General features: G+C 37.6%; 7 protein-coding genes across 8 annotated transcripts in view; 2 read left to right on the top strand and 5 right to left on the bottom strand.

Moving 5' to 3' along the window:
* LOC141587426 (RNA polymerase II transcriptional coactivator KELP) overlaps window positions 1-1,819 on the bottom strand; it is an 8,704-nt gene extending 6,885 nt beyond the window's left edge. Inside the window, exons 1-2 of the mRNA XM_074408913.1 lie at window positions 1,224-1,819; window positions 765-870 (exon numbers count right to left, since the gene is read on the bottom strand). Of these exons, the coding sequence (XP_074265014.1) occupies window positions 765-870; window positions 1,224-1,559 (442 nt within the window). The 5' untranslated portion in view covers window positions 1,560-1,819. The remainder of the gene's footprint in view (window positions 1-764; window positions 871-1,223) is intronic.
* A 16,920-nt stretch (window positions 1,820-18,739) lies between these two features.
* LOC141587427 (ABC transporter F family member 3) lies at window positions 18,740-27,258 on the top strand. Its single transcript, XM_074408914.1, has 18 exons — window positions 18,740-19,298; window positions 19,404-19,619; window positions 19,708-19,900; window positions 20,011-20,219; window positions 20,362-20,520; window positions 21,872-22,000; window positions 22,090-22,191; window positions 22,293-22,439; window positions 23,324-23,386; window positions 23,677-23,723; window positions 23,839-23,898; window positions 24,192-24,274; window positions 24,919-25,013; window positions 25,591-25,677; window positions 25,844-25,931; window positions 26,117-26,202; window positions 26,696-26,758; window positions 26,881-27,258. Exons 1-18 carry the CDS (start codon window positions 19,092-19,094, stop codon window positions 27,001-27,003), a joined length of 2,157 nt encoding a protein of 718 aa, XP_074265015.1. The 5' UTR covers window positions 18,740-19,091; the 3' UTR covers window positions 27,004-27,258.
* A 7,107-nt stretch (window positions 27,259-34,365) lies between these two features.
* LOC141587428 (putative N(6)-adenosine-methyltransferase MT-A70-like) lies at window positions 34,366-41,419 on the top strand. 2 transcript variants are annotated; one of them, XM_074408915.1, is made up of 6 exons: window positions 34,366-34,573; window positions 37,800-38,658; window positions 38,744-39,096; window positions 39,710-39,926; window positions 40,023-40,102; window positions 40,643-41,419. In XM_074408915.1, exons 2-6 carry the CDS (start codon window positions 37,867-37,869, stop codon window positions 40,890-40,892), a joined length of 1,692 nt encoding a protein of 563 aa, XP_074265016.1. In that variant the 5' UTR covers window positions 34,366-34,573; window positions 37,800-37,866; the 3' UTR covers window positions 40,893-41,419. The 2 variants fall into 2 exon arrangements, with proteins under 2 accessions (XP_074265016.1, XP_074265017.1); XM_074408916.1 differs by having other exon boundaries at window positions 34,393-34,577.
* A 176-nt stretch (window positions 41,420-41,595) lies between these two features.
* On the bottom strand, window positions 41,596-42,590 carry LOC141587431 (early nodulin-like protein 8). Its single transcript, XM_074408918.1, has 2 exons — window positions 42,339-42,590; window positions 41,596-42,250 (listed from the first exon to the last, which is right to left on the bottom strand). The coding sequence occupies exons 1-2, from the start codon at window positions 42,526-42,528 to the stop codon at window positions 41,880-41,882; spliced, it is 561 nt and encodes a 186-aa protein (XP_074265019.1). The 5' UTR covers window positions 42,529-42,590; the 3' UTR covers window positions 41,596-41,879.
* Window positions 42,591-46,534: 3,944 nt separating this feature from the next.
* LOC141587429 (uncharacterized) lies at window positions 46,535-47,869 on the bottom strand. Its single transcript, XM_074408917.1, has one exon. It carries the CDS (start codon window positions 47,781-47,783, stop codon window positions 46,722-46,724), a length of 1,062 nt encoding a protein of 353 aa, XP_074265018.1. The 5' UTR covers window positions 47,784-47,869; the 3' UTR covers window positions 46,535-46,721.
* Window positions 47,870-53,422: 5,553 nt separating this feature from the next.
* Window positions 53,423-54,603, bottom strand: LOC141585818 (uncharacterized). Its single transcript, XM_074406857.1, has 2 exons — window positions 53,846-54,603; window positions 53,423-53,741 (listed from the first exon to the last, which is right to left on the bottom strand). Exons 1-2 carry the CDS (start codon window positions 54,519-54,521, stop codon window positions 53,701-53,703), a joined length of 717 nt encoding a protein of 238 aa, XP_074262958.1. The 5' UTR covers window positions 54,522-54,603; the 3' UTR covers window positions 53,423-53,700.
* Window positions 54,604-67,507: 12,904 nt separating this feature from the next.
* On the bottom strand, window positions 67,508-67,933 carry LOC141588819 (uncharacterized). Its single transcript, XM_074410241.1, has one exon. The coding sequence runs from the start codon at window positions 67,931-67,933 to the stop codon at window positions 67,508-67,510; it is 426 nt and encodes a 141-aa protein (XP_074266342.1).
* Window positions 67,934-71,621: the final 3,688 nt, after the last annotated feature.

The raw sequence follows: 71,621 nt of genomic DNA on the forward strand, positions 1-71,621 counted from the left end.
AGAAACAAATTACATGACACATGGTAGATGAGGGAGGATTAGTGGGCACAAGGGCGGGCTTCCTCTAAAAATAGAGGAAGGCTTCCTCTTCCTCTTCAAAGAGGATGCTATAGAGAGTACATTATCATCCTCTTAATTTTTCATTTACCCTTTCATTTTTTTGACACATCATTTTCTCTGACCCACATTTATTTCCACTATATTCATGCTCTTCTTATAATTTTTGTTCACAATAGAGAGGATCCTCTTATCCATCCTCTACCATTTTAATAATATTTTAACTTCTATTAAAATGAAAAAATAAATGGAAATATTAAAAATGGAAAAATATGATTGGATTGTTGGCACAAGGGCCAATGTTCAAAATCCTCTAATTATAGAGGAAGTAGAGAACATCCTCCTCCTAAGAGGATGTTCTATGCATTCTCTACAATAGAGAGGAGCTCCTCTTAGATGAGAGAGAGTGCTAAGAGGAGACTCCATCCTCTCTATGACTCTATTGTACATGCTCTAAGAGTATATACCCACATTGAAGAGGATGTCCTCTTAGATGAGAGAGAGTGCTAAGAGGATGATCCATCCTCTTCAATGTGGATGCTCTAACACAACTCATACATTATTATCATTGAAAAGAACAATATACAAATTTCCAATGAAGATTCCATTCAGCACATGACAAAATTATAACAAAATCACCAGCTTGAAGCACAGCCGCACATATGTAGCGTAAATTAAGCAATAAAAACATGGAGTATAAGTAGTACCTTTGGAAGTAGGAAGAAACTTGCCATCTTTCTTGTAAAATTCCCTTATAGACACCAATGTCTTCCCTCTGAAGTCCTGAATCGTCACCCTTCGCTTCTCAGATAACTGCAGGGAACATTGGAGTCAAATAAACGCCAAATAGAAGAATACAAGAACAGAAAAAAGAAGATATTTCGTCACAAACTCTACAATAACAAATCAGGGGATAATAAGATACTCTATATCTGCAAATTGAAATTTCAAGCTTTCATCGGAAAATTATACCTACCACTAATAAGTTAGGGTTATAAATCATTAGCGAGCCAACTGATACAATCCGATTAAAATACTCCTCACATATATCGAACAAACAAACGTATAGAAATGAAATGAAATGAATAGAATAGAATAGACGGAGTGGAGTGGAGTAATTAACTAATTCCGAAAGATAAAAAGAAAGGAGAGAAGAGGCAACGAACCCGGCAGATAATAAGATCGCCGTCGTCGTCATACTCCTTGCCATCAGCTAAACTATTACTTCCTTCCTCTTCTTTTTCTTCTTCTTCTTCGGATGCATTTTCTTCGACTTGACCTCCTTGAACGGCGTCGTTTTGTTGCTGTTGCTGAGCTTGTTGCTCAAGAAACGTTTCGACAACATGACGGACGAATTTCTTTCGAGAAGGTTCGGAGAGGTCGATACCGAGTTTTTCGGCGGCGAGTTTGCGAACTTTATACTCGGTCATCTCCTGCATGTCCGAGGTTTCAAGGATTTCCAACACACTTTCTTCTATTTTCTTCTCCATTCTCGCATCCATTCTTTTTTGTGATTGTGTGAATCTAATCAATTTGTTGACTGAAATTCTAATTTTTGTTCAACCTACCAAATTGGCGAGGCTATACAACGGAAATGATAAAACAAAAGGGGTCCATATATACAACATTGTTGTTTAGGTTTAGAGTATGTATAATAGAGAGGAGATTATGATCCTCTTATCTATTTTTTCCCTCTCTTTTTTTTTGGACACTTTACTTTCTCTTTCATCCTCACTATTTTCATCCTCTTCTTATTTATTTTGCCCTACAATAGAGAGGATCTTCTTTTTATCCTCTAACATTTTAATTGCATTTCAATTTATATTAAAAGAAAAAAATAAAAAATAAATATTAAATATAGACAAATATAATTGGATAGTTGGTACAAGGGCCAATGTTTCATTTCCTCTAAAACTAGAGGAAGAGGAGAACATCCTCCTTCAAAGAGGATCCTTTATGCATACTCCACAATAGAGAGGACTCTTAGATGAGAGTGTGCTAAGAGCATATACATTAGAGATGATTGATCCTCCTCTTAGAGCACCCACAATAGAGAGGATTTAGCATCCTCTTAACTCTTTCTCTCTTCTAAGAGGACATCTCTCTATTGTGGGAACTATGTTGGATGTCCTCTACTCCTCTTACATAGAGGAAAATGATTACTTCATCTACTTTTAAAGAAACGAAGACATAGGCCCTTGTGCCCACTAGCTAGTATTAATTTGCCATGTGGATTTATAAATTATTAAAACAATATATAAAGTGACATATAATATTAATTAATAAATAATTTAAGTAAGAAAAATAGTATAAGAGGATCCTCTCTATTGTGGGAGAAAAATAGAAGAGGAGCAAATAAGAGAATGAAGAGAGTGGAAAATGATGTGGATGAAAGAGGGTGGGAGGTGTCAAAAAATTAGTAGGGAAGTGAAAAAATAAGAGAACGAGATCATCCTCTCAGTTGTGGATGCTCTTAGCACCCTCTCTCATCTAAGAGGAGGTCATCTCTATTGTAGGACTTTATTATACATCATCTTAGTAAGAGGATGATGATTTTTTCCTCTAATTTTAGAGGAATGTAATTCTTGGCCCTTGTGCCAACTTACCAATCAATATGTATTATGTTGATATCTTTTTAAATTTTACTTTTATAAAAAATAAAAAAAGTAATAAAAATAACTTATAAGAGGATTCTCTCTATTGTGGAGAAAAGTGGGGGAAGATAAACTAAAGAGGATGTAGTTAGTGGAAAATGAAGTGGATGAAAGAGAGCATGATATGTCAAAAAAATACAAGGGAAGAGAAAAATTAAGAGGACGTAACTGTCCTCTCTATAGTACATGCTCTAAGAAGAGGGTAAATCCTCTCTATTGTGCATACTCTTAATAATGTTTACATCATTATATAACTTTTATAGATTTCGCGTGAATGCTCGACTTTTTAGATAAAAATATTAGAGAATTAAACAATTATATTACTGGTATAACTCTATGCTAAAAGGTAGGGTTTTTCTATTCAGTTTTGATGATATGAATGCTTATTTATGTGTCATTCGTCATTGTTTTCATAGTTAAGGACTTAAGGTAGAAATGCATAGGTCCTCCGAGAGGACCGTTAATGTGTCATCCCTAACCAATAAGAAGCTTTCATGATAATATTTTCCTTATATTTACCTTTATATTTATAGCTTTTAAATGAGCATGAATACTTCTTTTTGGTTAGGGAAGACACATTAGTGGTCCTCCCGGAGGACCTAGAAAATTTTCTCATATTATGATAATGGGATTGTTGTGAGTCTCATATTTTTCTCGAGTCGTATTCTAGTATGATAATGAGATATGTTGACCTAAAGAGTCGGAATATTTATGGAAATCGTTGTACATGGAATATTTGGGATTGTGTCTCATGAGGAGTCGCTTAATTGGTTGTTCTTGTGTTGCATATTGCATACATATGGTTATTGTGGATGTTGAAGGTTGTTGGTGGAGTGTGATGGTGATACTTGGTTGTTGAGGAGACGTAAGACGGGTCGAGAGACCATCTTACCCTTGGGTCGCCTCTTGGAGATTCCCACTCCAAGAAGGACGTGAATGTTTATGATTTGAGTACGGAGGGGCTCATGTGGTATCACGACGCCTGACAGGTGTCCGGTTAGCGCCCGAGCTCGGCACCACGGGCGTGTCTCGAGCGAGTACCTGTTTTACGGGTTGCGGTCAAGTTGTTTGGTGGGTGGTGTTGCGGTGCTGTCAACGGGATATATGGAGATGGGGATTGTGCCTCATATGTTCATCATTGTCTTACATATTTGTATTCATGTGTTATTACATAAGTATTTGTATTATCGAACTTACGTGTGTTGGTTGTGTGTAACCGTCGCTTGCTTTAATTATGGTGGCCTGTGATGAACCATAATTTGCGGTCATATGGGGAGCAGTTTGAGTATATGTTTGGTAGATGATATAGACTTTAGTTGAGTTGTAAAATGTATAATTCACACTTGTTATTCATTTATTCATTATGTAATTCCCTAAAAATGTTATTTATATAAAATTTTACTTAATTGTAGTTCTGATTCACTGCCTTTGGAAACCGAGATGGTGACATCTCCCCATTGCTTTCGTCGAGTAAGAAGGGGCTGTTACATGTAGTGTGTTTTGTGTGGTCCAAATGCATTTCCTTATTTGTTGTGTAAAAAGAAAAGGGGATGAATAAAGTGGATAAGAGGGAGTATGTGATATAAAACACAACCTTATTTCCAAAAAAGAGAGTATTTGTTTGATTGAATTGATTGTGGGATAATGGTCGATGTTTTGATTGGGTAAAATGATGTTATATGTTGTGTTTTTGGTCGTTCGAGTATGGAGTTGTATTTGTTGGTATTGATTTGAGAATCTTTGTGCCGAAAGTGTTGCGATGCTTTTCGGGTTATTATTCTGAATTATTGTGTAGGTAGCCTTGCGATGTTATCTGGTTGCTATTGGGAATCATTAGGGGTTATTTATTCAGGCGCCATTGATCGTGGATACCGCCTCAAAATCTTCTCTTTTGGGCATGCCCCCGCTAGAGGGATGTGCACATGCATTAATGATTTGAGAGACCTTTTACTTTTGACTTGTGTCCGATAGATGTTGCTATATCGGGATAGTAGCCGAGTATGAAGAGTGACCGAGTAAAATAAGTGGCCAAGTATGATGGTTGGTCGTTCGTGTCGTATCTTTAGTTATGTTTATTATTGTCATTGTTACATTTCTTTAATGTTTATGTTAACTATGTTTGAGTAATGTCTCCCTAGGCGTTGGGAGATCTTGTGTGGTATTTGTGGGGTGTGTTGAAGTTGTTTTGATGAAAATTTTATTATGTATTTACCTCCAAACTCATTGCACTATAAGTGTACGATGAATTACTTGTGACGTCTTTTAATTCGTTGATTTTAAGAGCGAGAGTTTACATGGATGATTTGAACGCGTAAGTTGGTTGAATGGACCTTATAAGTTGGGAGAGCTCATAGAGTCATCCTATGAGGACTATAACACTGATAGGACATGGCTTAATCTAAGAAGTTAAGATTTTGATTTCTTGACTTACTACTCCCCTTTTGTATGAGTTAATCCTTATTAGATGATTGTATATAGATGCAAGTATAAGATGATGTATTATTCTGAGTTGTTTGTTACAAGAGTTTCATAGGCATATATATACATTTATATATATATATATATATATATATATATATATATATATAGAGTCAAGATCTAATGAGTCCACCACTTCCATTGAGTCCATCCAGTCCTCTAAGGGCCATTGGATGGACTAAATGGAAGGTTGAGATGAATTTGATTAAAGGCCTTTAAAAAGAAAAGGAAAAAAATGTGGATGGTTGGATTGAGATGGATGGTTGAGATTAAAAATTACCAAAAAAATTTACCACTAATCAAATTTCTACACACTAATTAATTTTTCTTTCTCTCTCTAGCCCCTAATTAATCAGTTTTGACTTTTAGATTTCAGAAGTGTAAATGTAATGTTGTATGAGTTTTACAAGTGTAAATGTGACGGAAATTTTGAATTTATATAATTTTAACACTTTACAAGTGTAAATGTAACATTTTAAGAGTGTAAAATTTATTTTTTGTGACGGAAATTTTGAATTTATATAATTTTAACACTTTACAAGTGTAAATGTGAAGTTTTACGAGTGTAAATGTAACATTTTTAGAGTGTAAATTTTATTTTTTGTGACGGAAATTTTGAATTTATATAATTTTAACACTTTACAAGTGTAAATGTGAAGTTTTACGAGTGTAAATGTAACATTTTTAGAGTGTAAATTTGATTTTTTGTGACGGAAATTTTGAATTTATATAATTTTAATATTTTACAAGTGTAAATGTGAAGTTTTACGAGTGTAAATGTAACATTTTTAGAGTGTAAATTTAATTTTTTGGTGACGGAAATTTTGAATTTATATAATTTTAACATTTTACAAGTGTAAATGTGAAGTTTTACGAGTGTAAATGTAACATTTTAAGAGTGTAAATTTGATTTTTTTGTGACGGAAATTTGAATTTATATAATTTAAACATTTTACAAGTGTAAATGTGACGTTTTACGAGTGTAAATGTAACATTTTTAGAGTGTAAATTTGATTTTTTGTGACGGAAATTTTGAATTTATATAATTTTAACATTTTACAAGTGTAAATGTGAAGTTTTACGAGTGTAAATGTAACATTTTAAGAGTGTAAATTTGATTTTTTAGTCAATTTGAAGGTTTTAGAGTGTAAATTTTGTCCTTTGAGTGTGAATTTGGTCCTTTATAAGTGTAACTTTGTCCTTTACGAGTAAAACTTTAGTCCGACTAACAAAAAATGTCACCATCAACTTTGTCCTTTACGAGTAAAACTTTAGTCCGACTACCAAAAAATGCCACCATCATCGTCCTTCCCCACCAACTCATATCCACAAAAAATATGAGTGCAAATTTATATAATTTTAACGAGTGTAAATGTAAAGAAATATAAGTGTAAATGTAAAGAAATACAAGTGTAAATGTTAAGAAATACGACTGTAAATGTTAAGAAATATGAGTGTAAATTTAAAGAAATACGAGTGTAAATGTGAGGAGATACAAGTGTAAATATAAGAGAAATACGAGTGTAAATGTGAGGAGATACAAGTGTAAATTTAAATAAAAACGAGTGTAAATGTGAGGAAATACAAGTGTAAATGTAAAAATTATGAGTGTAAATGTAAAGAAATACGAGTGTAATTGTAAAGACATATGAGTGTAAATGTAAAGAAATATGAGTATAATAAATATATTTATTAGATCTAGAATAAAAATCATGATAAAACATCAACAACACTAGATCTAATAAAGAGAGATTGAAAAAAAAACATCTAACAAAAATATAACATTAAATCTAATAATAAGAAAAAAAAAATCACCCACAATAACAAATGAAAAAAAAAAAAAAAAAAAAAAAAAAAAAAGTAAGAACAACAGCAACATACATCTGACACAAAAAACACAAAAACCAACAACAACATACATTGACACATTTTGGAAAAGAAAAAAAAAAGAAATAGAAAAGAATAAAACAAGGACAACAATTAAAACAAAAAAACAAACATCATCAGCATCAACAACAACGACACAATAAAAACACAAGAGGGAGGAGAGAAGACAAGATTTGAAGGAGGACGGAGGCGGCAGAAGGAGGACGGAGGCGGCAGAAGGAGGAGGGAGACGGTTCAGATCCGTTGAGGGAGACGACATAAGGAGTTGATGGTGGTCGAAGGTAGGTGGTGCGTCGGCGTCGGCAGTAGTGTGGTGTGGTGATGTTGTCGGAGTCGGAGTTGTGTTCGGGTGGTTAGTGGAGACGGCAGGAGGAGGTGGTAGTGTAGAGGAGAGGGTAGTTGGGTTGTGGTGGGTGGTGTCGGGTTGTGGGTCGCAGATCTGGTGGTGGTGGCGGGGTTGTGGTGGTTGTTGGCAGTGGGTGGTGAGTGGTGTGTCGTGGTGGTGGTAGTGGGTGTGTGGGTGGTGTGTCGTGGTGGTGGCGGGTGTGTGAGTGAATGAGGGGGAATGAGGGGGAATTTTTTTTTTTTTTGAATTATTTGGTTTTTTATTTTTGTTGGATTTTTGAGAGGAATTGAATGTTTTTGATTTTTAGAGAGATGAGAGGAATGATAATTGTGTGAGATGAGAGAGAAGTGAGTGGAAAATAAATGTTATATAGTAAAATTAGTGGTTGATTAGTGGAGGTAGTGAGGGAAAGTGATTAATTAGCTTCAATCCCCTCCATTTAGCATTAATCCCTCCCTTTTCCCCTTCAATCTCAACCCTTCATCCTATCTTTTCAATGGCTCCTAAGAGGACTTAGGGACTCAATGCTTTGGGGTGGACTCACTTGATCCTTCCTCTATATATATATATATATATATATATATATATATATATATATATATATATATAGTGTAAAGATCAAGTAAGTCCATGTCTTACATGTGAGTCCATGAGTCCTCATCCAAGCCATTGGATGAGGAAGATGGGTGGTGGAGATCAAAACACAAAAGGTGATTAATTAGCCAAAAAAACACTCTCTCACTACCTTAACTAATCCACCCTAATTATCACTAATTTCACTATATATAATTTATCATCACACCCATTTATCTCTCATCTCACACAATTCATTCACCTTCTCTATCAAAAAACCTAATAAAATCAAAAACCCAATAAATTCAAAACCTAAAAATTCAAAAAAAAATTCCCCCTCTTTTCCTCACCAACCCACCTCCTCACCCGACACCACCATACCCGACACCACCACCATCTGACGCCACCACCACCACCCACAAAAAAAACCCCCCCAAAAAAAAACCACCACTCACCGCCCACACCCTCACACCACTCCGAAACCACCACCTCCACCACCCTTCCCCACCCCAGATCTGATGCCGCCTTGTTGTTCAATACCGCCGACAATAACCACCGCGTCCCCACATCCACAGCCACCAACCACCACCATCCCGCCATCGCCAAAAAACAAAAAAAAAGTCACCATACACGCACTACACACGCGGCCGCCACCACACCAACGCGCCTTGTCGACCACCGCACCACCACCACAACACCAGATCCCACGCACCACACACGCCTCCTTCTCTTCACACCAAAGACAACGGCCACCACCCGACTCCTTTTCTCTCTCCGACCAACACATATCATCTCCCTCACCCGATATCCACCAGCCCCACCACCTCCCTCCCCTTCTTCTCATTCCAGATCAGACGGCCACCAGTTCTCACGGCCACCCTACCACCACGGTACACCACGACCGCCACCCACACCCACTACCAGTACACCAAACGACGGCCACCCTCCTCTGCCGCCAACAACTCCACCACCACACAACCACATCAAATCCCGCACCAAACAAACAAACAAAAAAACGAGATCTTGACATTAGTTACATCATTTTGTCCTCGTGACTTTTCTGATGGCTTTGTCTGTCTTTTTGTTTTTGCACTCTTTTAATTTGTTTGTTTTCCTTTGTAGTTTTCCTTTGTGTCAGATGTGTTTGTTTTCCTTTGTGTCATACTTGTTTGTTTTTGTTTGTAGATGTTACACGCTTTTTGTTTTTCCTTTGTTAAGTTACACGTTTTTTATTATTTTTTTCCTTTTTTTTCATATTAAACAAAAATCAGATTTGGTGTTAATGTCGATAAAGTTTTAGATCTGATTTTTTCGTTTTTTTAAGTTTTTGTTAAAATTACACTTTTTTCTGTTAAAATTATACTTTTTCTGCTAAAATTACACTTTTTGTTGTTGTTAGAATTACACTTTTCTTCATTAAAATTACACTTTTTTCTATTAAAATTATACTTTTTTTGCTAGAATAACATTTTTTTCGGCTAAAATTACACTTTTTGCTGTTAGAATTATACTTTTTTCTGTTAGAATTACACTTTTCTTCATTAAAATTACACTTTTTTCTGTTAAAATTACACTTACACTTTTTTCTGTTAGAATTACACTTTTCTTTATTAAAATTACACTTTTTTCTTTTAAAATTATACTTTTTTTTGCTAGAATAACACTTTTTTTCTGTTAAAATTACACTTTTCTTCATTAAAATTACATTTTTTTTTGTTAAAATTATACTTTCTTTTGCTAGAATAACACTTTTTTCGGCTAAAATTACACTTTTTGTTGTTAGAATTACACTTTTTTCTATTAAAATTACACTTTTCTTCATTAAAATTACACTTTTTTACTTTAAAATTACACTTTTTTTTGCTAGAATAACACTTTTTTCGGATAAAATTACACTTTTTGTTGTTAGAATTACACTTTTTGTTGTTAGAATTACACTTTTTTCTGTTAGAATTACACTTACCTCTATTGGACTAATGTTACACTCTCAATGGACTTGGTCATATTCTCATATTCTCATTGGACTAATGTTACACTCTCAATGGACTAAAATTACATTCGAGGTGGTGGAAATTATACTTTTCTCGGACTAAAATTACACTTTTCTGGACTAAAATTACATCCTCCTTGACTAAAAATAACAATCTCATTGGACTGAAATTACACTTATCTGGACTAAAATAACACTTTTTGTCATTAAAATAACACTCGTAAAATGCTAAATTACAATAACTTGTGATAAAATTACAAAAATTCAAAATATTATTCGTTAAAATCACTCGAAAAAGATTGAAGTTAAACTTGTAAAACGCTAAATTCTCGAAAATATTCCTTAAAATTACACTTTTTGCTGTTAGAATTACACTCGTAAAATCCTAAAATGTCGAAAACTTGTCTCGAAAAAAAAATGAAAAAACCGAACCAGGAAAAATGTTAACAAAATTTTTACAAACTTTGAAGTATAAGACAAAAGGTGGTGTTAATTGTGTATGATAATGAATTAGTGAAAGTATTACTAAAACTAGAGAGAGAAGTAAATTAATTAGTGTTAAGTGTGTTTCTTGCTTTCAATCTCAACCTTCCACCATTCATGATCCAAGGGTTGTGGGAGGGACTTATGGACTCAAAATATATAAGGGACTTAGGAGAACTTTGCTCTCTCTCTCTCTCTCTCTATCTCTCTCTCTCTCTCTCTCTCTCTCTCTCTATATATATATATATATATATATATAGGCGGGATCTCGTGAGTTTGGTTCTTATGGTGAGTTGTGAGTTTGGAAAATCTCAGCCATTGAATGAGAAAAAACAGATGGCTCAGATTGAATCAATAACCCAACAACCAAAACACGAACAGCGGTACAACACTCCTTGGCTGAAAACATAAATCCACCAGAAAAATTCTCTTTTCAACATTCTCTCTCTCAATAAACCCAAACAAAAAAAAACCTCATTTTTTTGATCGACAAATCCAATCGAGGAAATTGATGGTGATCGTGGATTGGTGAAGATGACGAAAAAATTAATGCGAACTAGGTGGTGCTCGGTTGATGCGCTGATTGTAAGTTGCGAATTGCAGGACGGAGATCTTTGGTGTGGTTGTCGCAGTTCTTCTTCGCCGCTTGTTGTCAGTGATTGGAGAGGAGTGGAGGAACACGGTGGCTGAATTGGTGAAGATGACGAACGACAATGGTGATGTTCGAAAATGGCGGTGGTGATGGAGGTTTCGTGATGGTGGCTGTGACTCGGTGTTTGAATGGAGTAAATTGATGGTGATCGTGGGTCAGAGGCGAGGCAGTCGTGGTTGATGTTGTTGTTGCAGGTTGTCGGGGTGAATGATGGTGATGTCGGGTTTTCGGGTTTGAGTTGCTGGTGATGTTGCTGCTTGTTGTCGGTTGCGGGGGACAGAGGAGGGTGAACGAAAACGATGAAGATGAAGGAGCAAGGGAGAAGTTGTTGTTGTTACTTGATTGGTGATGAATGCAGGGGAGGAATTATGGTGGATTGATGACGATGACGGATGATGCAGGATGAAGGAGATGCAGATGGGAAGTCAAGCCTTGACTTTTCACCTTGGAAAATTTGGCATTGAATCAATTTAGAGAATGACTAATTTCACGTTGTAATCGGTTCACACAATTGAACTGATATCAAGAAAGAAGGTACAGACATGCATTCTACACCTTCATGTTCATCTAATACGGAGTACAATCTTGATGACTCATGAACTTTGTTGGTTCATGCAGAAAGCCTCATCCTAGATAGTACATCCTCGCTTAAATCTTCTATATAAATAGTTCATGAACTAACCGTCAAAAATTAATTCATATCAAATATAATTAACAAAGAACTAATTAAAACTTTTAGCAATGGCAAACAACATGAAGTCAGCAACTTTCTCTAAGGCAACATGGGCAAAATTAATGCGAACAAGGTGGTGCTCGGTTAACACCGGAATAACATGATAATAACACCAAAAAAAGAGTAAAATTGGTGTCTTTTGTCATTTATTTGGCAGGAATAACATCACAATAACAACACAATAACATACGGTAAAAAAAAGTAAAAAAATCAAAGTGACACCGGAATAACATCACAATAACAGCAGAATAACAGTAGAATAACAGCATAATAACACGTGGTAAAAAAAAAGAAAAAAAATCAAAGCCGTAAAAAAAATCAAAGTGGCACCGGAATAACATCACAATAACACCAGAATAACGACACAATAACATGCGGTAAAAAAAAGGGTAAAAAAATCAAAGTAGTAAAAAAAATCAAAGTAAAAAATCAAAGTGACATTGGAATAACATCACAATAACATCAGAATAACAGTAGAATAACAGCACAATAACACGTGGTAAAAAAAAAGAAAAAAAAAATCAAAGTCGTAAAAAATAATCAAAGTAACAGCAGAATAACATCACAATAACAGCGGAATAACAATAACATGAGGTTAAAAAAAAAAAGAAAAAAAAAAATCAAAGTCGTTAAAAAAATCAAAGTGGCACCGGAATAATATCACAATAGTACCAGAATAACATCACATAACATGCGTAAAAAAAAGAGTAAAAAAATCAAAGTAGTAAAAAAATCAAAGTAAAAAAATCAAAGTGACACCGGAATAACATCTTAATAACAGCAGAATAACAGTAGAATAACAGCACAATAACACGTGGTAAAAAAAGAAAAAAAAAATCAAAGTCGTAAAAAAAATCAAAGTAACAGCAGAATAACATCACAATAACAGCGGAATAACAATAACATGTGGTAAAAAAAAGAGAAAAAAAATCAAAGTCGTTAAAAAAATCAAAGTAAAAACAGCACAATAATAGCATAATAACACGAGGTAAAAAAAAAATAAGAGTAAAAAAAATTTCAAGTAAAAAAAAAATCTGGTGTAAAAGAAAAAGAAAAAAAGGTAACATAATGAGGAAATTAGATAAAAACATAAGAGAAAAAAACAATCAAAGTTGTAAAAAAAAAGCATAATAACACGAGGTAAAAAAAGGAGATAAAAAAAATTAAAGAAAAAAAAAAGAGTAACACTAGGAAAAAGAGAAAATAAATAAATGATAGTGGTTATATATGACAGGTAAGATTAGATCTTGGCCATTCATCTCTAATATAATCTAGTGGCTGAGATTTCAAAGCCCAAAACTCACAACTCACCATAAGAAACCAAACTCACAAGATCCTATCTCTCTCTCTCTCTCTCTCTCTCTCTCTCTATATATATATATATATATATATATATATATATATATACATTTGACGGAATATCATATTTATGGAAACGAATAATCTAAATATATTATTTACCAAAACAGGGGGGAGATATATTGTTGGCGAGATAACAGGAAGGAGCCAACGGCTCTTTGGCAGAGGTGCAACGGCTCTTTGGAGTCTGGTAATACCCCCTCGCGCGCGGAAGGTGGAGTGGTGGAGTGTGGAGCGTCGAGACACCCAACTTGGAGAGTAGGTCATCGAATAAAGCGCGGCCTAAAGCTTTAGTAAAGATGTCCGCGAGTTGTGCTTTGGTGTGAACATAGCTTGGGGCGATGACACCCTTTTTAATCTCGTCGCGGATGAAGTGGCAGTCAACTTCGATATGCTTTGTGCGCTCGTGAAATACCGGATTCCGGTCAATGTAAAGTGCCGACTTGTTATCGCATCGAAGTTGAATGGGTTGAGGATGATGTATGCCAAGGGATTGAAGTAAACCTTTTAGCCATTTATTATGTTCACAAACCGTAAATGTCATTGCCCTGTATTCTGATTCCGCGGAGGAGCACAACGCTGTAGCTTGTTTCTTTATTTTCCACGAGATGGATGAGGAACCCAAAAACACGAGGTAGGCTGACAGGGAGCGACGATTGTTTGGGTCGGTGGCGTAGTCGACGTCGCAGTATGCGTTGAGGCGTAGATCATTATCCGAACGGAGGAGGATGCCTTGACCCGAGGAGTTCTTTAAATATCGAACAACATTTAGAGTTGCGTTCCAATGGTCACTGGTAGGAGTATACATGAACTGCGCAAGAGTGTGAACTGAGTATGTCAACTCGGGGCGTGTAATGGTGAGATAAAAGAGGCGGCCCAGGAGACGACGATATGGTTGTGGGTTGGACATAGGAGCGACTTTCGAAAGAGCAAGGCGATGGTTTTGTTCTATAGGAGTAGACGTTGGCTTTGTGCCAAGGAGAACCGTTTCACTCAAGATGTCGAGTGCATATTTCCTTTGTGAGATAAAAATCTCAGATTTGTGTCGAGCAATTTCGAGACCAAGGAAGTTCTTAAGTGTCCCAAGGTCTTTCATATGAAAACATTTTCTTAAGTAATCTTTGAATTTTGCGATAAAACTTGAATCATTGCCACAAATGACCAAATCGTCAACATAGACAAGGACGTGTACCTCGGTATTGGGACGGGAGATAGAGAACAAAGAATGATCATACGGGCATTGTTGAAACCCATATTGTAGGAGAGCGGAAGCAAGCTTGGCGTACCAACATCGAGGAGCTTGACGGGGCCCGTAGAGTGACTTTCTTAAGCGACAAACTTTCCCATCATTGGATGGGAGAAAACCCGGTGGCGGTTTCATATATACTTCTTCATGGAGGTCGCCATATAGAAAGGCGTTATGAACATCCATTTCATGGATGACCCATCGCGATCCTTTGGCAGCGGCGATAGTGAGCAATGTGCGAACAGTTACCAACTTGACTGTAGGAGTAAAGGTTTCATTATAATCGACATTTTCAATTTGTCGATTACCCATTACGACCAATCAAGCCTTGTACCGTTCAATGGAGTCATCAGCGTTATATTTAATCTTGTATACCCATTTCGCGCCAATGACTTTCTTGTTAGGAGGGAGGTGTTCGAGAGTCCACATGTTATTCTTTTCAAGAGCATCGATTTCAAGTTTCATAGCTTCGCGCCATTCCGGGACCTGCACTGCATCTTTATAAAAACTTGGCTCCTGGTGTTTGGTCACGACCGACAAAAAAACTTGATGATTAGTAGAAAACTTCTTGTAATTAATATAATGAGAAATAGGATAAATGGTACCTGAAGAGGATGGCGTGGTAACGAGTGAGTTTAACGAGGGACGAGGTTTCGAGAGAACAAAGTCTTTGAGGTTAGAATTAGGAGTTTTGAGTCGATGTCCCCGTCCCAAGTGTGGCTGGTCAGGCAAGGTTGTGAAGGTGGCGGGGTTGGTAGTTGTAGTGGTGGACGGTTGAGTCGTGGTCGTGGTGGGGGAAGACGGGGTAGAAGATGGGTCAGGCGGGGTAGTTGTTTCGGTTGCGATTTCTTGAGATGTTGTCGAGTCAACGGTTGGTGGAGATAAGACGAAGACGTGATCATCACTAGGTTACGAGGTGTCGTGAATAAAAGAAGATGGGTCGTTATCAAGTTCCTGTATATTGATATTGAGATTTTTATATGGAAATTCGGTTTCAATAAAGATGACATCACTAGGCTCAAAAAAATGATCCGGTCTCCAAATCGAAAAGACGCCACCTCTTCTTCCCAAACGGGTAACCAATAAATATGCACTTGCGGCTTCGAGAGGTGAACTTATCGCGTGAGCGATTTAATGTACGAGCATATGCGAGGCAACCAAAGATTCGAATATTTTCGAAAGAGGGTGGTTTATTAAAAATCATTTCGTAGGGTGTCTTGCCATTTAGAAGTGGTGTCGGGGTACGATTTATTAAGTAAACCGCACTTAAGACACATTCTCCCAAAAAATATAAAGGTAAACTAGCTTGAAAAAGGAGGGCTCGTGCGACATTTAAAACGTGTCTATGTTTACGTTCCACCCGACCATTTTGTTTGGGGGTGTCGACGTTGGATGTTTGAAACAAAATTCCATTTTCGTGAAAAAAAGGTATAAGTGGTCGAAATTCTGTGCCATTGTCGGTCCGTAAAATTTTTATTTTCTTTTCAAATTGACGCTCTATCATAGCGAAAAAATTTAATGATTTTTTTGTATCACTTTTGTGGTGTAAAAGATAGACCCATGTAGAGCATGAAAAATCGTCTACAATGGTTGAAAAAATATTGAGACCCGCATGAGACATTTTTGGAGTATGGCCCCCTTAAATCACAATGTATAAGATCAAATAAAGAAGTGGCATGACTAGTACTTGAAGTAAACTGTTCGCGAGTTTGTTTCGCGCGTAAACAAATATCACATGTTTTGCTATGAAAAGCATCCAAAGTTCTAGAAAGTTTATTAAAAAAGGTAAAAAAACTGGAAATATTGGAAGAGGGGTGCCCCAACCTACGGTGCCATAGCTCAGTTGGATTAGGAGAACCGGTCAAACACGCATGTGCTTTCTCGTTGCGGACACTTTTGAGGTAGTAAAGGCCCGCGTATTTCTCACTTGCCCCAATCACCGTCTTCGAGATACGGTCCTGAATTAAATATAACTTATGAGAAAATTGAATGGTTAAAGTAATACCGATTAGAAGACTTTAAAGAGAGATTAAATTGCAATTCAAGTTAGCAGCATAAAGAATATTATGTAAAATTAGATGAGAGGATAATTTCACATCACCACTTTGAGTAGCGATCGTGAGATCACCATTTGGAAGACCAACCGATATGGGAGTAATTGGTCTTAAATTCGAAAAATGCGAGAGACACCCCGACATATGGTGGGATGCTCCGGTGTCAATTATCCAAGTAAAAGGAGAAAAATTATCATTGGGACGATCAGCGGAATGCTCGAATTTACGAGCCTGTAACAGATTACCCAATTCCTCCAACTCGTTCGGTGTTAAAGAATTAAGGTCGATTTTCTCGAACTGAGATAAGGGCGGCTGTGAGGATGATGCACCTGTGTTGGCAGACGCCATATGGGCTTTGACAGACGGACCAGAAGGCTTGGGTTTGGGACGGTCAGCCCCTGTTTTGCCTCTCGAATCCGAGACAAAAACTGCATTACTTAAATCAGTAGCATTGGGGTCGATGTATATACGATTACGGGGACGATCTCCCCACCATTCGGGAAAATTGCCCGTGACTTGATAGCAAAACTTAAGACTGTGACCGGGTTTTTGACAAGCGATGCAATAATATTTAGATGGTTCAGACGGGTTGCGACGGTCGGTCTTATTGTCAGTACGCTCTCCCCCTGACTGCCATGACCCATGGTTGAGGCGAACAGCGAAAGGCATGGCAGTAGGGGTGGACTTGGGGATGGGATTTGATATATTACGGACTCCCTCATCTTGCAAAAGGCGATTGTAAATAAGATCGAGAGACGGAAGAGGAGTAATACCGATAATTTGCGAACGAGTATTAGCAAAGCGGTCATCAAGACCTATTAAAAAATTACGTACTCTTGTCTTTTCGCGCCTGGCAGTGATGATAGACAACTAGTCACAAGCACATGGATTACACGAGCGACGGTAGGGCATCGAGTTCTGAAATAGCGTTCCAAATTGTTGTCATTCGGCCATAGTATGCGATGAGAGACTCCGTGGGTCCTTGACGACGTGCCAATAAGTCAGCCTGCAATTGATAAATTCGAGCCTCGTTAATTTGACAAAAACGAGTTTTTATATCTGTCCATACTTGTTTCGCCTCGGGACGAAGCGAGATTTGAGAGCGTAAAGTGGGATCGATGGTGTTGAAAATCCACATGGTGACCAAAGCATTGGTCGATTGCCACGTGTCGAAATTGGCAGCAGTGGCGGATGGTTTGACGATTGAACCGTCAATGTATCCGAGTTTGCCCTTAGCCATAAGAGCGAGGTGAAAGGATCGAGACCATTCATCGTAGTTATTTCCATTAAAGACAACCGGGGTGATGCTATGACCCGGATTTTCAACATGTATATATGAGTGTGATGAAGGTTTAGAGGTGTCCACAATTTTAGTGTTCGTCATGGTGAAGAAATTTCGAAAAAATGAAGAAGACGGCAAGATTTTAGACGTAGGAAAAACCCTAGCTGAATGATACCAGATTAGAAGATTGTATATAGATGCAAGTATAAGATGATGTATTATTCTGAGTTGTTTGTTACAAGAGTTTCCTAGGCATATATATACATTTGACGGAATATCGTATTTACGGAAACGAATAATTTAAATATATTATTTACCAAAACAGGGGAGGGGAGATATATTGTTGGCGAGATAACAGGAAGGAGCCAACGACTCGTTGGTAGAGGTGCAACGACTCTTAGGAGTCCAGTAATAATCCTTAATCCTAGGCATTTCCTTTGATTTATTACTAGTTACTGACTTAGTTTGATTAATCTTTTGCCTATCTTAATTAATTTGCTTTGTTTTATTTACTTTTTAGTTTAGGTCAAACTAAACCCAAAACAAACTAAAAATGTGACCTAACTTTGATTTGAGACCTGCTTTAGGCGACTTATAGGCACCCCCGTCTCTGAGGATCGTCACCTATTACCGCTAGGCGCTAGACACTAGTTTGGTTGTTAGGTCTTATAGATATTTTCTTGATCTTGCGATACGACTTAGCCTTGTCAATCTTGGTGTTGTTGTTGAGGATGGTATTGTATGCTTGTCTTTGATTTATGCTTATGTATAATAACACTAATTATTCTACAGTGTAACGCAACGCTGACTATCTTATAATGCCCGCTATTTTGGCCAAACATCCTAAAATATCCTAAAATTTATTCTCAACTTCATGTGTTATGTCAACCTCAAAAATTGACTTTTCAATATAATCTAAAATCGTGTTCCTAACACGAAAGATGCACTATAGCTTTTGTAAATCAATGTATGTTCGAGTAATAATGATGATGGTGCATTCGCAAAATTATGTCTATTATTTTCTATGATTAAGATCCTTGGATAAAAAAATCCCTCCAAATTAAAATAATTGTTGTAATAATAATAATTAGTAAAAAGCCTTTGTATAAATAGAAATATGAGAGCGGTTTTAAATTTTAATGCTGAGAAGGTTTGAACCAGGACATGACATTTTGACATATAGTTCATCACACCTATTATTTGGTGGCGAACGAAAGAAAAGGGATAGATTATTAAATCCAAAATATAAAACCCTAAATTGATAGGAATAGTGTGAATTTGGGAAAAGAGAAAGAAAATGAGTGTTGAAGTGGCGAGCAGGGTGGTACACGAGGTGTTAGGTCCTGGAATTGAAGAGGTCGACCAACCTATTGTTGATTACATCGTGAATGTTCTCGCCGACGAGGACTTCGATTTCGGCGTCGAAGGCGATGGCGTTTTTGATGCACTCGGTGAACTCCTCCTCGACGTTGGCTGCGTTTCCGATTTCTCCCATTGTCGCTCTGTATGTTTTCATTGCAATTGCATTTTGTTCGTTTAGCTTAGAAGCTTAGAAATGTTGTTGAATACCTAAATCCTGCATGTTTACATATTATTTGGAATCTGGTAGGTGTGTGGCAAACTATGTGATAAGTTTGGGAAACATGGATTAGTTAAGCCTAAACCAAGTGTGAGAAGTCTAGCTGCACCCGTTAGGATGTTTGATGGGATGGATGAAGAGGAGGCTCCCAAGAAGAAGGTTGAGGAGATTGATGGTCCGCTTCTCACTGAGCGTGACAAAATGAAGATTGAAAGGAAGAAAAGGAAAGACGAGCGCCAAAGGGAGGTACAATACAATATACAATACAATACAATCAATCACCACCTGTCTGTTTGACTGTTTGTTGACATTCATAATACAATTGCAAATGCAGGCTCAATACCTACAGCATGTCGCAGAAATGGAAGCTGTCAGAGCAGGAATGCCTAAAGTGTGTGTTAACCATGGACAAGATGTTGGCGGACCAAATATCAAAGATTTCCACTTGGATAACTTCAATATTTCTGTTGGAGGAAGGGATCTTATTGTCGATGGTGCTGTCACTCTTTCTTTTGGAAGGCATTATGGTATTTTTTCTTTCCTGTCTTATATGTTCAACCCCATCATCATATTATTATTGTAATGTCTTCCTATTCACTCATTTGACGATGTGTGTTGGTTGATTCACCACTTGCAGGGCTCATTGGAAGAAATGGTACCGGTAAAACAACCTTCCTCAGGCACCTCGCTTTACATGCAATTGATGGTATTCCCAAAAATTGCCAGATACTGCACGTGGAGCAAGAAGTAGTGGGGGACAATACAACTGCCTTGCAGTGTGTGCTCAATTCTGATATAGAACGAAACCAGCTTTTGGAGGAAGAAACACGTCTATTAGAACAGCAGGTTTGGCCATTACCTTTTAAAATTCCATTGCAATTGCATGGAACTAGCAGCTTCTTCAAAACCGACTTGTGTTTTTTTTTTTCCCTTTCACTCTTTTATCTATTTAGCTTTTCAGCTACCTCTCTGACTATGTTGTTAATAGAGAAATTATGAGCTTGAGGAAGCTAATGGCAAAAGTAACACAGAGCTGAATGGGAATCTTTCCAAAGATGCCATCACAGAAAGACTACAAGAGATATACAAAAGACTAGAATTAATCGATGCTGATTCTGCAGAGGCGCGAGCAGCTTCTATCCTTGCGGTGAGTGTGGAGTTGTGATATTGTCTCATCATACTGCTTTCCTGATTTGGCAACTTCCAGATAGTTTGTCAGACCTTTTTATTTGTTCTCTCTATTTAGTGATGAAAACTAGTTTATGTGATTTTGTCGCAGTGTCTCATTGACCTGCCTTTGTCAGCTTTTAGCGAGCTCTTTGGACAAAGGTGGCTTCTTGAGCTATAATTATAGGAGTTTTTTTCTTCTCTAGATCGCGTGTTTTGTAAACCGGATGACGCACCAATTAGGATTATAGAAGCATAGAGGAATACTGACAGAGGAATACCTAGAGGTCTTGGATAAGGGTGTTTGGGAGCTTAGTTTTAAAAAAAAAAACGCTCCTCAGGCGTGCTTGCACCCAAGGCTTAGTGAGGCACTACCAAAACGCCTGGGTGCGCCTTATAGAACCACTATGCAATTTTAATATTTTTTCCCTTCTCAATACTTTTCTTATGCTCTTCTCCTTGTCACATGATCACCAATGTTTATTTCCTTACATGTTGACCCTCCTTAAAGTCCATAAAAGGGAAATGTAACACAAACAATTTTCTAATTAATACGAATTAATTTTGTAAAAACTGTGCTTTGTAGCCTAAGACCCTTGTTGCCTCAGTGCACCTTGCGCCTTCTAAACTAAGTTTGAGGGTGAAATGGGTCTACTTGGGGTTCAAGAGAATATAATTCGATAGGATTTAAGTTGGTTTGGTTCTCACATTTTTTGATTAATTTTGCTCTCTGCCTACTCTTATCTTACTCGGATCCTTCGCAGTTTTTTTATACTCTTTTGTTTCACTTAATTACTTAGGTTTTGAACTACCATTTTTCCTTATTGATCCATTTGTTGCTCGTTTCAGATTTCATGACGGTAGTGTTTTTTTTTTTCCTGCCTGTCTCTCTCGCTCCATCGCTCCATCATTACTACTTTCTAATACCAATTATGTATGATACCTTGTGCTAGCTGATTTCAAGTTATTTTTAACTACGGTTCTAAGTCCGCCTGAACTGTCAGACCCTACACATTGTTGAGTTTTGGATACGAGTTTTTTTGGGTGAAAAATTTCATATTTTCGGTCTCAGCGAAACGTTCTGTCATAATGTCGAAGTGTCGGGCATCCAATATGCTACCAAAGTGAAGCGTCGAAGGGACATTATATTTATAGGGATATGGCTTCATTGTTGACTGTTGTACTGAGACAATCACTGATCTAGATATGATTGTATTGGTTCTGAAGTTGATTATACTAATTCACTGTATGTGTCACTGATTTGTCTTTCTGCAGTCTATACGTCTCAGTTTTTTGGATCTAGTTATGTTATTGACGATTAATACTTCCAGGGTCTTAGTTTCTCACCAGAGATGCAACTCAAGCCGACAAAAACCTTTTCTGGAGGATGGCGAATGCGCATAGCTCTTGCACGTGCTCTTTTTATAGAGCCCGATTTATTACTTCTTGATGAGCCAACAGTAAGCATTGGAAAATATATGTTCAGCTTCAGTGTTGCATATTCTTTTTTATGACGTGGATGTGATGCCTGCTCTGTTTTAATTGTCAGAATCATCTTGATCTGCATGCTGTGCTGTGGTTGGAATCCTACCTTGTGAAGTGGCCAAAAACGTTCATAGTTGTATCTCATGCTCGAGAGTTTTTGAACTTGGTAAGCTTTTCTGTGAGGGGGAACTTTCTGTAGAAGAATTTTACTTGTCCTTGTGAAAATTTTCTTGTAGAAGTACTGACAATTGTCACATGCACTTCCAGGTTGTTACTGATATCATACATTTACAAGGGCAGAAGCTGACATCGTATAAAGGGGATTATGACACATTTGAGAGGACACGCGAAGAACAACTAAAGAATCAACAAAAAGCCTTTGAGTCGAATGAAAGATCCAGGGCTCATATGCAGGTTTGTGTCATCAACTAGTTATATCTATGAGTCCAATCTGTTTGTTCGACTTTCCTGAACCATGTTTGGCTGCATACCTGTCTATCTACCGTTACACATGCCTTAGTTTAAAAAAAGCGTGCCATGAGTGCGCCTAAGACGCGCCTTGGATGAGGCACTAGCCAAAACGCCTCGTGCGTTTTAGGTGCGCCTTTTAGACAAGAGAGGGTCTCATGTAAAACCCTGTTACATGTAAAACCAATAAATAACTTACAGCAAGTAGCTATTATAGAGATATATTTAATACAATCTGTGTTACCTCGACTCTCCGACACGGGTGTCGTGTCTGACACGTGTCGAGTGTCGGATACGGCTATTTTGTGCAAATTTTCAATTTTTTGGCCTAAAATGAAGTGTCGAAGTGTCGTGTTGGTATCGGACAAGTAGGTGTCGAATACGTGATACAGCAGCTAAGTGAAGTGTCGGAGTAACGTAGAATACAATTAATTTGTGGTTTTACACTAATGCTTGTGTAAAACCGCCTTATACAAGAATTATCCTTTAGACATGGCTCACCTAACAAGGCTAACTAGTACGTACTATCCATATCTTTTAGACAAGGCTCACCATTTCTTTTCTTCGTTATTCCTAACTTTACTCCTTGACATGTTAGCCAACTTGAAAACTCCTAAAAAGGCTATTGTGGCCAAACATTTATTTGGAAATTACAAATTTGTTATCAAAAATAGGGCGCCTCGCATCAAAAGGCGCGCGCCTTTGCCTCGCGCTTCCCTTTTTATGAACATATGTCGATGCCATCTGTTTCCATCATGTATTTCATAGTTTTTGCTTTTGCCTAATTGGAATTGTGCTACACTTAATCCACTTCATCTTTTTTGTTGCAGAATTTCATTGACAAATTTCGCTACAATGCCAAGCGTGCCTCACTTGTTCAATCTAGGATCAAGGTGCTTGTTACTTTCTTGTCACTTCTCTGAACGCATTTTCAGTGTCTTTGTCAATTGTCATTGTCTTTGTCAATTGTCATTTTCTTGACGGACTTATATATAGTTGCGATTTTACATTTATCTAATGGAGAGTATATTTTTGAATGTGATTGCAAATATATTAATAAAGAATTACTTCGAAAAAATCCCCCGTATAACTAAATGTTCGCTCATAGTATATAGTTCATGCAAGTATGTGACTGATACGAATTCTCTCACTTTCTGATGTTCATGTTGCTTTATTGTTTCAGGCATTGGACCGCATGGGCTTCGTAGACGCTGTAGTTAATGATCCCGAGTATGCACCAACCTTTGCATATAATTTTTTCCTTCTCCAGTACTACTTGCCTCTTCATGTGACATCACTTTTATATATTATTAAGTTAACGTCACTGTTTTGTAACTTGTTGCAGTTATAAATTTGAATTTCCAACCCCTGACGACCGACCAGGCCCGCCAATTATAAGCTTCAGGTCTGGTGTGCTATCATTATTTTTTGTTTTTTTGCTTCTTTTGGTTGCTTAGTTCAGCTATAGCTTTAAGAGTGTCTAATAAATGGGCCTATTTTTCTTCTGAAATTGTTACAACTTACAACTATACTCTCCAAAACATTTTTTCCGTGTTTGTTTGGTGCTTGGAGTTGCAGACACTGTGTTTGGTCATTTGCCTATTTTATGACGCTCACTAATTGACAGTACTTTACAAACTAAAATTGTGCTTACAGATAATTTGTAAAATTGATGACAAATTAGAATTTAATTTTCAGTGATGCATCCTTTGGCTATCCTGGTGGTCCGTTATTGTTCAAGAACCTAAACTTTGGAATTGATCTTGATAGCCGTATTGCCAGTAAGTTATCTATGTTAAAGAATCCTTTTGTCTGATTCAGGGTGCTAATCAATACCTCATTGATGTGTTATAATTCCTTCAATTTTAATTCCGGTTTGTTCAAAATATATGTTTGCTCTTAACGCTTATGTTGTACTTCTAAAGTCACTTATGTTTAAAGGATATATTTTGTTTGTAAAAAGCGTTTAAAAGTTGTCTCTGGGTTTGTAAGAGGGGACTGCAAACATCTGCCTCGTTACTAAGCTAGGCAAGGGCCTTTGAGGTGCTGGGGTAATGTTGTTACTGTAGTACATTTAAAAAGTTTATCTGGTTGTAATTAGCACCTGCTGTGTACACAGAAAATTTCGAATAATGAATATTCTGATATTTTTCCTATGTAGTAAGAATCATAGGCTAAATCAAGATGATAATTCTATCGATTAGGAGAGTCACTCAAAAACAGTATCGAGGTGATTGCATGTGATTTTAAGGGAAAGGGTCGATTACATCTGCCATCCAAAACCCTGCTTGGTGCAGGCGCCTCTTTAGGCAATTATGTCTTCTATTACCAGACTTGAATATTCCCACGCTTTGTGTTGAACTATTGACACTGCCACTTTGGTAGTAAATTTGTTGAACTATCTTGACAATTTTATCTTCTCCAGTGGTTGGTCCCAATGGTATTGGAAAATCTACAATACTAAATTTGATTGCCGGGGAGTTGCAACCAAGCTCAGGAACTGTTTTCCGCTCAGCAAAGGTATATTAGATATAAAATCCCCCTACCCCCGGAAAGAAACAAACCTGATTTATACCTGTCTTTCAAGGTCATTTATAATGTGACTTTGACAAAGGTGCTTGTAGTTTATGTCTATTAAAAGACCTGACATATCTGAAGACGATTTTCAAATTTTCTTAAAACAGTTTCAGTCTGAGAGAATTTTATATGGCCTTTTCTGGCCAATTAGTGCTTACGTTGCAGGTTGTTTCTTTCTCTATATATTCATGCTTCTTCCATCGTCAGGATTGATTTAAGCTGGCTTCAAAATCTTAACTCACTGTGTTTGAAATGTGACAAGTTATAGTGGACTACTGCTTCCCTGATATGATTTGGTTGCTACTTCTTCTGATTGAACCTGCTGCTTTTTTGTGCATCATGGGAGTAGAGCTTAATGTTAGATTTTATTCCATGTTGGTTACTGATGTATGCTAATGAATGATGATCAATTATAGATCATCATACATGACCCAATGCATATTATGTTTGTAGATCTCTTGGAGTGTTTGCTGTCTCGTCGCTGGTTAAGCTTGATTGAATTACTGTTCTATATTTGCAGGTCCGTATTGCTGTATTCAGTCAACATCATGTTGATGGACTTGACTTATCCTCAAATCCTCTTCTCTATCTGATGCGCTGCTTCCCGGTGAGTTCTTAGAACACTAGTTGGTGTAGGTTAACTTTATGGTATTAGTGTGAGTTGGGGTTGGGGGAGGGTGGTCAACATCGTTTTCAGTATCTTTCTGCAGGTTCTTCAGAAATGCTACTAGAAACATCTAATCTAAAGAAATTTGTCAATTTTACATTTTTAGGGTGTACCTGAACAGAAGTTGCGTGGGCATTTAGGTTCATTTGGTATTACTGGTAATCTGGCACTCCAGCCAATGTACACCTTGTCTGGTATGTTCCTTCTAAGCACATGTCATCTAGCTTAACTTTCTTTTACGTTCCTGAAGGTTATTCTTTAGTGCTCAAGATCTGAAAAAATCTTTTATCTTCCTCCCATCCCACTAAGCACCTTGTCTGATTCTAGTTGTTGAGTTTCTCCATGGTTTTGCTGTATGCTGAATAATCTTATGTCACAGGTGGTCAGAAAAGTAGAGTGGCATTTGCAAAGATTACTTTTAAGAAGCCACACCTGTTGTTGCTTGATGAACCATCAAATCATCTTGTAAGTATATCTTTGTTGACTTTGTGGCTCTAATTTAGATCTGAATCATAGATGGGCTGGAGATTAATCAGATATTTTGTAATTGAAACAAACTGAGTTTTGTAATTCAATCAAACTGTCTGACCTTCTCTTGAATGGAACTGCTTTTTGACAAATTGGCCGTTGAATTAGTGTGATCTGTTGTAAAAGATCGCCTTGACATCTATATTGAATTAAATTGTGTATCATGATGTGTCTCTTGTTGAATGTATTCAATCTAGAATCAGAATTGTCTTAACTTCACTAACGACAGAAGTAAATAAACTTTGATAGCCTTTTGTACATGCCGTGTTATAAAGGCCCTCTGTGGAAGATCTATTTTTTTTTTCAGTCCCTTTGAGAGTGCATCACTGGATGAACTGATTGATGGGAAAAAATAATTTACAAAACTGTTGCCACTTTTTGGGCACCGAGTATTTGTTGCTGGGACTGATGGTACTTGTTCGAACTGCAGGATCTGGATGCTGTGGAGGCACTCATTCAGGGTCTTGTTATGTTCCAAGGGGGCATATTAATGGTATTTATATACCTTCATTTATTTCGTCTAATTATATTCCTATGATACTATCATCTCTTTTCTGGAGGAATAGTACACCACGGCAGTGTTTAATGTAGCAGATGTCGTTTTCGTATGTTCAGGTTAGTCACGATGAGCACCTTATATCAAACAGTGTAGATGAGCTGTGGGTAGTTAAGCAAGGGACAGCGACGCCATTCCAAGGCACATTCCAGGATTACAAGAAGATACTGCGGTCATCTTGAAGATTTACCGTGGCTGTTTTAAAGATACTAGTCCTTGGCTGACTTATATACTCCCTTTTTATTCGTAGAGAGTACGTTGTCACTGTGAAACATTGAGCTGTATACCCAAGGATTTTTATTGTGCAGACAGCAGAGTTCATGTTTACGACGATTATACTGTAAGGGAAAACACATTTTCAAGATTGCTTGACAACGATAATCATTTTCGATAATCAGTTACTTTAATGCAATATAATGAGTTAGTATGAAGCACAATGGATAGGTTTTGCCACGTGGCGAAGCAATGCAAAGTAGCTGGTCAAAAACCAGTCCTTTTTGAGTGAAAGATAAATTAGTCGTACATGATTGGTATGCGCTTGTACAGTTGTACTGCACAGTCAATCCTAGTAAATTGGCTATTTATGGCGACCTGTATATTGTCACGGGGCTACAATAAAACAAATGATTCCGTACATGCTAACATTGAATTGACCCGAGGAATGGTTTGAACTCAAGTTATGAGTACCAATCTATCAAGCAGGACTTTATATGCTAAGCTAGTTGACATCTCCACAAAAGACGATGTTGATGGAGTATCTTATTTATAACTAGGCTGGTTTATTCTCCGTCTTGTTCCTTCCAACATACAAGCATGGCAATACATCTTCTGATTATGTATAGCTTTGATTTTGATTGTTTCAACCCCAAACTCTTTGGGACTTTAACCAAGCCTTTTCTTTTTCTTTGATCTCCGCCTTCCATCGATGATCCCACTTTTACCTTGTTCACCAATTTGCCACTTGTATATTGTGGCCGTGGCAGTACTGAATCTTGAAGGTAGTAATGTACTTTGATTACCTAGATACACGTGTGAAAAAAGTTGTTTGTAGCCGAGGTTGCTATGTTTGGATGCTCATTTGATCAGCCTGACGTATACAAAAGAGGTATGAATGTAAAGATATAGAAGCAAAGTTATAGGAAAGGGATAATATGTTAAAGTAAAGAGGTATCTAATTGGGTAGGAAGTAGGAAGTAGGAAGTAGGAAGCTAGTGAAGGAAGACAAAATTGGTATTACTCGTAGAGTTGCTTTCAATGGGTATTAATAGAGTGAGTTCAAAGTGTAAAAGACTAATAATAATCATTCAAGTGGTGTTGTGTTACAAACTGTGCATGTTGTTTGTTTGTTTGTTTGTTTAAATTGAACACACCGACCCTTTACAGATATGAAGGGATAAATTGGGTGATGAATGACCACACCACATTCTCATTTTGGGTGCATACAAAGCATTATAATTCAAGAGATGACTCCAAATGTGCTTCTGTCTTTTTTGCCCTATTTGGTCATTTCATGATTCTCTGCAATCATGGATTTGATTCCACTTTTTTTTTTGTGTTGAGACTGTCCTTTAGCCATTATGATTCATTAGGCTAAAAAAAGTGGGGCAACACTTAAAACGTTGATCACAACGCCTGACTGACTGTGTTTCAACGGCTGAATGGAGCTGGAAGCCACATGAGTTTCTTCCAGGTGAAGATTTCAGAATTTCAGAGGAAGCTGTACTTATGCATTGTGATGTCTATTTGCTATGCTATACTTACCTTGACTTGCATATGCCCAACAATATAGTTGGGTAGCCATTTCAACATATATATCCATAGTCCATACCTTGTCTTGCATATCCGTCCTCTTTTTGGGCCTTTGGTCAAGTTGCGTGGATTATGTTTCAAATTTGAGATTATCCGCCTCTTTTTGGGCCTTTTGTCAAGTTGTGTGGGTCATGTTTTCAATTTGAGATTACTCGGTCTTTGGTAGGGTTTTTGTGGGCCATTTTTCGAGTCTCGGAAATGGAACATTTACCACTTATTGTACATAATTGTTCATTCCGTGGTTTTGGTGCATCATAGTCAAATTGAGGACGTAGTATTACATAATCCCACATGGAGGATAGTTGTGTCAACTGTCAAGTCATGATGGTTGAGTTGCATTTACCATATGTTTGCAATTGCTATTTGGCCATGAAGTTATTTGTACTCATCGGCCACCTTTGAACCTTTGCTAAGTTTAGACGCGGAATGTTACCTGTCGCATTGAGAAATGTTATACCAGTTTCCAATGATTTGGTAATTGGTATATTTTTGGTTTATTGATGGCTTGATTGCCTTGTTTGGTTCATATCCCATCTCATATGATATGTTAGGTCTTGATACGATTCGCTTCGGTAATAAGTAGTCATTGCTTGTTTAGTTACCGTATTTCATTGTTATTAGTTCTCTCATATGATTATATACGAGCCCTTCACATGTTTTATCATGTTGTAATATGGTAGGGAGGACACTGATACTCCCTACTGACTGTGCCATTTATGATTCATGAATGACAGGTTGTAGATCGGTGCTACTTGGGGTTTTGAGACGAGTGACTTAGCGAACGTTACCTAGCAACGATTGACCTTACACGTTGTGGCTTGAGCTTGTCCTTTTAGACTTTATTACGTACATGTATTTGTATCGAGGGATTGTGATCCCTGGATTATGTTTGTATTTTTATTAAAGCTCTTTTACTATAAAACTTTTAAACCCGTTTTAATACTTTAGTTTAATGTTTTGTTGACACCTCGTGGTTAACTTCAAATTTTTTAAAAACTACGTATTTTCCGCTGCAATGTATTTATATTTATGTATAATCTCGGGGTTATCACAATTAAGGTGGCGAATAATGCTTCGACAATATCACAGCTCTTGTTAAAAATATTTTACGTGACTATGAGGCTAATTGTGGAGGTAATGACCGATATTTTATGTGACTATGAGGCGAATAATGCCCCGGAGAGAGTATTCATTTCGTTCGAGCTAATAGGACGAAGACAGTGGCGGAGCAAGGATTCCCTATGGGGAAGAGAGGGGGGGGGGGGGTGAAGATTTGTTAAGATTATAGAGGGGAGATGAATGCATAAGAGAATTGTATTATTGAGTTGTTATTCTTATGATAAGAATACATCTATTTATACTACCGAAGTCTGAACGCTAACACTCTAAACCCTAGACGGTAGCCGCCGCCATATCTTGTAACCTAACCCTAATGGGCCTAATATCCTAATACCCTCCCGCAATCGTAAAGGCAGTACGTAGTACGAACTTTACGATTGGAGAAATACAAAGAAAAAGAACATAAAAAAAATGAAATCTTCAATCATCATCTTCTTCAATCTTCGTTAATTCTCTTCATTTCTGCAAGGTTGGTTGGTAAGATAAACGAGTATAAGACTCGCTAGAAATTTTTTTTTCAAACAAGAACGTTAATTTTTTCGGACTTGTCGAAAGTAAGTATGAGTTAATTTGCAGGAACCCTAATCGAACCTGACATATATCAATAAAACGGAAAATTATCCGTCAATTTCAAGATCTGGAGAACGTTAAGCTTTTCGAACTCCAAATAAATTTGAACCACCATCATGGTGATTTAGTTGCGTAACTCGCCAGTCAGTTTTTGGACCACCTTGAACAAAGTGAAGATTATTAATCGAGTTTCGAAATAGAGGAATCAAAGAGATCCTTTTCTTTTGTATTTTTCTTGGAGATAAGAAAGATATTTTATTTGATTCAAAAAATTGAGAAAAATAAACGTGGAAGATATAACCATAGGACAGTGGGCTAATATGCTCCCATGAACACATCAATATATGAAGAAGAGCTCGTATGATTTCAATTTTGCAATATACCCCTGTTGATCGGCTATGATAACCCTTTCTTTTTCTTTTTTCTTTTTTTTTTTTTTTTTTTTTTGCAGAAAAGTGATTAGTAATCCCGCCGGTGAGCGATGTAAATTATTAGCCCACCGGCAGGGCAGCGGAATTTTTGTTTTAGGTCTTAAGAGCGAGAGGCTCTGATACCATGTTAAGATTATAGAGGGGAGATGAATGCATAAGAGAATTGTATTATTGAGTTGTTATTCTTATGATAAGAATACATCTATTTATACTACCGAAGTCTGAACGCTAACACTCTAAACCCTAGACGGTAGCCGCCGCCATATCTTGTAACCTAACCCTAATGGGCCTAATATCCTAATAAGATTGATGCGAGGCGAACGAGTAATTTCATAATGTAAATTTGAAAAAAGTTCGAAATTTAACTAAAAATTTCGAATTTTTCCATTCTCAACGGGTGAGCGCTCCTGCCATCCTCCCCCTCTCCACCACTGGACGGAGGCTAATTGCGTTAAAAAATATTTCACGTGACTATGGGGCAGCCTCGGGACAAATGGTTAATTATGATAAGACAAGTGTGTTGCGGAGCAGGAGCATAGCATTACTTGGGATTGACGATAGTGTTAGGTAGATCGAACAGAGTTATAGCTGAAATCGTAAGGGACAATTTGGGCAAAAAGCTACAATGATGGCGAGGTAGGGGAGTCTTGATAAAGATCGTGACCCAATCAATTCCTATATACATACGCAATACAAGAAGTGTGTTTAAACTCCCGTATAATTTTTGTAATGAACTTAGATCCCTTGGATTGCTTTGAACCGATTATTCTCGTCAAAGGCGAAAAAGATTTGCGTTTTCTTGATTTCCAGAAATTCAATGAAGCTTTGTTATGAAAGCAAGTCTGGCGCCTCTTGCCGGACACAAAATGTCTGATGGTTATGGCTGGTAAATATTATCCCGACAGGTCTTTTATGCAAGCACAGGTAGGCTCGAGCCCAAGTTATTCTTGGTACGGAATTTGGGAAGCAAGGAGTATGATTTAAGGGGTGTGAGGAGGCGTATTGATGATGGTCTTAGTACTGGAGTGTGGGTACCAAATACGCAGTCGAGAGGTGACTCGGACATGGTGGTGGTTGGCCTTTTTCACGGCGGATAGATAAAATTTAATGGGACACTCACAAGGTTCGTACTCTTTTTCTTTCCTTTGAGCAAAAAAGGATAATTGTATTCGTATTTGCCCGTCTAAGCCGGAAAATTATTGGTGATGGGACCTAGAGAACCTATGGGCCACGCTCAAGCAACCCGGCCTGCGCGCCAATATAGGTCATACAAGCCCACATAACACTGCGACTTTCTCCACCTTCCATCGCTTTTGTCGCGTCATCGTTAGCTTCACACCCTCAGTCCCTCGCCATCACCACTTTACCGACGTGCATCGCCATCTCAACTCCATAACACTGCGACCTTTAGTTTGCCTTTTTCCAAATTTTCTGTAATCATAGGGTGATCTATTGACGCTTGATCCACCACTTGCGTGCCCCTTCCCTTTTCCCTCTTCGGCGACCACTAAAAAAGGAAAATGAATTAAAGAAGTACCCAACCGAGAATTGTTTTAAAAAAAAAGATTTGAACTAGTATTGTCACCAATTATTAATTCGTTATATATAGTGTGATTTAATCTCAATTATGTATATATGCTTTAGCTAAGAATTTAAAATGGGTTATTTTGGACATGGCATTGTTTCGCCGCAGTGACGTTTGGGGGGTGGTAAGAGTTGTTCGATGGTGGCGGCTGAGGTGATGAAAGTGATTTGATTGCGGCTTAGGGTGGTAGTGATGGAGGTAGTGCGACTGATGGGTTTGATTGAGTGGTACTAAGTGAAAATGGTTTGTATGTAAAAGATCTTACACGTTTAAACAAAGGTTTGGAAGTTGATTAGAATTGGTTGGAAAATTTGGTTTGCTAATATTGGACAAGAAAAATGAAAAAGAAGGTAGCTTAACAAAAATAAAAGTAAAAGGTAGGGTGTTACTAAAGTAGTATAAAATAAAGTAATTTATTTTCGCAGTATCTTTTTATTTATTTTAGTACCTTTTGTATATAACTTTCCATTTCTCTACCCCTACTCTAAAAAACATTAAAACCAATTTTCTCTACTCTTTTACCTCGGGGTCCTGTATCCGGGGAGGATCCAACCTCCTCGTCATCAAAAAAAAAAAAAAAAAAAATAAAATAAAATTCTTCAATGATAATTTTAGTGCATAACATGCATTTTAATTCTATCGCATGATTATTAATTAATTGATGTCTTTCTTATAATTTTGGGATTTTTTGAGACCCGTGCGGGTATGGGTCGGTTATGAGTCTTAGATAAGTATTTTGGTTTCGGGTCTGATTTATGGGACCGGGACCCGACCCTTAGGGCATCCACAATAGATGAACCTCTAAAGAGGTTTGTCACATAACACATCATCAATTTAACAAACCTCTTCAATAACAAACCCATATACAACAATAGACAAACCTTTTCAAGGTTCATATCATAGGACCCACGTAAAATTACCCATTTTTTTTCCCTCATATATATGTTGTTGGAGAATAAAAATATACTAACTTTTAGGGGACCACTTGCCATGTCAATCAACAAACCCGTATACAAATGTGTAACCATTCCTATGGATGAACCTCAAACCCCATCTCCAACAATAGAGAGGTTTGTCAACAAACCTCTAAAAAGTACACAAACCTTTGTTGACAAACCTCTATTGTTGATGCCCTTAGAGCATGTACATTGAAGAGTATGTTACCATCCTCTTATTTCTTCTCTCTCCTTCTATCTTTTTGACACATCACATTCTCTTTCATCCAACTCATTTTCCACTATCTACATCCTCCTCCTTATCTTCTTCTATTTTTTTCCCCACATCAAAGAAGATCATTTCTAATTCCTTTTTCATATTTTAATTATTATTTTTATTGAAAAGTAAATAAAATAATGTTGCCATGCATTATTTCTATAGGAGGATAGACACAAGGGCCTAGGTTGTACTTCCTCTAAAAATAGAGGAAGTCTTCCTCTTCCTCCTTCAAAGAGGATGATTAATATTAGTTCCACATTGAAGATGACTTCCTCTTAGCACCCTCTTTCATCTAAGAGGATGTTGAATCCTCTTCAATGTGAATGCTCTTAGACTCGTATACTAATTTTTTTTTTAAAATCTTAGCCTAACAAACACAGTAACCCATATGGTTCTATTTTCCGGATTAGAATCCTCTCCATTTCCTTCTCTCAAACCCATTTAATAATAAGGAGTCGTTTGGTTGATCAAGAAACTTCAACTTCCTAAGAACTTGCAATTCATAGGAATTAAGTTCCATCATCTAATTCGGGTGAATTTGGCAAAGTTGTTTGGTTGCCCATGTAGGAATTAAATTCCACAGGAATTTTCAATGACTAAAGGGGGAGTAGCTAAACCACTTCCGACATCATGTAAGCATTGAAAGTTCCTGGGAAGTTCCAATTCCTACATTCTGCCCAAAAAATGGCAGCCAAACAACCTTGTTTTTTTAAATTCATGAGATTTTCTAATGCCTGTATTTTTCAAGTGGTAACCAAACGACCCATAACTTTCATTTTTCCTTTAGTTTTATGAATAAATTTAGAACCGTTATTGACTCCTATTTTAGTGTCTTTCTTTACCAAAATCCCAATTCTTTCCTCGAACCCAAACCCACCTCTAGGCTCTAAACCTAAACTCACCTATAACCATAAAGTGAGATTATACGGCAGCCGAGGACGATAGTGACCGGCGAAGACGACGACCAGCAAGAAGGATAAATCCCTCTTTTTTTATTCCCATTTCGAATCCATCAATTATTTAGTAAGTATGATTTTAATCTTTTTATTGTTTTTAATTTCATATGCTTATTTGAATTGAATCTCATACGATTTTGCTATTCAGTTTTCTATTCAAACGAATTTGCCCTTAAATATTTGCTATTCAATTGATATTAATTTGTTCTTAATTTCATATGTTTCGTCTGATTTTACTGATGATGATTTGTCGAAAAGTGTTCTAGTTAATGAATGAATGCATTAAACTTTGAGCTTTGCTTATTTGATTTTCAGGGATAATGTACATGTGCTAGTTAATGCAAGTGAAATTAGTGGTGTTTGAATTATATTTTTGCGTATACCTTTCCAATTACAAAAAAATGCATCAATTACTCTAGATAATTGTCCTCTTATTCTTTTGGGGTAAATCCAGTAGAATAATAATACTCCCTCCGAATAACAATGTTTGCCCCATTTCTCTAATATATGTGAGGAGTATTTTATTGAAATGGGGCAAACATAAGTGTTGGGAGGGAGTAAGATTATTTGTCTTAAATTATATACTTTATTTTCAATTCTAATTTCTGGGTTTAATAATTACTCATGTCAAGTTTTTTGTCACTTTCTGGTAAATTTATGGGGTTTTTTCTCCTTTTCTGGGCTTTTCAATTAATTATGGGTTTGTTATTATTCTTTTTTGTTATTAAAAATGTAAATATTGTTATTGGACATATTAATATTTATTGTTTAGTATATTTAATATTGGAAATCATCGAACAATGTAGAGGACAATGTTGATGGACAATTCTGACAATAGTCATAAAATTTAATTACTTGAAATAATTGTTGTAATTATAGCTACTTGAAACCGATGTATTATATACGGAGTATACAATTAAGACTTGATAGAAACCAAGTATAATGCCGTGTTAATTCCCATATAGAACGTGGGTACTGAAAATCAGGAAATACAAAATGTATTTTTTTGACTTATTGACTTTCAACCACAGAGCGACACATAGGCTCTGTGGTTGTTGCTTTAATAAATAAGATACGATATCAATTCTATTAAAAATCGATCTGTAGCTTACACACGGTAGATTGTCGTGAAAACTAAGAGGGTGGTGGCAAAGGCCAAAGGGTAGACCACTTTTTTTTATATATATATGGTGGCCGAAATTGGTAGTGAGAGAAGGATAGTGTCATAATTTGGAGTGGGTATAATGCAATTCTTTCGTGTAGTGGAAGAGGCTTTGTGGATTTTGGGATGAGCCATGCCGGGTTTTGGGCGAGTGGTTTGCTGCTTTTGCTTAAAAATAATATCTACCATGAGGGTTTGTGGCCGAATTTTAATAGTGACCAAAGGAGTGGTGGTCAAATTTTAGTAGTGAGATAATGCAATTTTGGTGGTAATTTGGCCAAGAGGCTGGTGGCCAATAATTTTGGCGGTGGTTGACCAAAGGAGTTGCGGCAAAACATTAATAGTGGGTTTGCTGCAGTTCTTGGGGTTGTGTAAGGTGGATTAAGGGTGGTGGTAGTGGAAGAAGATTAACTCTTAATTAAGGCGTTGACTTTTATCAAGAGCCTCACTCTACCACATTTGAAGACCATCTCAATCAAAGCTTTAAGGTTATGATCGACTCAATCAGTCAATCAGTGATCATATATCTTATATCTTGGGCATTGAAATTAAGAAACCGTTGCTTAGGAATTAGAAGATGAGTTTTTAAATTCTAAATTTCCAATTAAAGAAGAAAAGACTTGGAATTCGGGTCTTAGAAAAAAAAAGAGGGTAGAGAGTCAGGGTGAGAAATTAGAAAAGCATTGCTTTGTTTTTACTAAATTAGATTTTTTCTTTCTTTTCCTACCACTATTAGTATTTTAAAACTCTGAACAATGGGCCCCTTTCTAGCTTGGGCTCTAGGCCGCCGCCCCTCCAGACGACCCCCTGAGAACCGGGCCTGGTTGTTGGTTATGAGGTCGAAGGTTGTGGGATGTTGGCGCTGGGATAGGGTGGTAGTTGCGGGGATGGGGTCGTCGTTGTGGGGGAGGGTCGTCTGCACGGCGATGGGGCGGGGAGGGGTGGTCGGCGCATTCCTGAAAGTAGTACTGGTAAGAGAGAAAGGTGCACATAAACTGACTTGTGAAAGGTGCACATAAGCGGGTTCCTATGTTCATGTGACATTAAAGTGATCTCAGGTGGGTGTTGACAGTCTTGACACCCTGCATTCCTGAAAGTAGTACTGGAAACAAACAGGGAGAGGGCCCAAGGAGAGACACGGGGAAGGCAGTAGTAATAAGCATGAAATTAGTAGTAGCAGCTAGCATTTGGCAGCATAAGATATTTAGACGGTGTCGGAATAGCGGCCGTATCAGCGCAGATGGTATAAAAAAAATGACCTGAACCCCTGATCACCCGTCAAAAAAACCCCGAACCGAGCACCCGAGTTTAATCCGTAATCCGTAATTGACCCGATTGAATATGACTCGACTCGAATGTTTATTGTTGCACACCGTTCATTATCTCTAATAACTTGAAAATAGCTACCCAAAAATGATCCGAATCCGAGATCACCCGACCCGAAGCGAATTTTTACAAGCCCGAAACTCCACCAGATCTGACCCAATCTAGTTGACCCGTTTGCCATGTCTACGTGACGAGTGTTAAGCTAGCAAAAAATTGTAGTCTCACAATCTTAGGATACCCATATTCCTCCCCAAATTTGATACCAAACACCTGTGTCCTCGCCATCGCGTCACCCGTGTCAGCGTCTCACCGGCCACCACCAAGCTAGTGACATCAACTCCATTGCCCACGTCGATTGTAAGTATAATTTCTAGGGTTCTATTTTAATTGTTAGGGTTTTGGTTCAATTAACTGTTCAAGTGTTTAATGTTATTTGCAAGATGATCAATTGTTAGAGTGTTAAATGTGGTGTTAATTGCAGGATTGTAACGGTGGTGGTGTCAAATGTTAATTGTAAGATGATCAATTTGTATTATTTGTGAAATAACACAACTATTATTATTAGCGTATTTCGCGAAAGTGGTGATCGAGCCCCTTTTTGTTTTTGCTTGGAAATTTAATCATTTTTAGAAATGCAATTCAGTTTCCAGTTATTTTTGATGGGTATAGATAATTTAAGTTAGTAAACGTATAATTTGGGTATGTTGGCTTGATATATGCTGTTGGTATCTGATACAAATAGTCTGTTTTGGGATATTGCTATTATTTTTCAGGTCTCCAATTTATGTTTGGTTTTTGGTAACAGGGTTTGTCGGATTTCTGCTCTGTAGTGAAAATTATAGTAAAAGAAAATTCTTGTGATTGAAGAAGATATGGAAAGAGAAGGGGAGAGCGTGTCAGGCGGAGGAGGAGAGGAAGAGATGTTGGGAGTGAAGGAATTACGGGAACAGATTGAAGGTCGCATCCAACGGCGTCACTGTGAACACCAGCAGGTGATGTGCTCTTTCGAAACCCAACTCCCTCATTTGATGCCTTCCCTCCATCTCTCTCTCAAACTCCTCTCCACCTTCCACCGCCGTCCCGATTACTTTAACAACCGCCCTACTCCTAACCCTTGTGCTAATCCCATTCTTAGTCCCCCACCTGTTGATTCCTCCAACAAGGCCCCCCTCACCCTAAAAAAGAAGAAGCAACAACAGCCGCACCACCTCCACCACCATTCCAATACCAATGCCAATGCCAATACCAATACCAATCCCAATACCAATCCCAATCCCAATCCCAATCCCAATCCCAATCCCAATCCCAATCCCAATCCCAATCCCAATCCTATCAATCATTCAGACGACGACCTGATGAAAGACGTTGAGGAGATCTTAAACAGGAAATCCTTCAAGGAAACCCTCAAGTCTCAGGCTGGTCAAGAGTTCTTCAACCTCCTTCATCGTCCTACTGCTAAAGAGCGTGCTATTGCTAATACGTTTAAGACTAAAGGCGGCCCTCAACTTCAGCATTACTGCTTGTCTTTAACTAAGGAGGACTGTCGCCTCAAGTCCAACTCCTTCCTTGCCTGCGACAAGGTTCACTTTCGCCGCATCATTGCCCCCCATACCGACATCAATCTCGGTGACTGCTCCTTTCTCGATACCTGTCGTCACATGAAGGTACCTAGTTACTATTTTACTACCCTTCCGACACTATTATTATGCTACTCTGATCATAATTTAATCTAATCTTATTATTATGCAGACCTGCAAGTATGTTCACTATGAGCTTGACCCCACTCCTGACGTCTCCCCCATCATGGGTATGCCTACTCTTGCCCCTCCTAAACCCTTAAAAACTCAGCGTGCCGAGTACTGTTCTGAAGTCGAACTCGGTGAGTCCCAGTGGATCAGCTGTGACATTCGCAATTTTAGAATGGATATCTTAGGCCAGTTTGGAGTCATCATGGCTGATCCCCCTTGGGATATTCATATGGAGTTGCCTTATGGCACTATGGCCGATGACGAGATGCGTACTCTTAATGTCCCTGCTTTACAGACTGATGGTTTGATTTTCCTCTGGGTCACTGGCCGTGCCATGGAGCTCGGCCGTGAATGGTAACCATCTGTTTCTTAACCTTCCCATATTCTATCATCTTCCTATTTCTTGCTCACTGTTTTGTCTTGTTAGCTTGAGCCGTTTTCTGCTTATATTAGAGTCATTTCCATCCACCCCTAGGCTCTTTTGTAGGACGCAAGAATGGTGTGCTGTAAGTTGACTACTTACTTTACTTGGCTGCACCCTTTGCAAAATTGGCAGCTGCATTGAAAGAAGCTTTAAGTGGCGAATGTCCACTGCAAATGACTGGCAATTCCTGTTTACTTTTCACTGAATAACTCCTTTTTTATATAGGTGATTTCTAGGTACGTTTTGGTAGTGTTTCTGTAGGCCATACTTTTACTACGGAGTACTATATTTGCGAGAATGCATACAGAAGCTTAAGAGAGATTCTTATGTTCAGTTGAATGGTTTGAAGCCTAGACTACAGTGCATCCGTGCATGTATAGAATCAATTGGCAATGAGAAATATTCTGTGTGTCAATTGTTGCATCAGTGCTTTGATTGATTTTCCTGCTCTTTGTGTTAAAAGACTGGTGGTATACGTGCTTTGATTTAATTTTTATTGTCAACTGTAATAAGTTATGAGTTTTTTTGAATTGTATATTGCAGTCTGGAATTGTGGGGTTACAAACGCGTTGAAGAAATTATCTGGGTAAAAACCAATCAACTTCAGCGAATCATCAGAACTGGCCGCACAGGTCATTGGCTGAACCATAGCAAAGAACATTGCCTTGTGGGTATAAAAGGAAATCCTTTAGTGAATAGGAATATTGATACTGATGTAATTGTGGCTGAGGTTCGTGAGACTAGTCGAAAACCAGATGAGGTAAAATCTAAGTTAAATCATGTTTTGTAGGTTTTATTTTCCCCATTTATATAATCTGGTTTGTGTTATTTATGAAGTAATGTGTCCTTTTTATAGATGTATCCTTTGCTGGAGAGGATAAGTCCAAGGACGAGAAAGCTCGAATTGTTTGCTCGCATGCATAACACACAATCAGGGTAAGACCAGAATCCCCTCAGGAACACATATTTGATTTGTACTTTCCTCCATTTGTTTCTCTCCATATCTATCATTTTCTCTGGGTGCAAACTCTCACAAGTTGCTGGGACACAATTAGCCATTTAGGGGCGCATTTATCCCATGTCAAACGTCTAGACGTTTGCACAATTTGGTCATTCGTTTCCTTTTTACATATTATATAAATCTCTTATGTTTGTGTGCCTAGCGGATCTCTTTATTGTGCCGTGGAACTTTATCAGTTTGATTTTTATGAATTCGAAATATAAAATATAATTCTTTTATAACAGGATGTCTTGTATCTCCCTATGAAAAAGAAATCATTATCCACTGTGTTAGGTGGGGCTGGTATTGGGGTGTAAATTAATTTTATACAGCCAACATAGCCTTTTGAGGTCCGAATTTGCTCTCATATGAAATACTTGGCTTGTTTAAAAAAGTTAGAGGTATTTAACTGTTTACTATGCGTGTACCAAGCCTTTAATGTTTTTGTTTGTATGATCCCTCATATGGGGGATTAGGTGGTTGTCACTGGGGAATCAGTTGAATGGAGTGCGATTAGTAGATGAAGGGCTGAGGGCGAGGTTTAAGGCTGCATATCCAGATGTTGAAGTGCAGCCAACATCTCCTCCAAGGAGCAGTGCAATGGACATAGATCCTGGTGTTAGGACTCCCTTTTCTGGAACTGAAACTAGTTCGGAGCTACCTCAAGCTGATGTTATTCCACAAGGAAAGCCTTCTTCCAGTCAAGATGTTGCCATGGTTTGTTGATTAGCATCTCGTTTTGTTGATATCGAAACTAGTTAGTAGCCACCACAAGCTGATGTTATTTAACTAGGCAAGCCTTCTTCAAGTTAAGATGTTGTGGTTTGTTGATCAGCATCTCATTTCGTGACATCCAAACAAGATGAATTTTGGAGTGCAACATTTGTCGTATGACTGACCTTTGCAAGTAATGACACCCCTTTTCCTTGGGTGCTCGGTGTTACCTGAGCTATAATCAATTTGGGACCAAGGCTTGTATTATAGGATGGATGAGGTTGCGGCTTACCAATTTTAACCAAGTGTTATGCTTAGTATAGCTTCAAGTGTTTTTCGGTTGCTGCCTTATTATAGTACCCTGACTTCCTTGTCTTAGTGAAATTAGTTATATATATACGTATTTTGTAATGTTGCTTAAGCTTATTTATGATTTTGTATTGAGGCTCTTGGAAGAATGTTCTTATCAAGGCACTTGTTAAAGCATACTTTATTTCGACAACTAGTTACAGAGTATATTTCATCACAAATTCTCATTATAACGTTGCTTGAGCTTATTTTTTATTTGTATTGAAGCTCTTGTAGGGGTTCTTATTATGGCACTTGTTAGAGCACAGTCTATTTCGATTTTCGACAAGGAAGATTACGGAATCTCAGAACCCGTTAACCAAATCTCCATTGGAAAAGGTAAAAATGTATAATTAAATTTTTATAATTGAGAATGGATTTTGCAGGCAATGCAAGCTGTATTTCATTTCATAGGAGTAAAATGGAAAGGGGGCATTGCTGTCCCACCTGTTCCCTTTTCTGCTTTTGATTGATGCACCGACAGTGAGAAAAAGCAAAGCATTTACATACGTTTAACTTGTTTCTTCTGAAGAGGATTATAAAAATAAATAAAAAAATGTAGGCCCATAAGAAGAATACAAACCCATGTTAGCACATGGGTGGTAGTAGGATCTGATCTGAATGCAAGTGTGAGGTTGAATGGTGTTGGCATCAGACGAGTACCCATATCAGAGATCCTACCAAAGATGCCAAAAAGGTAGATAAAGAGAGGAAAAGAGGGGAGGAAGATGATGCAGTCGGGATAGATCCAAAGGCAGGGGTGTATGAGGTGTCCGAGAGTGGACCTGGTCCCTCTGGAGGGTATGCGATCGCCCCATCACCCGCCAGAGACATGTGTAGTTTCTGTCCCTTCTGGCAGTGTCCCTCTTCTCCACTCATGAAGTAGAATTCGCCTGGCTGTGTTATGTTGAACACTGAGTTTCCGTCCTTCATTCTCAAGATTGGATCTTTCAGGCTGCATGACTTGAACGCTTCTGGTCTCACTTGTATCATTGAGTCCTGGCTTGGGGGGTACAAAAACACTGCCCATTATCACATGTGTCAGCAGCATTCGACGGAATTATTAATATAATAATAAAAGAGTGTAGCCTGGTAAGGAAGGCAACTTACAAAGAGAATCACCAACTCTGAAAACGTGAGATTTGGACCATTTGATGTAGACATCGGGGTTAGCAGCAGTCGGAATGCCCCAGGCATCCAAGTCCCCCACTTTGTACTGGTAACACCAGACTTGGGCTTGCTGAAGAATCAACAGCTGAACTGCCAACAAAAACACTACTTGCCTGCAATTCTTAATCATCTTTCTCTACCTTGTTTTGCTGCACTACTTGCCTATTCTCTCTCTCTCTCTCTCTCTCTATCTACCTTCAACCTTTGAGACTTTTAAAGTACTCCCTTGTCTTTAATACACAAGATAAAGAGAGGAGATATATGACTGATTGTGACAGCCAACAGTAAGATAGATAGGCGCCTAAAAAACAAAGACACAGCCAGCTGGTATATTATATTCATATGCACTTAATTGTTGCCTTGTTGGCATCGGAACGTCTAAAAGACAGCGAATGAGGCATCTGAATCTCCTCTAATTATTAAATTACTTGGGCTAAATTTGGAAATAGAATTATTAATACAAAGAATGGCACATGGGTCAGTTGAGAAAGCACCTCAGCAAGGTAACATGGTATGTGTATTAGTAACTGTACCCTGAAGGGATGTGTCACAAGAATCACTTGAAAAACTCATCTCCCACGTTTAGTGTACATCACATATTCACATTCACATCTACACATATTCAACTCTGAACCAACAAGCTGAGACATTAGCTCCAAGCTGCTTAACAAAAGAGAAGGCATCCTTGATTCCTTGTCTAGACATGGTGAATGAACATACATTCTTCTGCATAGAACCTCAAGCTCTAAATTATCGTATATCAACCCCACCTAGCTGCATTCTAACGGTCGTCTTTTGGGTCTAAGTTTTCCTATTTCTTGCAACAGATAAGTCGATTGTGATCTTACAATCTTCTGATAAAAATGTTGTGCATTTAGTGGCTCTACTTCTTGCTTCTTCAGGAATGCATTGTGACCTCATATTCATGATAGACGGTCAGGAAATACCAACACATGACTCAAAAGTACAGAACCAAGAAGATGAATACAGCCAGCTAAAGTGATACTTCCAACTTAAGAAAGAAATGAGTGTAGCGAAATGTGAAAGCTTCGTCAGTTTCATATTGTATAAGCTTCGTCATGAAAAATCATTTCATATAAGTATACATGTCATTATATTGGCTCATATATTTTAAGATAAATTAAAGAAAGAAATGAGTGCAGCGAAATGTGAAAATGACACATAACAGACAAAAAAAAAAAAGGAGTACATAACTTTAAACTTAAAAGCAAGATCCTGATCCTAAAAGATTGGGGTAGAATCTACTATCTACCCTGACTAATAATGGTCAGTAAGTCAAATTTCTTTTCCAAAATTTAAAGGCAGTATCATCTATACTAACATAATTGAAACCAGGACAAGGAGAGTATATAGACTATTGATGGCAAGCTGCAAGGTGATAACGCTATTAGGTACAGTCGTATAGACATACCGTTATCTCAACTATGTCAATTCTGGTTCCTCCATTTCCTATTTATAGAGTTCATGCAGTCATATTTCTCTGTCTCAATGAAACACTACTATACAAGTGGGGAATTCTGTACATAAGGAGCTCCAAGGTAGCACTATCAGGTCCTTTGGTAGTACTATACCGATGAGATGCTTTTTACTACAAATTTGACAAATCTGATCACTTGCTGGTGATACAAACGATCTGCACTTTACAGAGAATGACACTACTGAAAAAGGCAACTTTATAAATTAGAAAACAGACTTTCATTGATTTCAATGGAACAGAAATTTACCAGATGCAATGGCAATTTAGCAGCAGCAACCCTAAACTGTGTGAGCAAGTCTTTGTTTCCTAAAAGATCTTCAAAGTTTCAGGCCACAAAGATTTTAAAATTATCATAAAACAGAAAAAAAAAAAAAAAAAGCAAGACGCAGCGTCAAAAGGGTAACTGGGCCAAATCCACATGTACCGACAAGTAGATTTTCTGTAACGCAACCAAGATGGCAACTAGACAATTACCGAGGAAATTGGCCTTGAAGAAAGTCAGGAAAAGCCACTGTTGTCAAATCATCTCTCCATAGAACACTTAGTTTAACAAAGCCTCACTGAGGCACACCTAGGCGTACGGTGCAATCGCCTCGGAGTTAGAAGGTGCACGAAATCCATAAACGCACCTAAGGTGCACCCAAGGCGTAGGGGGCTCCACTAGCGAGGAAAAGACACTGTTGTCAAATGGAATTTTCATTTTGCAGACCAAATATGCAGAAGATATTCCAAAGAAGTTCAAAATTGCAGCATTCTGAAGCGTTAGCAAACACCATTTTTACCTCTTGTAGTCCACGAGAAGTTATCCAAAAACTATGGGAGCAGAAAGGTTAACCCAAGGCAGTACAAGAGCTTAGTAGGAAGTTTGTTATGCCTAATGCCAACAAGACCATATCTAAATGTATCTTGCAGACATTCTGTCAAGGTTTATGAACGATCCAAGTAATGTCACATGGATGTTGCAAACAGGGACCTACGATATTTAAAGGGTACTTCTTTTTGGAATTCTTTACCAATCATGCTCTCATCCAAGGTTAACTGCATACTCGGATAGATATTGGGCACATTCTGGATGACATGGAATCACCTCAGGATATGCTCTCTCAATCGGCTCAGGCGTTTTTGTCAATTTCTACGAATCAGGAAGTCGTAGCTCAGCCCGCTCCAAAAGCGGAATACATTGCAACTCACTGCCAACTCCTACTACTGCTAATCAAGTTGAATGAAGTTGTATGGGCGAGGACAGTGTTAGCAGACATGGGATTCAAGCAAGACAAAACACATGAAATTCAAGTATAATTCACTTCGAGAAGCTAAACAAAGGAAAAATGTGGAGCTTTTTTATTGCCCATCAATGTTAATTCATGAGAACTTTTGTTTACCACATTTTATCTCCGGAGCCCTTCTTGTTGTTTGACTTTACCCTTCTCTTCTCCCCCTTATCCTTGATTTTCATTTATTTACATGTTAGCCCTCTTTAAAAAAAAGGACTATGTTGTCAAAATATCTTATTTTAAATATACATGTTCATTTGAAAACTAGTATGCCTCATGTCTATAAGCCGTACGCCTTCGCCTCGTCGCCTTTGGACACCATGGCCTCAGTGCTCCTCCTGCCTTCTCAAACTAAGATAGAACATGAAAATAATACTTACTCACCTTTCTTAAAGATGAGTATACAACAAATTACCCAAGTGCCTCAAGGACTCCCGGCCTCCCGTACACAGCGAGGTAAGGCAAGTCAGGTGCTTACACCGTGTTAACACGACCAAAGGGAGTTTTCAAATTGACACATTATGAAAATTGTGTCGATGATTGCACCAAATGACTTCTTGTTCACAGTAAAACAGAGTACTTCCTCCACCACAATCATTTGTTTGCCTTTAATTAAAATACCCCTCACAGAATTAAAAAGGTGATCAAATGATTGGGATGGAGGGAGTAAAACAGAGATGCGTATTTAGTTTAGTGAACCCTTTTAATGTTATTTCATCATAACTCGGAACCAAAGAATAGTAACCTTTGACTCGATTTTTAATGGAAACTAAGTATGGCTATGTGAGTCAAAATTTATAGCATTGGCAACAGAAATGCAAAGCATCTTCACAAGTATATGCAGCATAAAAACAAGATCAGCAAAATTATTACCTACTTCTATTAAACTACGTTATTAAATCAAGAAACCTTTTAATTACCACATTTAATATCCAGGCGGTAAGCTTTACTCTAAAAAAGAAAAAAAAAAACTCAATACTAGATTTATCAAGTGTCCTCTAAGTTCCTGAGATATAGATCTAGAATACTCCATGTAAGCTATAAATAAGTTGTTGAGCAGCTAGTGAGAGCTGTGCAATCAGAAAAACAATAATAAAAACATGACCTCTATAGAATACCATGGTCTTTGCTCTCTACAAATGATCTCATTTCCAACAAGCGGTATCAAGAGCCATAAAGATCACGTGGGCAAAACAATGAATCCAATTTGCTGGGATATAGCCACTATATATCATCAATACCATTCTAAAGAGCAAATGCACTATGAGAGAAAGTGAAAGATGGTCTTGAAGATAGAAAGGAGGAAGTCCACCAAGCTTTGCTGAGCCTCCAATAGTGTAGCTTTATAGTAATGAGCAGATGTTAAACGCGAAATGGGGATCCATAACCAAAGAAAATGCAGGAGAGAATGAAGTGTAGCTTACACTCAGATAATGCTAATTGTTAATGACTTGAAATGGAGAAGATCTTATTAATTAACAAAGTATTAACAACTAACAAAGCAAGCAAGCAAGAAAGAAAGAAAGAAAGAGGTGACAAATGACTAACATATCACTCGCTCCAATATTTTTCATCGCCATCTTTGGCATCGGAGTCAGGCAGTCCCGTCTCTAAACTAAGCTTGAAGTTAGTGACATCCTCGACGGCAGCACTCCTGAACATGGCAACATCAACAGCCCCTGAAATCATGTGATAGCCACGTGACCTGAGGTCCTGAGGAGTGTCATGAGGCATGGCAAAGCCACACAAGTAGGGCCCACCTGACTTGCCCGGTTTGCTACTCTTGAGCACAGCTTTCTCGACCTTGTGGAGAGTCTGTCTGACCTTCTTGTTAGCCGGGTCCCACAGGTATCCCATACTGGCGCTGAGGTCAAGGGGACCCATCTGGATGCAGTCAACGCCGTCAACAGCTGCAATTTCATCGACCTTGTCGGCGGCATGGAGGGACTCGACCTGGCACATGATGAGGAGGTCCTCGTGGCAGGATCCGAGGTAGGAGGCAGCATGGACGCCGTAACCGGAAGCGCGGACAATTGGGTGGGCGGCACCGCGGACGCCGTCAGGAGGGTAGCGGCAGTAGGAGACGGCCTTCCTTGCGTCCTTGTGAGACTGGATCATCGGAAACATGATACCCTGTGGGCCCAGGTCAAGGGCCTTCTTGGCCCAAGTCTCGGTGCTCTCAGGAAGGCGGATGATGGCAGGGGTGGAAGTGGCGGAAAGAGCGCGGAGGCAGTCAAGTGCCTCGGGAATGCCGCCGAAGCCGTGCTCCATGTCGATGACCACGAAGTCGTAGCCAGCATGACCCGCAATCTCAGCGAGGGTAGGGGAGAAGGAGCACAGGAATAGACCGTACAGGGTTTCTCCATTACCAAGACGGGTTTTGAGGGTTTCGGGTTGCGGGACGGAAACGGAGACGGAGACGGGGGCAACAGAGGCAGAAGCCAGGGGCTTGTGAATGAGCCTGACATTGTGGTGGACTGGGTTTGATGTTGGTGTTGGGAATCTAAAAGAGGTGGTGGGTATGAGATTCAAGGTGGAAAAGTTGGGAGATAGCGCGGTGGATTTGGAAATAAAGGGTCTCACTCTCACTCTTGACATACATACTGTCGACATTTTTCAGGAATTGAATTCCTCTCACCCTTCGTCTCTCTATCTTTCTTTGTCTTAAACACCCAAACTCTAATCTAATCATTAACTTTCACATCTACTCTCCCTATTTCATTAAAAAAGTGGGATATTCGTTACTACGACGGAGTATACCTTTATGTTATCCCACAAATCTATAAATATTATTAAAAAGTTACTCCAAAATAATCAATTAAAGCCACGTACACAATGTCACATGGCAAAAATTTCAAATTATTTTAGACCAATGGGTCTACTCACGTTATTTCCCCCCCCCCCATTTTTCTACAAAGTCTCTGAAGTTTTTAGTGGCTTACCTTAATTGCACATAAAATTTCACTCCCCTCAAATCCAGTAGCTACTGGATTCTCAAATTTTTAAAAAACACAGTAAGCCGGTGAAACTCTTAGCGGCTTCATCAAGATTTTTTTTAAAAAGCAATGGCATACAAAACCGCTGAGATCTTTAGTGGCTTCCACTGAATTTTCAGAGCCCAGGTATCCAGTAGCTACTGGAGTCTCAATATAGCCATCAACCTACAAAGCCGCTGAAGACATTAGCGACTTCCTTGAATTTTCTGTAATTAACTGAGAAGCCGTTGAGGATCATAGTGGTTTGCTTAGTTATTTCATCAAAAAGACGCTTCAAACACCACTGTCCAAACCTGCAATTTCAACGCACACTCCATTATATACATTGGCATGGTAAATGATATCTAGGAGGAGGTTGGTGTGGAGGGCTTGGATGATCGGCCTCAATGGTTGGACTAGATACCCGTGTCCCATGCGTTGCAAGCATTTGGGTGACATTGTCTGCATCTCGCGCACCATGCCTACATGAGAAAGTGGAACATCCTCTGGCATGCTACCAAGCATAGTAGTAGCATGGTTATAGTTGTATAAATGACCCCCCGTCTGCAAAATTGAACAAGTAAAATGATTGTTAAAATTAAATTAATAGTAAACAAATTACATTATACAAAGGTTGTAAGTAGCATATTATCCGCCGCTTGTTGGGAAACCATAACCTAATTACATCATCCTAATTAGGTTATCATTTTATTATAAAGGAACTAGGTATCATGCATGCATTATTAAGTCTAATTAATATAAAGAGATTAAGGAAGAATTAATTTCCTTACATTGTTGATATGGAATATGTGGGCACAAACTAAATCATCTATTTAGTATGTTCTTGAGCTAGAAATAAATTGGCAAGAATTTCCTTTCCAAATCTTCAAATTAGAAGATCTCCTTCTTGTTGCACCCAAGATTTAACCCAAAAATTACTACTAACAATAACTAGTTATTATGTAGTAATATACCCTTAATGTTACTAATCTTTCTAGTATTACAAGTTGTAATAATAAGAATCTATTAGTATTATATGAGTTGAATTTGAGAGGTTGGTAGTAAGGATTTTCTTAAGGTTTTTTCTTCTCCTTTCTCCCTTAATATTCACCAAAAACTTAGTGATATTTAAGAGCAAAAATATGCACTTCACAAGAGCACATTTCGGTCACTTCTTTTTTAGAATCCAAGGCTCTTATGGGTCCATTTTGGTCTTATAAAATTTGTCCCACAAATGCTTATAAGTCCTATGTTTAATTATCATTCATAATTAAATATTAATTTGATCAAATAACAATTATGTGATACAAATTAATAAACAATATACACTCAACTTATTGAGTAATATTGTACCATTATGTCAACATATAATGTGACCCATAATTTTTCGATTAGTTAAATTTACAACCTCTTGCAAATTTAAATAACTAAATGCCTTTATCTCAAAATCTTTACAAACCTCTACTATATTTAGTGAATTAACGTATTAACCACTAAATCGAATCTTATCTTAATCACATTAAAATAAGATATAATTCCAACTCATGTCATAAGGGATTAATTAAATTGTATCACATACAATTAATTAATTATCTATTTGGGTCTCATCCTATAGGTATGACCGAAAGGGGTCAGTTGATCACCGCCGTCTCACGACAATAACGTCAAACTCTAGTCAGCCAACAGTTATTGATTTACGTTAATCAACTGACAAGGATCAATAAAATAAATATCCAGTTGATATTCGTCATACGAGATTTATTATGTAAACGCACTATTGTGGAGGACACTCACTCCAACAACCACTTGTCCGATACAAGGTGTGCGTTACCAATTCTCTTGTCCGTTTTTAATCTCCCACTCAATGCAAGGTGTCTAACAGGTCGCCCTTGCACATGAACATATCGTGAGTGGTTTCCTCGATCGGGAGTGGGACTGTAAGACCGGAAAAATCTACTATAGATAACTTCCGAGCGTGGCCACGCATTTCAGTCATAACTCCTCGAGTGGCCATGAGATACTTAACCCAACGTGGGTGGACAATTCCTGTATGCCCTAACTATCTTTGCCTAATACAGATCACCATGACCCAGTAGATGCCCTTTTGGCCTCCTATCACGGCACGACCTAGGACAAAAACCAAAGTCACTCGGAAACTGCACTTGACTTAGATAATAGTCTACAGTCAAAAGAATTGACTCATAGGAATATCATAGAGATCCCCGCCACGACCAGACATCTACAATAGATCTAGGGGACTCTATTAATGGTCACAGTCCGGCAATGGTCATACCTTTTTGCCTATGTAATCGACCAGTCATCTCGTATGACCTCATGGTGTTGAAACAACCATCAATCGACTTACAATCTAGTCACTCCGAGACGTCACCTCATTAAGTGACTAGGGACGACATACAAAGTTTATCTTGTTCACATGAATGGTATTCAACAGTGTCTCCACAACTTATTCAGATAAACAGAGTATTTGTTTTAGTCATACTAAAATCAATTCATAATTGAAAATTTAAACAATGAATGAGATTATCACATATATAAAAATTGATACGGTATCCAATAATTACATATCCATAATCTAAATAAAATATGGTACTCGTCTCAATCCCATGGAGGCGACGTGACCATCATGCTTAGCCTTTGATAAAGACTTGGTTAAAGGATCAGCAATGTTATCATCTGTCCCAACCTTACAAATATCTATTTCCTTCCTTTCCACGTAATCTCTAATTACATGGTATTTCCTTTCAATGTGTCTGGATTTGTTACTGGACTTAGGCTCTTTTGCTTGAAAAATAGCGTCACTATTATCATAGTATAAAGAGATAGACTCTTCAGCGGTAGGGACTACACCTAGTCCATCCATGAATTGTCTAATCCAAACAGCCTCCTTAGCAGCCTCTGATGTTGTAAGGTACTCAGCTTCTATTGTAGAATCCGCAGTTACACTTTGCTTGAAGCTTTTCCAGCAAACAGCTCCTCCATTCATCATAAAGACATAGCCTGATTGGGATTTCATATCATCCCTATCGGTTTGGAAACTGGCGTCCGTGTAACCACTTACACACAACTCAGTCTCACCACCAAATACTAAGAACGAATCCTTAGTCCTTCGCAAGTACTTAAGGATGTTTTTCACGGCTATCCAGTGACTCTCACCTGGCATGGCTTGGTAACGACTCGTCATGCTTAAAGCATACGCAATATCAGGACGAGTGCAAATCATAGCATACATGATAGACCCAACAGCGGAAGCATAGGGTATGGTCTTCATGCGTTCAATATCCTCAGATGTGGAGGGAGACTGTGACTTGCTCAAAGTGATCCCTGAACACATAGGAAGAAAGCCTCTTTTAGAGTCCTTCATATTGAACCTCTCAAGAATCTTCTCAATGTAGGATTCTTGACTTAATGCTAGTATCCTTTTGGACCTATCCCTATAGATCCGGATACCCAAGATGCGTTGTGCTTCTCCCAAATCCTTCATTTGGAAATGTTTCCCAAGCCACTCCTTGACAGAAGTGAGCATCGGAACATCATTCCCAACTAGTAATATGTCATCCACATATAGGATAAGGAAAGCAACCTTACTCCCACTAAACTTCATGTATAAACAAGGTTCCTCAACACTTCGAGAAAACCCATATTGTTTAATAACATGATCAAAGCGATGGTTCCAACTCCTAGATGCTTGCTTTAGTCCATAAATGGATTTCTTAAGCTTGCACACCTTCTTAGGGTTAGATGTATCAACAAAACCTTCAGGTTGTGTCATGTACACTTCCTCTTCTAGAATCCCATTCAAGAAGGCGGTTTTCACATCCATTTGCCAAATCTCATAATCATGAAAAGCAGCAACCGCTAAGATAATCCTAATGGACCGAAGCATAGCAACTGGAGCAAAAGTTTCATCATAGTGTAAACCATGAACTTGGGTGAAACCTTTTGCTACCAATCTAGCTTTGTAAACATCTATATGCTTATCCATGCCAAGTTTTATCTTGTAGATCCATTTACACTGAAGAGGTCGCACTCCCTCAGGTAAATCCACCAAGTCCCACACTTGGTTTTCATACATGGAACCCATTTCGGATTGCATGGCCTCGAGCCAATGCTTGGAGTCGGGACTAGAGATGGCCGATTTGTAGGTCGTGGGTTCATTACTTTCTAAAAGTAACAAAACGATATCTTCTTCGATGTATCCAAGATAGCGGTCAGGTGGAAGACTTATTCTACCTGACTTCCTAGGGACAATAACCATTTCAGAAGAGGAGGGAATGTTATCCTCCACATTTTCCTCCACCTCATTCTCGGTTTGTGGTTCACGAACTTCCTCAAGTTCAAATTTTCTCCCACTCTGTCTTCTAGAAATAAATTCCTTTTCTAGAAAGACAGCATCACGAGACACAAACACTTTGTTCTCGTCCTTATGGTAGAAATAATAGCCACGTGTCTCCCTTGGATATCCTACAAATAGACATTTGTCAGACCTTGGTGCAAGCTTATCATCAGATCTGATCTTGACATAAGCCTCGCAACCCCAAATACGCATAAATGACAAATAAGGGACTTTCTCCATCCATATCTCATATGGAGTCTTATCGGCTGCTTTAGTCGGGCTTCGATTTAGTGAAAATATTGCAGACAAGATTGCAAAACCCCAAAACGAATCGGGAAGCTCAGTTAAACTCATCATAGACCGAACCATATCTAATAAAGTCTGGTTTCTCCTTTCGGACACACCATTTAATTGTGGTGTGCCAGGAGGAGTCCATTGTGATACAATACCACAATCTTTTAGGTGAGAATCAAATTCTTTGTTTAAGTATTCACCACCACGATCGGATCGCAGGGCTTTAATCTTCTTATCCAATTGGTTCTCTACTTCACGTTGAAATTCTTTGAACTTCTCGAATGCCTCACTTTTATTCTTCATCAAGTAGATATAACCATATCTACTCAAATCATCAGTAAAAGTGACGAAGTAGTGATAACCTCCTCTGGCAGTGACAGATAATGGACCACACACATCCGAATGTATGAGAGCCAAAACCTCACTTGCTCGTGTTCCTTTTCCTGCAAAAGGAGCACGAGTCATCTTGCCTAAAAGACAAGACTCGCATGTACCATATGATTCGAAATCAAATGGTTTAATCACTTGTGTTGAAACAAGTCTTTTAATGCGTCTTTCGTTTACATGACCTAAACGACAATGCCAAAGGTATGATTCATTTGGATCACCCTTTTTGAGCTTCTTGTTTTGTACATGGTAGACTTCGTTAACATCATTTAGAACATAAATACCTCCAATTGAAATAGCTTTGCCATAAACCAAATCATTAAATGAAAAGGTACAACTATTGTTTTTAATGATAAAGCAAAAGCCTTCCGCGTCTAACGCGGATATTGAGATAATGTTCTTAGTAAGAGTTGGTACGAAATAACAATTATTTAAAAACAACTCCAATCCACTAGGTAACGAGAGCACATAAGTTCCCATGGAAACGGCTGCTACTCTTGCTCCGTTTCCCATGCGTAGATCAACCTCTCCTTTTGTTAGGCTTCGCACGTCCCTTAAACCCTGTAAATGATTACAAAGGTGAGAGCCACATCCGGTATCTAATACCCAAGTAGACGTGCTAGCATAATTAACATCTATCACATAGAGAGAAGTAGAGAATATACCTATTGGCGTCACACGCCCGGCTTTGATATCCTCTGCATATTTGGAGCAATTTCTTCTCCAATGGCCTTTGCCATTGCAATGAAAGCATTCGGCCCCGGTTTGATCTTTCTTTTCTTTGGGATTGCTATACTCTATAGTTTTTCCCTTGCCCTTTTCTTGCCTAGTAAATTTCTTTTTGAATGGGGTTGGTTCATTTCCTTTGCCCTTCTTGACTCCTAGAGAAATATTCTTCAATCTCATTGAAAGAACATCTCCCTTTTCACTCCCACTAGCTTCCATGTCCCTCTCAGCTTGGGTGAGAAGAGCATAAAGCTCATGATATGACTTATCCATGTTGTTCATATTGTAGTTCACCCTAAAATGGGCAAACTTGGTGGGGAGTGAGTGGAGGATCCGATCCACCACAAGAGTCTTTGGAATAGCACACCCTAGACGCTCTAGGGTGTCCACATGTTTCACCATCTTAAGTACATGAGGACCAATTTTCTGTCCTCTCTCAAGTTTTGCTTCAAAAAAGCGTGCCGCCGCTTCATATTGACGGACTTTCGGTGTTTGTGAAAACATCGTTGTCATACGAGTGAATATCTCGTATGCATTCAGTTCAATGCATCGATTCTTGAGAGAGGTGGACACAGACCATATCAACACATTCTTGATATCATTTGACATCCTCATGTAGTTATCATAAGCGGTCCTCACAGCTGGTGTAGCCCTAGCCGTGGGCTCAATAGGAGGGGCATCGGTTAAATAAGTGATCACATTTAGAGTAGGCAATGGGCCGTGCTGGGCCGGCCCGCGTGCCGGCCCATCGTGCCTTCCCCAAAAATTGGCCCGGCCCAGGCACGAATATTGGGCTCCTCGGGCCGTGCCGTGCCAGGCCCACTGATCCAAACCTACGCCGCGGCCCGCTCAAGGCACGGCCATTTTCGTGCTCGGGCCGTGCCTGGCCCATGGGCTTTTCGTGCCTTGTCCGTGGGCCGGCCCATGTGCTTTAATATTTTTTTATTTAAAAAAAACGTTATATAATTGATATATTTTTAGTACTTTTTGTTTAATAAATGATGATTAATGGTTTAAATATATATTTTATTAAATATTAGTGTACTTTTAGTTTAATAAATGATGATTAATGGCTTAAATATATATTTTGTTAAATATTAATGTACTTTTTATTTAATAAATAATAATAAACGGGCCATTCTTCGTGCCGGGCCGTGCCAAGCCCGTCGTGCCTGGTGCGTGTCGGGCTCCACCGTGCCTGGGCCGTGCCGTGCCTAGGCACGGATTTTTGATGAAAATTGCGTCGGAGCCCGTCCAAAGCCCATTCGTGCCGTGCCCGTGCTTCCTCGATTTTCTCGTCGGGTCGGGCCGTGCCATGCTGTGGGTCATGCTTGACCGTGCCGCCCACCGGCCCGCGGCCCTTTATGCCAACTCTAATCACATTATCGGATAATGCAGCACTCTTAATGGTTTGTTCCCATTCAACAAAGTTACTACCATCTGTTTTTAGGGTACATTTGTCCATCATGGACCTCAGCCATGAGTCTTTGCCTAATGGAGCAGTTGAAGGAGTCGATGATGTTGCCATTGCGAATTGATTTGCTACAACAATTTTAAGGAAATATTATTAAAAAAATTCATTCATTGTTTTAGAAAAAACTCGAAAACTTGTAAACCAATTTTTAACAAGTTTTAGCATCCATATAACGATCTCCCACTCAATTATACGAATGATTCCAAGACCCAACTATAGACAAAAATGAGCATCGCTTGGGCGAAACATCCCATAATCATCTAAATTCGGTAAGTCAACGGTTGACTAATTCTACCTCTAGAACTCTCGGTCGACAGATTTCCTTTTAAATCTATCTCCTAGCCCGGAATACAAGACCGTCTTAATAATCCGTTGAGACCAACCAATTTTGGCATGTGATAACAATTTTTATCACCCTACTTACCTAAGGTAAAAAGAGAACACCCCGCTTGGGCGAGCGTGGCTCTAATGAACAGAGGATTCATAGGTGTTACTAATCGGTAAGGCTTAATCTCAATTTTTAAATATGTGAGAGATCTTGTCAATTTAGTCATAAATTCCCTGTATGTGAACTAAGTCGGCGAATTTGTATAACGTTGACGTGAATTGACAATCGGTAAATGATGAATCGATGTGTGCGCGGTTTTGGCATGTACGGAAATATAAAGCATGCAAGCATATTAAATAGTCCTAGTATGGCCACCTAGTTGTAATTACAAATTCGGAAACCAACACCTTGGTCCCTTGCCTCTTCATTTTGGAACACCTTCCAAGAAATACTCCATCTCGATGAAACTCCGTCTTTAGGAAACGCCGGTAAAAATAATAATATAAAATTACATAGCTTTTCCTATTATACATTAATTAATTAAAAATAAAAATAAATTAATTAATTACAAACAGACGATTCGAGATCGTATTTGAATTACAAACCAATCATTATTCCCATTCATTTCGGGTAATAATGATAAAAAACAACTAGGCCATACTAGGTACAATTAATTAAATACTTTAAATAAATGACAATCATTCATTCAACATAATTATATGCTTAGGATGCTGTATCAACAAGATGCCAAAATTGCCTTATTGCACAAGAGAAGATACCTTGCTTGGTTTTGATCGGATTTACGGATTTTGTCGATTTTATCAGTTAAAAATCAAGAATCAACACCTAAATCTCATTTAAGGCCATACTAATTATCCAAAATAGATTTCTTAGCCAACCATTAGTCTCACTAATTTCTTGGTGAATAATTAGTATGATTTGATCTTATTTGCTAATATTATCGGTTTTAACATAACTTTTACAAAATAAATCAAATTTAATTGAAACCTTTTGTAAAACTTCAAAATAAAAATTTTGAACATTCTGGAACTATTCCTAGGACCCAAAAAATGCAGAAAATTTTCCCCAAAAACGTTTGAAACATTTGTTGAAATTAGATCGATATTTATCGGTTTTTAACAATAAAAAGCAATAAACATCCAAAATTGATAAAATCAACTTTTAAATATCATTTTCAACATTTATAACATATTTCTAAATATACCAAAATTTTCCAGGGGCTGCATAATTTCGGATCATATTTTTGATTAAAATAATATGCTTTTATTCATTTTATCACATAAATACCAATAAACATGTAAACCTCCAAAATAAATTTTTAACTTTTACATGCATGATATACTATATTCTGGAAATATCATATAAAATTCTCAAAGACCGATTTATTGTCAAACAATATTTAGTTAATGAATTAATCAAAATACGGCCTTTTGACTCGGTTTTGAGTAAAAACCTTAATTATTAGCAAAACAAATCCGTAAATTACCAAACTTTACCACATATACTTATATATCAGAAGGTATACTCACAAAAAATTCCATGCCAAAAAACATTATTTAAGTGTCAAAAAACGTTTTTTCTATTTAAGTGTCAAAAAAACGTTTTTTCTTGGCATCAAATTCCATTTTTTTTCCAATTTTCTCTTAAAAATAAAAAAATGCTTAAAATGACATGCATGGTACTAGCCATGGCTCCGATACCACTTGTTGGGAAACCATAACCTAATTACATCATCCTAATTAGGTTATCATTTTATTATAAAGGAACTAGGTATCATGCATGCATTATTAAGTCTAATTAATATAAAGAGATTAAGGAAGAATTAATTTCCTTACATTGTTGATATGGAATATGTGGGCACAAACTAAATCACCTATTTAGTATGTTCTTGAGCTAGAAATAAATTGGCAAGAATTTCCTTTCCAAATCTTCAAATTAGAAGATCTCCTTCTTGTTGCACCCAAGATTTAACCCAAAAATTACTACTAACAATAACTAGTTATTATGTAGTAATATACCCTTAATGTTACTAATCTTTCTAGTATTACAAGTTGTAATAATAAGAATCTATTAGTATTATATGAGTTGAATTTGAGAGGTTGGTAGTAAGGATTTTCTTAAGGTTTTTTCTTCTCCTTTCTCCCTTAATATTCACCAAAAACTTAGTGATATTTAAGAGCAAAAATATGCACTTCACAAGAGCACATTTCGGTCACTTCTTTTTTAGAATCCAAGGCTCTTATGGGTCCATTGTGGTCTTATAAAATTTGTCCCACAAATGCTTATAAGTCCTATGTTTAATTATCATTCATAATTAAATATTAATTTGATCAAATAACAATTATGTGATACAAATTAATAAACAATATACACTCAACTTATTGAGTAATATTGTACCATTATGTCAACATATAATGTGACCCATAATTTTCAGTTAGTTAAATTTACAACATCTTGCAAATTTAAATAACTAAATGCCTTTATCTCAAAATCTTTACAAACCTCTACTATATTTAGTGAATTAACGTATTAACCACTAAATCGAATCTTATCTTAATCACATTAAAATAAGATATAATTCCAACTCATGTCATAAGGGATTAATTAAATTGTATCACATACAATTAATTAATTATCTATTTGGGTCTCATCCTATAGGTGTGACCGAAAGGGGTCAGTTGATCACCGCCGTCTCACGACAATAACGTCAAACTCTAGTCAGTCAACCGTTATTGATTTACGTTAATCAACTGACAAGGATCAATAAAATAAATATCCAGTTGATATTCGTCATACGAGATTTATTATGTAAACGCACTATTGTGGAGGACACTCACTCCAATAAGTTTCAAAGTTTTCCCCTTAAATGCATCATTTGGTGGTCTAATACCTAAGTGATGCTCCAATAACTCATGCCAAAAGTAATCAGATTTACCGGTCATAGGTAATCCCCCGACCTTTAGACCCAACAAAACATTAACATCTTGCAAAGTGATGGTGGCTTCTCCAACTGTTAAATGAAAAGTGTGGGTTTCTTGTCTCCAACGCTCAACTAATGCAATTATCATATCAGGACGAGTTACAACATAAGCTAACCTATGAATACCATGAAACTGGGTTCTACTAATGAAATTCTCAATAGCTGGGGCTACGGTGAATTTAGATTTGGAATATAGATGATTTCTACATTTTAGCGGCTCGATATCCTTCAAAAAAATAAACATATATGTTTTAAAATAAGTTAAACAAGTACATATTTTCTTATTTAAATATAATACGCTAAGTTAAATAAGTAGAACGGTTAATTACCTCTCCTTCCCAAATAACTGTGCTTCTATGATCATTTTGCATTGTGAGAACGCTATCATCTACTGGGCCCGGCTCCATTTGACCTAAACACACATCAACAAAAATAAACATTGTCAAACAAGTAAAAAAATTACATGGTTTTTAATACTCGAATGTTAAGCAATGAAAAAAATATCATGATATATTACCCTCTAGATTTATTTGTTGTACATGACCGCTTGTTATGACCCTCAACATTGCACAAACTACAAGTAACGGTCGAGTTGGAAGCCTCGTCCATTTCATTACAGATTCTTTTAGATAGTATTCTTCCCTTTCCTCTAATCAAAGTATGATTTGGAATCAATACCTTCCCCGTCCATGGCTTCCAATAACCTTCATCGGGAAGAGGGTTGAAAGATTGCACGATAACAACCATGATATTCCCCGGATGAGTAAAATGGGTCAACATATTGATCAACCTCGATCGAAAATGAGCGACATACCGCCATTACATGTGAACAAGGATAATGAAGGTTTTGCCACTTATTACAGGTACATGTCCCTTATGTCAAAAGCACCGTGTGGCTTCTTCCACCAAGATTTTCAACACGACGACCTTGTCTTGTAGTCACTTCATAAAGGCCTTTATCTAAATCATATTCACTAACTTCATGGTGAGCGGCAATTTCTTCCATTTCGTCAAGTATTTTACATACTTTATCCGACCATTTCAAACCACCTAACAACCTATCCCTTGTCAATTTTCGTCTATCCACAAAATACTTGTTAACTCGGGTAAAAGTGGCTTTTACAAGGGCTTGAATTGGAAGAAATCTTACCCCCTTTAGCACACCATTGAAACATTCACACATATTTGTTGTCTTCAAACCATATCTTTTACCACCATCATGAGCAAGAGACCACTTACTTAGAGGAATGCTTTCTAACAAAGCTTTAGCATTCGCATTGATCAAACCAATTTTCTCCATGCCAAAGTCAAATTTTTGGATTTGGTGTTGCATAGCGGTGTCTAAGAAAGTTGATTTCAAATCTGAATCTTTGAACATCGTGTTAATGTTGGATGCATGATGTCAAATACAATACCTATGAAAAGCATACGGCTCTTCTCAACCACTCCTCACTTCGGTCATTGCTTTTAAGATACCCGGATGACAGTCAGACAACACACAAATACCTCTACATCGCGTGACACAATGCCACCAAAAACCAACCCCAATTCTCATTGTCCTTTTTCTCAACAATGGCAAATGCTAATGGAAATAGTTGGTCATTAGCATCAACTCCCATTGCAATCGTCGGGACCCGCGATATTTGCCATAAAGATGAGTGCCATCTATGGTAATAATGGGCCTACAATGATGAAAACCTTTGATGGAGGGACCAAATGACCAAAAGACTTTATCAAATATTTCAACATTGGGATCATTAGTGGTTCCTGATTTGCTTCTTTTAAAGCATCTAAGTAACGAGGAAGAAAAGCATAAGAATCCTCCCAATCTCCATAAAGTTCCGCTAATGCTCTTTGTTTTACCATCCATGTCTTCCAATAAGAAATCTTGAAGTTGAATTCCTTTATTATGGATGCCCTTAACAAACTCACCCCAGCCCCCAATCTTCTTTCACGAGATGCTTAATAGCATTACTAATAACCCCCCCTAGGTTTGGATGATCAAGAGATGGTTTGCGAACCAAACAAGACGCTTCATGATAACTAATATCTTCACCATTTACCACTATTTCACCATTCTACCAAAAAATCAATGGATAATTATTTATCTCCATTGTTAAAAATTAATGTGAAATACTAAGTTGAACAAATAAGCTACTAATTTGTAAACTAAGCTAAGCTAAAACGAAACAAACTAAGCTAAACTAATTTGTATAGTTCTAAACTAAGCTAAAACGAGATTTGTAAACTTTGCACAAAATCAATTAAACAACAATGCTAAATAACAATAGAATGATTATTACCTTGAATATAGGATGAATTAGATTGATTGAGATTAATTGATTTAAAGAAACTTGGTAGAATGTGAGTGAGAAATTGGGTTTTTCGGGATTCTAGGGTTTGGGATTTAATTGGGGATTTTTTTTTTGTTTAGTCGTTATGAGAGAATGAGTGAGATTCACAATTTTTTTTATATCACCAGCTAAGCCGCTGCTTTTCTTAGTGGCTTCCATAGCCAACAACATTAAAATTCAACATCGTCTTTTCCGCTAAGTATATAAGCCGCTAAGAGTTTCAGCGGCTTATATAGTTTTCTAAAATTTTGGGACTAAACTAGGTACTGGTTTTGAGGGGAGTGAAATTTTAGGTGCAATTAAGGTAAGCCGCTAAGAACTTCAGCGGCTTTGTAGAAAAACTGGAAAAAAAATAACGTGATGACGTGGACCCATTGGTCTAAAATAGTTTGAAATGGCCTCTAATTAGTTTGCTAATTAACCCTACTAATCCAAAAAATTCGACATACATACTGTCGACATTTTTCAGGAATTGAATTCCTCTCACCCTTTGTCTGTCTGTCTGTCTGTCTGTCTTTCTTTGTCTTAAAGACCCAAACCTCTAATGTAATGATTAACTTTCACATCTACTTTCTCCGTTCCATTAAAAAAGTGGGGTATTCGTTACTAATATACCTTTATGTTATCCCACAAATCTATAAATATTATTAAAAGTTTACCCTAAAATGACCAATTAAAACCACGTAGACAATGCCACATGGCAAAAATTTATTATGATATGACAAAAACTTAATTGTAACATGGCAAAATTTATTATGACATGGCACTAATCTATACAATATAAATTTACTAAATTAACCCTTTTATATATGCATAAAATGTACTAAAATGTCATTATTATCATCATTATTCTTAAATAAATTAATACAACAAACACAAAAAATAAATTAATATAAACTTTTTATTTCCACTTACAACTTTGGTTATGAATCTGTCATATTTATGTAACATATACTTCTTTTATTTAATGGTAGTATGTTATTAATCACCATTATTAGTAATTATGTTATGATAATTTTTAATCTTCTCTTCATTCACAAAAATTTTCTTCTTCCTCCAAATAAATTGTTGAAATTAATAGGAGAATTAATTACAAAAAATGAACTTATATAAATATCACACCAATCCTTTTTTTTGGCTAAAATGTCAGGTTTTCATTGATAATCAAGCAATTACACATACATTTTGTTCGTTTTTGTGCTAATGTTTACATTAAATGCACCTTAGACAACCAAAGTCCATCCTTATAAGAGATGGACTTATTACAACATATATTAACTCTATTACGAAGTGAAGTAGTAACCTGCCTAGCCACCATGGACGGACTAAGCATCCTATGGTGAAGCCAAGCATCATTTCTTTGCAACCAGACAGTGTACCATACTGCAAGAATAGCAGTAGTAGTCACATTTTTCCGCAGTCTACTCCATCTCCTCCTCTTTATCTGTTGCAACACATTTGCAGGGCTTAACTGAGCCTCTAACTCATTAGTAACTAACTACATCACCTGTTTGGTGTAAACACACTCCTGAAACTATCACACCAATCTTAATTTTCATTTTTATTACAAAAGTTGGTAGGTAAAAAATACATAGAGAACTAAATGTATTGTTTCGATTTTTATCCTTATTATATTTTGAATTAATAGTTAGAATCTAATTTAGTTATTATTTTTTGTTTGTTTTCGAAATGCAGGAGGGTGACATACTCACATATCAATAACATTACATGAAATTAGAAAATAATGGTAATGTTTACACTTTTGTTTTGGCTTGAATACTCTTTTATTTTGATCGGGTTTTTCCTTTTCCTATTATGGTGTGTAATATAAAATGATAATATGAATCTCTGATATGTGGTGACATGTTATATCTATCTATAATCTATAAACAATATAAAAAGGCTAGCTTGAACAATGTGACATGGCATCTTCTTAAGCCATCTAAAACATATGTGACATCTCTTAAGTAAATTCCACTTATAATATCCTACCAAATTTAATTAGAGATTTTCATATCTATATTTGCTTCTTAAATGTCAAAACAAATAATAGAGCAATTTAATTAAAAAACTATCAACATTCTACCATTTACTCCACTCATCTATGAATTTGTTAATTCTACGTTTTTTTTTGAGGAAATTAATTCTACCATTTGAAATTCCCCGTTTATTCCATTTAACTATAAGTCTTATTCATTTTATCATTTAAATTATTGACATCAATAGATGAACACCATTACATTTTGGTATCCACCCTTTGCTCTACCAAGTACATAGTAGTTGCTTCTTGGTTTTATTCAAACCAAACAATTTGTTTTGCATATGGAAGTTTTGTAGATTTTAAACGATGTCTTCCACATTACACGCCAAATGCATTATGTGGCGCAAATTGTTATCGAGTTGAGTGTTTATTGGAATTTGTTACTCCAATTGTAAAATTATCTTAACTTTTACTACATTATTTACTTTGTAGGATTTCTTTGATGAGAATTCAAATACACTAATATATTATCTTCTAACTGAGGAGATTTAAGAGGTAAGTAGTATGTTCTATTTTGATATTATTATTGTTTAGTTTTTATAGTAAGTAAGATTAACTTATTGATATATTACTTTGGATGATTGTGCCTTTTATTATGCCATTCCATATCCTTATATAGTTTCTTATTTTGCCAGGTTTATATGTTTTGAGGTGTTCAATGGTCGCTTCCTAAATCACCAAAACCTCGACTCTTTAAGTAATTTGTTAGCAAGTGTTTAGCGAAATTTGCTTACCACAATCGTAAAATTATCTTAACTTTTACTTTATTATTTATTTTGTAGGATTTTTTTTAATCGGAATTCAAATACACTGATATATTGTCTTCTAATGGTAGAGATTTGAGATGTAAGTAGTATGCATGTTTTATCTTGCCATGATTTTTGTTTGCGTTTTTAACAAGTAAGATTTGATATAGTACTCTAGAATATTGCGCCTTTAATTATTTCATGCCATGTCATTATATGTTTTTCTTATTTTGTCAGGTGTATATATTTTGAGATGTTCGGATAAAAATGGTCACTTCCTAAATCCCCAAACCCCCGACTACGTAATTTGTGTGATTTTTTAGCGACTAATCCTTTTGGTTGAATACAAAATTGATAGACCCAAACTTTTAGATTACTAGCTACTAAAGTGACCAGTTCGAGAATGAATGACAAAATTGCAATCCTTATTTTTTAATAATAATTTGTCTTATTGGAATTCCATCGTTCTTCGTATTTACTCTCAATAGCTTTTTTTGGTATGTTTAAATGTTATAAGATCCTTTTATTTAGGTACGTTATTAAAATTATGACTTTGTTTTAGTGATAAATTTTTCCAGTGATGTTAGTCATGTGAGATCCAACAAATTAAAGAGAAATCATTGCAATATAAATAAACTACTAGCTCAAAGACTATTTACTCCGTAACACAAATTAAAGATATGAGACTTTTCATTTGTGTTAACAAAAATCATTTGTTGGTGATAAATAAAATATTTTTTTTAAAATATGACTGTCTCAATTATTCTAATATTAATATAAGAAAATTTTTGTAATTAATTTTCGCATTAATTTCAACAATCTATTATAGGGAAGAAAAAAGATTTTGCGAATGAAGGGGTAGATAAAAAAATTATGGTAACATAAATACAAAGTATAATAATGTTGAAGGAAAACAAAAAGGTCATCCCATTAAATAGGGTAGTTTAATAACAAAGGAGAGGAAAATAAAAAGTTTTTTTTTTTTTTGTGTGTGTGTGTGTGTGTGTGTGTGTGTGTGTGTGTGTGTGTGTGTGTGTGTGTGTGTGTGTGTGTGTGTGTGTGTGTGTGTGTGTGTGTGTGTGTGTGTGTGTGTGTAACTAATATTTCTAAAAAAATTCTACTTATTTGTTAAAATTTTAAATAAATAAATAAATGTGTAATTTTTAAGTAGTACGGTTTTTGAATAATTAAGTTTAACAATTATCAAAGAAAAAATATATATCATTTTCAATGAATATTTTATCATAACAAAGCAGTTTAAAAAAATTAGTACGAAAAATCTTAATCTATTCACTAATACGTTTAATTATGAAAACTTTAATTAAAATGTCAATTTTAATTATAATTCTTGAGCAAAGCATACATGGTGCGGTTGATGAAATGCAACCCACCATCACTTATGATGCCCTAGGTACTCCAAAGCCTGGGAATATGTACTCCTTAAAAAGCTTGGTGACAACTCTTGAATCACTAGTAGGTGCGGCAATAGCTTTTATCCACTTGGACACGTAATCCACCACAACCAAAATGTATTGGTTGCCGAATGAGGATGGAAACGGCCCCATAAAGTCCACACCCCATACATCAAAGAGTTCAACTTCCAAGATGTTGTTTAGAGGCATATCATCTCACCTCCCAATGTTGCCTCTTCTTTGGCTAGAATCACAAGAGTGGACCAAAGCATAAACATCCATAAATAAGGAGGGCCAATAAAATCCACAATGAAGAACCCGAGCTTGGGTCCTAGAGGTGGACAAATGGCCTCCATATGTTGTAGCATGACAAGCTTGGAGAATTTCTTTTCCTTCCTCATGAGTGACACATCTTCTATAAAAGCCATCATTGCATCTCCTATATAAGAAAGGATCTTCCCACACATACCTTCTTGACTCATACCTCAACTTCTTCCTAGCTTGGTTGTCATGTTCCTCCGGAATAAAGTTAGAGCTCAAATAGCTATCAATATCCGCATACCAAGGGTCGGAGTGCGTGATAGCTAAGATAGAGTCATCGGGTAGCCATTTACTAATGGGTATCCCATCATCAATATCTTCTCGTGCTTCCTTTGACAACCTAGATAATTGGTCCACAACAACATTTTCGGAGCCCGATTTATCCTTGATTGTGACATCAAACTCTTGTAGCAACAATACCCAATGTATTAACCTCGGCTTAGCATCATTCTTGACCATAAGTTGCTTGATAGCGGTGTGATCCGTGTAAACAATTACCTTAGAACAAAGAAGGTAAGGCCGGAATTTCTCAAAAGCACATACCATCGCCAACATTTTTTTTCCGTGGTAGTGTAATTGCATTGAGCATTGTCCAAGGTTTTGATTACATAAGCTATCACATGAAGCTTCTTGTCTTGTCTTTGACCCAAGACCGACCCTAATGCAAAGTCACTTGCATCACACATCAACTCAAAGGGGAGGTCCCAATTGGGTGGTTGCACTATTGGAGCCGATACCAAGACTTGCTTGAGCCTACAAAAGCTTTCAACACAAGATTCATCAAATATAAAGGGAGTGTCCTTGGCAAGAAGTGAGGTGAGGGGTTCAGCGATTTTTGAAAAATCTTTGACAAACCTTCGATAAAACCCCGCATGACCCAAGAAACTCCTCACACCCTTGACATTGGTGGGTGGGGGAAGTTTATCAATCACTTCAACTTTAGCCTTGTCCACTTGGATCCCTTTATTAGAGATAACATGACCAAGAACCACTCTCTCTTGCACCATAAAGTGGCATTTTTCCCAATTCAACTTGAGGTTGTATTGGATGCAAGTTTGGAGCACTTAGGAGAGGTTCTTCAAAAAATCATCAAATGAGCTGCCATGGACACTAAAGTTGTCCATAAACACCTCCATAGACTTCTTAATGTAATTGGAAAAGATAGACATCATAGCTTGTTGAAATGTCCCTAGAGCATTGCAAAGCCCAAATGGCATTCTCCGATATGCGAAGACACCATAAGGACAAGTAAAAGTGGGTTTTGCGTGATCATCCGGGTGTATGGGTATTTGGAAAAACCCGTCAAGAAAGAACAAATATTCATGGTTTTCAAGTCTCTCGGACATTTGGCCAATGAATGGCGAGGGGAAGTGATCCTTGATTGAGGCGGAATTGAATTTTCAATAATCAATACACATTCTCGATACCGTGACCGGTCGGGTGGAGATGAGCTTACCCAATAGTTTCCCGAGATGGAGTATATGATTCCAGCCTCAAGCAACTTATAAACTTCCTTCCTCACCACCTCCTTCAATTTCTCATTCAACCTTCTCATAGGTTGAGCGGAATGAGTGAATCCATTCTTTTGTGTTATGCGGTGCATGCATATTCGAGGATCGATTACCGTGAGATCATCAAGGCTATATCCAATGGCTTTCTTTTTTATTTGAGGACATTTAAAAGTTTTTCCTTTTGAGACGCCATTAGGTTTGCATTGATGATAACGGGGAAGGAGTTTGCCTCATCAAGGTAGGTATACTCAGGGGTGGGTAAAGGGTTGAGATCTACCTTTGGAGCGTTCTTACCCTCATATTCATTAAGGATTGGTGATAAAGCCTCATAGTCTTATTCCAAATGCTCCCCCGAGCATTTATCCTTTACATCTTCAATCACTTATTTTAACATGTCTACCGAGTAGACACTCTCAAACATTGGTTGTGACATTGCCCCGGTCAAGGAAAATTCTATCATATTTCCTCCCACTTTGAAAGTGAGCTTCCTCCTTGACACTTATGTTGACATCCCCATTTGTCAAGAAGGGCCTCCCAAGGATAATGGGAGTTTGTTGGTCTTTCGGAATGTCTAGAATCACAAAGTCCACCGGAATATATAAATTGCCCACTTTAACCGAAACATCTTCAATTACACCCATTGGTCTTTGTACTGACCTATCGGCTAGTTGCAAGGTCATAGAAGTAGGTATTATATCATACAAACCAACCTTCCTTGCAATAGGGAGTGGAAGTATGCTAATACTAGCACCAAGATCACAAAGTGCTTTCTTGATACTCACATTACTCACCATGCACGAAATAGAGAAACTACCCGAATCTTGTAGCTTTTCCGGCATGGGATTGAGTAAGACCGCGCTAGATTGCCCCCTAAGAGCCACTAGACCATATCCTCCGATCCTCCTCTTCTTTGTCAAAACATCCTTCTAGAACTTGGTGTAGAGTGACATTTGTGTCACTACCTTGGTTAAAGGTAATGAAACTTTAAGTTTCTTCAACATATCCAAGAATTTAGAGAATTTCTTCTCCTCATTCATTACTCTACTTCTATTAGGAAATGGTATTGGAGGGTTGTAGGTATTTTTGGAAGTGGAAGCTTGCTTGGTGGTATCCGCTTCTTTTGATTCCTTTCTTTTACCTTGGTCTCTTTCAACCACTCTTTCTTCGTCTCTTTCAACCACAATCTCCTCCTAGACAAAGTTCTCGTCATCTTCAAGATATTCACTCACCTCCCCTTCTTAGTGTTGTCAACTCTACTTGTGGGTGAGAGAGGTGGACTCTCCTCACCATCTTTCATCCCGTGCGTCTTTCTTTTTGGTTCATAATCCTTGTAAGGATCCTCTAAATCTTTTCCGCTCCTCAAGGTTGCCACATGAACTTGTTGGTGTGATGGTGGTCCATCCCTAGGATAAGACCCTTGAGGAGGCAATGAACGTGGGACTCTTTATGAGGACGAGGGGCTTTGATTGGCCATATATGAGTCAAATGTCCTTTGATGTGCTTGGACATTGGATAGCTCGGTCTTCAAGCTTTTGAATTATTGGTCCACTTGAGCCTATATTCTTTCGGCCTTTGCATCGATTTCCCTTAGCAATTTCTCAAGAGAGGAGTTGGGGTTTGGTGGTTCAATGTATTGTTGTTGGCTTTGTGGAGGTGGGTAAGAGTTTTGTTGTTTTTGATACCCTTGTTGTTGGTTGAAAGGTTGTTGAAATGGTGGATTTTGTTGTTGATGATACCCTTGTTGGAATGGAGGGTTTTGTTGTTGGTTTTTTGTAGTTGTCTATTTCATGTGGTGGGATGTAGTTGGGATTGTCATGTTAACGTTTAGGGTGGGATGTACTTTGCATTAGGACTATTTGATCTTTTGTTGAGTGCATGAATAGGTTCTATATTGGACCTCTTTTCCCACTCGATCATGAGATCGAGAAAACATTTCGCACAAGAAGAAGACAAGCTCTATCGGCAATAAGAAGATCTCCACCTTTTGTTAACCCACCAAACACCCAAACTTCCATAATTGATCATCCAAATACACCACCCTCTTCCTCCACCCTATCACTTCTCCACATTCCACACAACTCTCCACCAAACAACTCTCTAATCAATTCTCCACAAAACTCACCAACACATCCACAATACTCCATCCATACCAACAACACCGAATCTCCATGACATAATCTAGTAAACAACAATATGGCGGATCAACCTATGGGATACTATAATAGGCCGGATCCCAACCGGGCTTGTTCGGAAATCGACTATGGAGCTCTTGCTCCTAAACTTTTGAGCTTCGACACCATGTGATAAATTACAAGATGTGTTCCATGGGATAAAAAGTGAAGATGCCCATCAACATCTCACTACATTCAAGGAGAAAGCGGGTTCTATCAAGCACAACGGTGTAACCGAAGAGCAAATACTCCTAATGCTTTTACCTATCACCTTGAAAGACAATGCTAAGAAGTGGTTGAATTCTCATGAGCCGGGTTCATTTACCACTTGGGAGGCTTTATCTAAAGCTTTCATCAACAAATTTTACCCACCATCTAAAACCGCGAGAATTCGCCATGAGATTCAAACCTTCAAACAAAGACCCATGAAAACTCTAAGTGAAGCTTGGGAACCTTGTAGGGATCTCCTCACATCTTGCCCACACCATGGTATCTCAAAATGGATGATCACCCAAATTTTTTTCCAAACTCTTGAACAAAGGTTTCGGGACATGATCGTGGCGGCATCCGGTGGTAATTTTGATAACATGAACAATGCTCAAATCACGGAAATGATCCAAAATATTTCCGAGATGGAGAGTAGCTATGAAAGGGATATGGAATACAAGAGTGAGGGGCCTTCTAAGATAGAATCGGAGTACAAGGCGGTGTGAGGCATATAATTGAATATTGCTTATCAATTCCACAAGATGACCAACAAGAATGCTTTGTTCTTCAAGGGCAAGGTGCACCAAGGGTCATTATGTTGGACAACCACTGGACCCCAAGTATCAACAACCACAGTACATGCCTCCACCAAAACCCGATCATTCAAGGCAATATAACCAAAACCAATGTCAAAGGGATTACTTTATACTTGATTAAGTTGTAGAAATTAAAGGGGATGTTAAGGGGTTTAATTAGTATGGTCATTATAATAGATTGTAGTAATGAATGTAGTAATTAATTGTGTAGGAAGCTTCATTGAGGAGCATTTCTAGTGTCTAGCTTGAAGATTGGGCAAGACAAGCTTAAGGTAGGGTTTTCCCTACTTAGCCATAATGATATGAGTGTTTAATTGTGCATTTATTACCATTAATTGCATTTGTTTCATGTTAGTTGCATTGTAACATGTTTTGGATAATTATGGTCTATCACATAATAATACTTTGTGATAATAATACAAGTATGGTTAATGGTCACAATGTTGTTTATCTTGCAGTATAACATGTTAAAAGCAAAGAAATGGTTTAATGAAGCATTGAGCATGCTTTTTAGTTGTTGTGTTGATATGGTTGTATATATGCCTTTTTTGGATGTATTTGGCTTTTTTGGTGCTTGGGTTGACAATGGAGGATGTTGGAGGATTCTTGATTATGATTTTGGAGATGGAAGGCGGTTGGGAAACCATCTTCTACTCAAGTCACCCTTGGACCTTCCCACTCCAATGGGGATGTGCACATTTAGTACTTGGGTTATGGAGGGACTCGTGTGGTGAGACACGACGTCTGGCAGGGGACTCGAGTCACACTCGGGCCCGGTACCACGGACGTGTTCCGAGTACCTTGTGTGTTAGTGACGTCGTGGGCGTGTCCCGGTCACCGGTTTGTGGAGATGTATGTTGGAGGGTGATTCTTATCTTTCATCATACCTTGTTGGTTTCATCTTGCATTGTCATATGATTAGGTAAGCTTAGTATTGCATGCATTGAAAATTTATATCGTTAAGCTAACACTTGGGTTTGAATTATCTATGGTGAACCATATGGTGATTTCCACCCATACGGGGAGCAGTGTGATAGGTGTTCATATTGACTCGCGGGCTTTGGGAGCGGTCTTCATCGTTGTCACTACATACCCTTATCTTACTTTTTGACAATTAAAATCCTATTTTCGATTTGGATGGTATTTGCATCACCCAACTTGTAACCACTTAACTACAACTTATCTGTTTCCTTATATTGAGTTGAGAACTTCTTTACTTGATTTGGATGGTCTTGTCATGCCTCCATGCGTTGGGAATGCCTAAGGGAAGAGATCCTGACTTATAGGGGTGTTAGAGGAATTGCCTTGAGGAAGGATCCCGACTTGTGGGGGTGTTACAGTATCCTAGCCCGAAAAGGATGTTGGGGACCTGGGCCAGCTTCAGGGGAGGCAATGCGTCTTTCGGCGGGTTGAGGGACATGCCCGAGAAGTACCCTTGACGCCTCAAGATTCTGTTGATTGTGAGTTTCGAGTGTTAGAAATCATATTTTGAATATCACATATTTTAGTTTAAAGTTTTAGTCATAAAAACTTAAGGATCTTATGCATTCAAG

This window comes from Silene latifolia, chromosome 6 (genome assembly GCF_048544455.1).
Source record: "Silene latifolia isolate original U9 population chromosome 6, ASM4854445v1, whole genome shotgun sequence".
Classification (NCBI taxonomy): Eukaryota; Viridiplantae; Streptophyta; class Magnoliopsida; order Caryophyllales; family Caryophyllaceae; genus Silene; species Silene latifolia.

What these genes read in the sequence shown, in the direction of transcription:
- LOC141587428 (XM_074408915.1), top strand. Translation starts at nt 37,867, where the DNA reads ATGGAAAGAGAAGGGGAGAGCGTGTCAGGCGGAGGAGGAGAGGAAGAG. An exon ending in ATACCTGTCGTCACATGAAG is followed by an intron (nt 38,659 to 38,743) that starts GTACCTAGTTAC and finishes ATTATTATGCAG; the next exon opens with ACCTGCAAGTATGTTCACTA. An exon ending in ATGCATAACACACAATCAGG is followed by an intron (nt 40,103 to 40,642) that starts GTAAGACCAGAA and finishes ATGGGGGATTAG; the next exon opens with GTGGTTGTCACTGGGGAATC.
- LOC141587427 (XM_074408914.1), top strand. Translation starts at nt 19,092, where the DNA reads ATGAGTGTTGAAGTGGCGAGCAGGGTGGTACACGAGGTGTTAGGTCCT. An exon ending in TACTTCTTGATGAGCCAACA is followed by an intron (nt 22,001 to 22,089) that starts GTAAGCATTGGA and finishes TTTAATTGTCAG; the next exon opens with AATCATCTTGATCTGCATGC. An exon ending in CTCGAGAGTTTTTGAACTTG is followed by an intron (nt 22,192 to 22,292) that starts GTAAGCTTTTCT and finishes ATGCACTTCCAG; the next exon opens with GTTGTTACTGATATCATACA.
- LOC141587431 (XM_074408918.1), bottom strand. Translation starts at nt 42,528, where the DNA reads ATGATTAAGAATTGCAGGCAAGTAGTGTTTTTGTTGGCAGTTCAGCTG. An exon ending in CAGAGTTGGTGATTCTCTTT is followed by an intron (nt 42,251 to 42,338) that starts GTAAGTTGCCTT and finishes GATAATGGGCAG; the next exon opens with TGTTTTTGTACCCCCCAAGC.
- LOC141588819 (XM_074410241.1), bottom strand. Translation starts at nt 67,933, where the DNA reads ATGCCGGAAAAGCTACAAGATTCGGGTAGTTTCTCTATTTCGTGCATG.
- LOC141585818 (XM_074406857.1), bottom strand. Translation starts at nt 54,521, where the DNA reads ATGAGGATGTCAAATGATATCAAGAATGTGTTGATATGGTCTGTGTCC. An exon ending in CGGGCGTGTGACGCCAATAG is followed by an intron (nt 53,742 to 53,845) that starts GTATATTCTCTA and finishes AATCATTTACAG; the next exon opens with GGTTTAAGGGACGTGCGAAG.
- LOC141587429 (XM_074408917.1), bottom strand. Translation starts at nt 47,783, where the DNA reads ATGTCGACAGTATGTATGTCAAGAGTGAGAGTGAGACCCTTTATTTCC.